Genomic DNA, 66536 nt, shown 5'->3' with positions numbered 1-66536 from the left:
CTGAATGTCCAACGCTCTAACCACTAGGCTACCCTGCCGCCTCTACACTCTAACCACTAGGCTACCCTGCCACCTCTACACTCTAACCACTAGGCTACCCTGCCACCCCTCTACACTCTAACCACTAGGCTACCCCTACCACCCCTACACTCTAACCACTAGGCTACCCCTGCCACCTCTACACTCTAACCACTAGGCTACCCTGCCACCTCTACACTCTAACCACTAGGCTACCCTGCCACCTCTACACTCTAACCACTAGGCTACCCTGCCACCTCTACACTCTAACCACTAGGCTACCTCCCACCTCTACTAGAGAGTAATACATTTCCGTAGAGAGTAATAAAGAGTTGTAATTCTAAGATGATTAGTTAGTCGAACCTGGGACGACCATGAAAGTTGTTTAGTTTCATCCTGTATTCAGAGTTATTATGTTACATCACATCAACCAGTGGTGCTGAGTTATTATACATGTACTTTGTTTCTCTTTTCTTTTCAAGTCAATATGTTTTTAGGTTTCGTGGAACATGAGGGTGTTCGGGGTTCCAGAGGAGATGTATATTGACTAACTGATTTGAGAATGTGTTAGAATGTTTATAATTGTAGAAAATGCATTAGGAGTATCGTGTGTTATGGGTTAGATGTAGTGATAGAGGAGTATAGTGTGTTATGGGTTAGATGTAATGATAGATGAGTATAGTGTGTTATGGGTTAGATGTAATGATAGATGAGTATAGTGTGTTATGGGTTAGATGTAATGATAGATGAGTATCATTCCCAGAGTGTATATTGCTACAGGAAATAGCTCATAGAAGAGGGAGGACAGCTAACTGTACACAATATGGGGATTTAGTTGAACATTACACCTACCCAGATCATGGTGAGAGTAGAAGAGATACCAGCGGCATTTCAGACATTATGGTAAACCTTCAGGACACCTGTGAGTTTTGTTAGGTTGGATATTATTAACTAAAGGAGTAGTAGGGACAATAACTGATGGAGTAGTAGGGAGAGTAACTGAAGGAGTAGTAGGGACAGTAACTGAAGGAGTAGTAGGGACAGTAACTGAAGGAGTAGCAGGGACAGTAACTGAAGGAGTAGCAGGGACAGTAACTAAAGGAGTAGCAGGGACAGTAACTGAAGGGGACAGTAACATGGAGAGTAACTGAAGGAGCTGTAGCAGGGACAGTAACTGAAGGAGTAGTAGGGACAGTAACTGAAGGAGTAGCAGGGAGAGTAACTGAAGGAGTAGCAGGGACAGTAACTGAAGGAGCTGTAGGGACAGTAACTGAAGGAGCTGTAGGGACAGTAACTGAAGGAGCTGTAGAGACAGTAACTGAAGGAGCTGTAGGGACAGTAACTGAAGGAGTAGTAGGGACAGTAACTGAAGGAGCTGTAGGGACAGTAACTGAAGGAGCTGTAGAGACAGTAACTGAAGGAGCTGTAGGGACAGTAACTGAAGGAGTAGTAGGGACAGTAACTGAAGGAGCTGTAGGGACAGTAACTGAAGGAGCTGTAGGGACAGTAACTGAAGAAGCTGTAAGGACAGTAGCTGAATGAGTAGTAGGGACAGTAACTGATGGAGCTGTAGGGACAGTAACTGAAGGAGCTGTAGGGACAGTAACTGAAGGAGCTGTAGGGACAGTAACTGAAGGAGCTGTAGGGACAGTAACTGAAGGAGCTGTAGGGACAGTAACTGAAGGAGCTGTAGGGACAGTAACTGAAGGAGCTGTAGGGACAGTAACTGAAGGAGCTGTAGGGACAGTAACTGAAGGAGCTGTAGGGACAGTAACTGAAGGAGCTGAAGGGACAGTAACTGAAGGAGCTGTAGGGACAGTAACTGAAGGAGCTGTAGGGACAGTAACTGAAGGAGCTGTAGGGACAGTAACTGAAGGAGCTGTAGGGACAGTAACTGAAGGAGCTGTAGGGACAGTAACTGAAGGAGCTGTAGGGACAGTAACTGAAGGAGCTGTAGGGACAGTAACTGAAGGAGCTGTAGGGACAGTAACTGAAGGAAGGAGTAACTGAAGGGACAGTAACTGAAGGAGCTGTAGGGACAGTAACTGAAGGAGCTAACTGTAGGGACAGTAACTGAAGGAGCTGTAGGGACAGTAACTGAAGGAGCTGTAGGGACAGTAACTGAAGGAGCTGTAGGGACAGTAACTGAAGGAGCTGTAGGGACAGTAACTGAAGCTGTAGGGACAGTAACTGAAGGAGCTGTAGGGACAGTAACTGAAGGAGCTGTAGGGACAGTAACTGAAGGAGCTGTAGGGACAGTAACTGAAGGAGCTGTAGGGACAGTAACTGAAGGAGCTGTAGGGACAGTAACTGAAGGAGCTGTAGGGACAGTAACTGAAGGAGCTGTAGGGACAGTAACTGAAGGAGAAGTAGGGACAGTAACTGAAGGAGATGTAGGGACAGTAACTGAAGGAGCTGCAGGGACAGTAACTGAAGGAGCAGCAGGGACAGTAACTGAAGTAGCTGTAGGGACAGTAACTGAAGGAGCTGTAGGGACAGTAACTGAAGGAGCTGTAGGGACAGTAACTGAAGGAGCTGTAGGGACAGTAACTGAAGGAGCTGTAGGGACAGTAACTGAAGGAGCTGTAGGGACAGTAACTGAAGGAGCTGTAGGGACAGTAACTGAAGGAGCTAACAGTAACTGAAGGAGCTGCAGGGACAGTAACTGGACAGTAACTGAAGGAGTAGTAGGGACAGTAACTGAAGGAGTAACTGAAGGAGCTGCAGGGACAGTAACTGAAGGAGCTGTAGGGACAGTAACTGAAGGAGCTAGTAGGGACAGTAACTGAAGGAGCTGTAGGGACAGTAACTGAAGGAGCTGTAGGGACAGTAACTGAAGAAGTAGGGACAGTAACTGAAGGAGATGTAGGGACAGTAACTGAAGGAGCTGTAGGGACAGTAACTGAAGGACAGTAACTGAAGGAGCTGGACAGTAACTGAAGGAGTAGTAGGGACAGTAACTGAAGGAGCTGTAGGGACAGTAACTGAAGGAGGAGTAGGGACAGTAACTGAAGGAGCTGCAGGGACAGTAACTGAAGGAGCTGTAGGGACAGTGACTGAAGGAGTAGCAGGGACAGTAACTGAAGGAGCTGTAGGGACAGTAAATGAAGGAGCTGTAGGGACAGTAACTGAATGAGAAGTAGGGACAGTAACTGAAGGAGATGTAGGGACAGTAACTGAAGGAGCTGTAGGGACAGTAACTGAAGGAGCTGTAGGTACAGTAACTGAAGGAGCTGTAGGGACAGTAACTGAAGGAGTAGTAGGGACAGTAACTGAAGGAGCTGTAGGGACAGTAACTGAAGGAGTAGTAGGGACAGTAACTGAAGGAGCTGTATTAGTAGCGTAGGATACTACACTGCTCAAAAAAATAAAGGGAACACTTAAACAACACAATGTAACTCCAAGTCAATCACACTTCTGTGAAATCAAACTGTCCACTTAGGAAGCAACACTGATTGACAATATATTTCACATGCTGTTGTGCAAATGGAATAGACAACAGGTGGAAATTATAGGCAATTAGCAAGACACCCCCAATAAAGGAGTGGTTCTGCAGGGGGTGACCTTCTCAGTTCCTATGCTTCCTGGCTGATGTTTTGGTCACTTTTGAATGCTGGCGGTGCTTTCACTCTAGTGGTAGCATGAGACGGAGTCTACAACCCACACAAGTGGCTCAGGTAGTGCAGCTCATCCAGGATGGCACATCAATGCGAGCTGTGGCAAGAAGGTTTGCTGTGTCTGTCAGCGTAGTGTCCAGAGCATGGAGGCGCTACCAGGAGACAGGCCAGTACATCAGGAGACGTGGAGGAGGCCGTAGGAGGGCAACAACCCAGCAGCAGGACCGCTACCTCTGCCTTTGTGCAAGGAGCAGCAGGAGGAGCACTGCCAGAGCCCTGCAAAATGACCTCCAGCAGGCCACAAATGTGCATGTGTCTGCTCAAACCGTCAGAAACAGACTCCATGAGGGTGGTATGAGGGCCCGACGTCCACAGGTGGGGGTTGTGCTTACAGCCCAACACCGTGCAGGACGTTTGGCTTTTGCCAGAAAACACCAAGATTGGCAAATTCGCCACTGGCGACCTGTGCTCTTCATAGATGAAAGCAGGTTCACACTGAGCACGTGACAGACGTGACAGAGTCTGGAGACGCCGTGGAGAATGTTCTGCTGCCTGCAACATCCTCCAGCATGACCGGTTTGGCGGTGGCTCAGTCATGGTGTGGGGTGGCATTTCTTTGGGGGGCCGCACAGCCCTCCATGTGCTCGCCAGAGGTAGCCTGACTGCCATTAGGTACCGAGATGAGATCCTCAGACCCCGTGAGACCATATGCTGGTGCGGTTGGCCCTGGGTTCCTCCTAATGCAAGACAATGCTAGAGCTCATGTGGCTGGAGTGTGTCAGCAGTTCCTGCAAGAGGAAGGCATTGATGGTATGGACTGGCCCGCCCGTTCCCCAGACCTGAATCTAATTGAGCACATCTGGGACATCATGTCTCGCTCCATCCACCAACGCCACGTTGCACCACAGATTGTCCAGGAGTTGGCGGATGCTTTAGTCCAGGTCTTGGAGGAGATCCCTCAGGAGACCATCCGCCACCTCATCAGGAGCATGCCCAGGCGTTGTAGGGAGATCATACAGGCACGTGGAGGCCACACACACTACTGAGCCTCATTTTGACTTGTTTTTAGGACATTACATCAAAGTTGGATCAGCCTGTAGTGTGGTTTTCCACTTTAATTTTGTGTGACTCCAAATCCAGACCTCCATGCGTTGATAAATTTGATTTCCATTGATAATTTTTGTGTGATTTTGTTGTCAGCACATTCAACTATGTAAGAAAAAAGTATTGAATAAGAATATTTCATTCATTCAGATCTAGGATGTGTTATTTTAGTGTTCCCTTTATTATTTTGAGCAGTGTATATTGATAGCATGGAATTGGACAACTGCACAAATGAGGGGTATTGTGAGACTATAGTCATGGGCCATTTTGGAAGTAGCAATGGTTACTTTAGTAGCATTGTTGGGATATCAGTTAATGACGACTCATGTCACATGGATTGGTTACTGGTAACTAGGGGACCGATTGGAGAACAGGGGATGCGGATATTCAAATATCACAAATGATGTTGTCAGGAAATGACCCATGTGTTGCAGTGTGTATATCCTCAGGTGAAAGCAGAGATATAACCAAGGGCACGGACTGAATTGTGGAGATGGAGTGTACGTCAAGAGACACCAGGCGGGGGTGTTGGGACAGCATTGGTTTGAGAGACACACTACTCTGTACAGTACCTGCAGTGGTTAAGATCGTAGTGTCTCTCCTTGGGGGGGGGGCATAGTTCTCAGATCGTAGTCTCTCTCCTTGGGGGGGGGCATAGTTCTCACATGAAGTGAAGTCCAGCTGCATTATGGGTGAGTGAAGACACCATGACACAGGAAGCAGAGCGAGAGAGAGAGAGACTACAGTCCACTGTAAGACATACAGATGGGTTGGGTCTGGGAACTACTATAAACATCATAGTTGGTTTGGGGTTCAGCTGCTTTATGGGTTAATGCATCATATGATAGAGGATAGAGGGGTAATTGTACTGTGAACAAAATGTTGAAGGTATTTATTGTGAAAGCAGATACAGTGCTGAGTTCCCTCAAGAGGATGTAAGGTGGGTTACAGGGATACAGTGCTGAGTTCCCTCAAGAGGATGTCATGTGGGTTAGGGATACGCACTTGCATATCAGGTGACGTGCCAATCAGGGTTAGGGATACGCCCTAGCATATCAGCTGACGTGCCAATCAGGGTTAGGGATACGCACTTGCATATCAGGGTTAGGGATACGCACTTGCATATCAGGTGACGTGCCTATCAGGGTTAGGGATACGCACTTGCATATCAGGTGACGTGCCAATCAGGGTTAGGGATACGCACTTGCATATCAGGGTTAGGGATACGCCCTTGCATATCAGCTGACGTGCCAATAAGGGTTAGGGATACGCACTTGCATATCAGGTGACGTGCCAATCAGGGTTAGGGATACGCACTTGCATATCAGGTGACGTGCCAATCAGGGTTAGGGATACGCCCTTGCATATCAGGTGACGTGCCAATCAGGGTTAGGGATACGCCCTAGCATATCAGCTGACATGCCAATCAGGTGAAATGGAGGAGATGGGGAACAAAGAGAAAGTGACAAGACTTGGGAACACCTCTCAGAACCTGGGGCCTAAAGGGGAAGACTGGGCGTAAGCATGAGGAAGCTTTTTAGAGCTATAATATTTGTGGAACCCAGCAGGAAAGTATCCTGGAGGCATAGAGTCAGGTGAAGAGAGAGTGGGAATTGTCATGGTCTCAGACTTTGGTTTTCATGCATATATAATTATGCATAGCTTATCACATTGTTAATACTGTTATGTTTTATTTCTTTTTGTTGCTTTCCAAGTCTTGTGCTATCACTCTCTTAGGAACCAGAAGGGGAAAGTGGAGACTAAAAGCTGCTCCAGCTGCCATTGAAGGAGACAGCAGATTCAGATGGAATGGCATTTTGTTGTGTGATCAACATTCAGAGGCCATAAATCTCTGAATCTGTACACCTCACGGTGACTGTCTGTTCGTTGTTTGTTCATTTGTTTGTTTGTTTAATTCATGTTTTCTAATCAGTTCTTAGTTTTTATTCATGTTTTATTATCATTGTTTATACATTTATTAGTAATTTGCCGAGCAAAGTCAGAGTCCTGTATATGTAAATGTATGTATAGATACAGTACCAGTCAAAAGTTTGGACACCTACTCATTTCAGGGTTTTTCTTTATTTTTACTATTTTCTACATTGTAGATTAATAGTGAAGACATCAAAACTACGAAATAACACACATGGAATCATGTAGTAACCCAAAAAGTGTTAAACAAATCAAAATATATTTTATATTTGAGATTGTTCAAAGTAGCCACCCTTTGCCTTGATGACAGCTTTTCACACTCTTGGCATTCCTTCGACCTCATGGCTTGGTTTTTGCTCTGACAGGCACTGACAACTGTAGGACCTTTATATAGACAGGTGTGAGATGTTCCAAATCATGTCTAATCAATTGAATTTACCACAGGTGGACTCCAATCAAGTTGTAGAAACATCTCAAGGATGATCAATGGAAACAGGATGCATCTAAACTCAATGTAGAGTCTCATAGCAAAGCGTCTGAATACTTATGTAAATAAGGTGTTTCTGTTTTTTATATTTAATTAATTTGCTAAAATGTCTAAAAACCTGTTTTCTCTTTGTTATTATGGCGTTTTGTGTGTAAATTGATGAGGACAAATTTTTATTTAATCCATTTTAGAAAAAGGCTGTAAACATAATAAAATGTGGAAAAAGTCAAGGGGTCTGAATACTTTCTGAATACACTGTATGTATATGTATACATGTGTGATTGAATGTAGAGTCATTGTGGACAGTATGTGGATAGAATATATAGTACATCTGTAGAATAGGGAGCATATAATAGTATATGTACAGCAATAGTTATAGGATGGCCTTGACTAGAAAAACATATTTGTAATCTGTGATTGTCTGGAGTCCCTGCCACATACTGAGTTTCGGGGGGAATTGCTATAGACTACCACTGCAAATGCCCACATTTATTACACTGTCTTGGCCTTGGTTACGAATAGGAACATTGAACTCATCATCAGTGACTAATGACTGGTTTACATAGCATGCAGTAAAGCGACTATACTGACTAATTAATTTCCCCTCCACCACGACCGATCCCCCACGCTTCTTCCCCCTATGCATTAGAAAACCACAGTTTAGCGCTTCGTTCAAGACCTCGCTGACTGACTCACATGATCTATGTGTGAAGACAATGACAGCCACCATGGGTTTTAGGTGCGGTTTCCAAGACACAGATGAAGCCTGAACAACAACAACAACAAGCATGGAGATTCCACTGGGCCAGTGGTTACCAACCAATCGATCGCCATCGACTTCAAGGCATTCCTAGTCCATCACCAAACATTTTTGTATAAAAGCCAACGATAAAAGTCTTGCGCTTCTTCTTTAAAAAAAAAGAAATCGTGTTGCACTTTATTCAGAAGCCTTGCGCACCGGGTAGGCATTAGCCATCAGGTGGAAGACGTTGTCCCCTCTCTCTGGTCAGTCTCACCTCTCTCTGGTCAGTCTCATCTCTCTCTGGTCAGTCTCACCTCTCTCTGGTCAGTCTCACCTCTCTCTGGTCAGTCTCACCTCTCTTTTTTTTGTATAAAAGCCAACGATAAAAGTCAATTGCAAAAATTGTGTTGCACTTTATTCAGAAGCCTTGCGCACCGGGTAGCATCAGGTGAAAGACGTTGTCCCCTCTCTCTGGTCAGTCTCACCTCTCTCTGGTCAGTCTCACCTCTCTCTGGTCAGTCTCACCTCTCTCTGGTCAGTCTCACCTCTCTCTGGTCAGTCTCACCTCTCTCTGGTCAGTCTCACCTTTCTCTGGTCAGTCTCATCTCTCTCTGGTCAGTCTCACCTCTCTCTGGTCAGTCTCACCTTTCTCTGGTCAGTCTCACCTTTCTCTGGTCAGTCTCACCTCTCTCTGGTCAGTCTCACCTCTCTCTGGTCAGTCTCACTCTCTCTCTAGGTCAGTCTCACCTCTCTCTGGTCAGTCTCACCTCTCTCTGGTCAGTCACCTTTCTCTGGTCAGTCTCACCTTTCTCTGGTCAGTCTCACCTCTCTCTGGTCAGTCTCACCTCTCTCTGGTCAGTCTCATCTCTCTCTGGTCAGTCTCACCTCTCTCTGGTCAGTCTCACCTCTCTCTGGTCAGTCTCACCACTCTCTGGTCAGTCTCACCTCTCTCTGGTCAGTCTCACCTCTCTCTGGTCAGTCTCACCTCTCTCTGGTCAGTCTCACCTCTCTCTGGTCAGTCTCACCACTCTCTGGTCAGTCTCACCTCTCTCTGGTCAGTCTCACCTCTCTCTGGTCAGTCTCACCTCTCTCTGGTCAGTCTCACCTCTCTCTGGTCAGTCTCATCTCTCTCTGGTCAGTCTCACCTCCTCTCTGGTCAGTCTCACCTCTCTCTGGTCAGTCTCACCTCTCTCTGGTCAGTCTCACCTCCTCAGTCTGGTCAGTCTCACCTCTCTCTGGTCAGTCTCACTCTCTCTCTGGTCAGTCTCACCTCTCTCTGGTCAGTCTCAGGTCAGTCTCACCTCTCTCTGGTCAGTCTCACCTCTCTCTGGTCAGTCTCACCTCTCTCTGGTCAGTCTCACCTCTCTCTGGTCAGTCTCACCTCTCTCTGGTCAGTCTCACCTCTCTCTGGTCAGTCTCACCGGAGGAAAGGAAGGAGAAAGCTGGACCGTGTGAGGTGGACTTTCTGCTGTTCTCTCCCTCCCTCCCTCCGCTGAGACTAATGCGGAGTTCAAAACTACTGGGAACTCTGAAATCTCAGACTTCCAACTTCAGCGTGTTCAAGACAACTGGAAACTGAAAAAAAACGAGACCCTACTAGGAAAAATCATTTTGAACTGTCATCCGGCTCTAAATTCCAAGTCGGTAACTGAGACATCTTTCTAGAACTCCAACTTTCCAACCTGATGTTCGTTGACTTCATGATTTGACCTAGTTTATCTCCCAGAGTTCCCAGTTGTCTTGAAAGCACCATGGCAGATGCAGATACCATCAGTCCAGTAAAATAAAAGCCAATTATTTCAATTTCTGCTCAGCTGTGCCTCGCAAGTGCTCCACCAGATCTGTTTTTTAATCAAAGCTCAAGTTTTGAAATATAATATTGTCTGAGAATAACAATATTGGCAGGACAGGCATATACACACGTTGAAAAAGGGTTCTTCAGCTGTCCCCATAGGAGAACCCTTTTTGGTTCCAGGTAGAACCCTTTTGAGTTCCATGTAGAACCCTTCCCACAGAGGGTTCTACATGGAACTCAAAAGGGTTCTACCTGGAAGCAGGAAGGGATTTATTCAAAGGGTTCTCCTATGGGGACAGCTGAAGAACCCTTTTGGGTTCTTGATAGCACCTTTTTTTCTAAGAGTGTAGCCAATATGATGTGATAATGTATTAAGCAAACTGTGACAATGTATTAGGCATACTGTAATAATATTTTAGGTATACTGTGATACGTATTAGACATAGTGTGATAATGTATTAGGTATACTGTGATAATGTATTAGGTATACTGTGATAATGTATTAGGTATACTGTGATAATGTATTAGGCATACTGTGATAATGTATTAGGTATACTGTGATAATGTATTAGGTATACTGTGATAATGTATTATGCATACTGTGATAATGTATTAGGTATACTGTAATAATGTATTTGGTATACTGTGATAATGTATTAGACATACTGTGATAATATAATAGGCATGCTGGTTTGCTTGTTGACTGTGAAAGGGTTCTTGACTGGTTGCTAGGTGGTGTTAGTTGACTCACATGATCTCTGTTTGACGACAGTGGGCACCTGGAGGTAGGATCTCTATCCTGTGGAACAGCCTAGGAGAGATGAAAGCAGAGGACGTCCGGATGCAGCGACACTTCTGACATGCAGCACAGCCGTTCATGGGGAATGCTGCAGGGATGAAGACCAGAATATTACATACAATAACAATATAGTGTTGTTAGAATTTGGGGTTAAAGGTTAAGGTTTAAGGGATAGGGTTAACACCTTTTTATCATCACTAAAAGTTGCACTTTGGAACATGTGAATGTTACAAAGACAAAACTGATTCTAGATCAGCACTCTTAGGGCTCTATTCAGTCTGTATCATCACTGAAGTGTTACAGATTAAATCAAATCAAAGTTTATTTGTCACATGTGCCGAATACAACAGGTGTAGTAGACCTTACAGTGAAATGCTGAATACAACAGGTGTAGTAGACCTTACAGTGAAATGCTGAATACAACAGGTGTAGTAGACCTTACAGTGAAATGCTGAATACAACAGGTGTAGTAGACCTTAGAGTGAAATGCTGAATACAACAGGTGTAGTAGACCTTACAGTGAAATGCTGAATACAACAGGTGCAGTAGACCTTACAGTGAAATGCTGAATACAACAGGTGTAGTAGACCTTACAGTGAAATGCTTACTTACAGGCTATAACCAATAGTGCAACAAAGGTATTAGGTGAACAATAGGTAAGTAAAGAAATAAAAACACCAGTTAAAAGACAGTGATTGCGTGACAGCAATGTAACGGTAATATCTGATTGAGCCGACATGCAGCGTTTACCGTGAATGCAGTTTCCACTCAGGAACATTACCTTTAAATTCCACTCACGCTGCAACGCAGAACTTCTGCCGTACGGATTGAATACAGACCCTACTCTGAGACACTTAACATTGCAGTGGATTGATTGTGATAATTGGAATTAAATTGTTAAAAAAATAAATGATAATAGGTTTGGTTTGTTGATTGTTCAAGAGTCAAGTTGAACAGATTAATATATATATAGATAAAGATGCAATATCTCACCTTGAAGAGCCACGGACCAGCAGAGAGTCAGGGACACCAACAGGTAGTGTGGCTTGAAAGGCATCTTGAGTCTGTGTTGGCTGTGGTCGGCTGGTGTCTACTGAAACTGAATGTTGTCTCTGGGTTTATATTGCTGCTAAAAAGGAAGTGTGGGGGAATCCCTCGTCTTCACACAAAATGAAGATCAGACTTTTGGAGGATATAAAAATGTCTATATATATATTCACTATTTTAACTTTATCCTTCATTTCTAGCCTAGTGATTCTATTGAAATAAAACAAGCCATATTGAGAATACAATTACAATTCAATTGCTCAGTGAAAGTGATTTTGTTTCACAAGTCATATTTCTTTTCTCTCTCAAAAAGATAGGGGTTAAAATGGCACTGCTGTTTTCAATACCTCACCTTGAGAGGATAATGGCCACAGAGTCTTTTTCTACAATGTTTTATAGGATCTTCTTTTACGCCTCCTACATTAGGTTATGAGAATGAAGAACACATCAGGAGGGATCTTAGACCTGCTACGTTAGGTTATGAGAATGAAGAACACATCAGGAGGGATCTTAGACCTGCTACATTAGGTTATGAGAATGAAGAACACATCAGGAGGGATTTTAGTCCTGCTACATTAGGTTATGAGAATGAAGAACACATCAGGAGGGATCTTAGACCTCCTACATTAGGTTATGAGAATGAAGAACACATCAGGAGGGATCTTAGACCTGCTACATTAGGTTATGAGAATGAAGAACACATAGGGAGGGATCTTAGACCTCCTACATTAGGTTATGAGAATGAAGAACACATCAGGAGGGATCTTAGACCTGCTACATTAGGTTATGAGAATGAAGAACACATCAGGAGGGATCTTAGACCTGCTACATTAGGTTATGAGAATGAAGAACACATCAGGAGGGATCTTAGACCTGCTACATTAGGTTATGAGAATGAAGAACACATCAGGAGGGATCTTTGACCTTTCCTCTATAACAGAGTCTTTCCAGATCCTTGATATCGCTTGTCTGCGCTGATGGACTGCCCTCTTCAATTCAAACCACAGGTTTTCAATGGGGTTCAAGTCTGGAGACTGAGATGACCTTAACAAACTGTTCATTTTGTGGTCATTTAACAATTTCTTTGCTGATTTTGATTAGTGCTTGGGGTTATTGTCTTACTGGAAGATCCACTTGTGACCAAGGTTCAGACCCCTGGAGAGGCAACCAGGTTTTTGGCTGAAATGGCCTGGTACTTGGCAAATTTGATGATGCCGTTGACCGTAACAAGGGTCCCAGGACAAAACAAAAATAATATTTTTGGTCTTATTTAAGGTTAGGGTTAAGGTTAGGTTTAAAAATCTAATTTTTCAGAAGATAAATGGTAGAAAAAGGCAGAGTTTTTTGACTTTGTGGACAAAAAAAAGAACAAGCAAAATAGTCCCATAACAGCAAAGATCCACCACCATATTTTACAGTTGGTATGAGGCTCCTTTTTAATGACATCCAACAAACTTGTGTTCTTTTCCCTATCAGAATCACTCTGCCACACATTTATCAAGGCTGATAGCTTCATATCACTTGTGTTCTTTTCCCTATCAGAATCACTCTGCCACACATTTATCAAGGCTGATAGCTTCATATCACTTGTGTTCTTTTCTATCAGAATCACTCTGCAACACATTTATCAAGGCTGATAGCTTCATATCACTTGTGTTTAATTTAGATTCATTTCACTTCATCGGGTGCAAGGAACCCAGAATAAGGAACTGAAAATGCTAACAAGCATTAAGATGCCAGACAATGTTTTTTCTATTAGCAGACTGATGGAAAGAGCTCTCTATTGGCCGTGGACTGCCCGGTGAAGATCACATCTAATTTTACATTGTGGTCATTTATCAGACGCTCTTATCCAAAGCGAACCTACATATAGGGCTTGTTCCCATTGGCAGTTTGAAATGACTCAAATCCAAATTTTTTGCATATCCGATTCTAATCTGTTATTGTTCCTGCAGTCTGAACAGCAAAAAGCACATGGAATTGGACATTTCAAGTCACATTTCAAGCCACCTTCATAGGTGATTTTAAGTCAGATACAAATCTGATTCCTGGCAATGTGACTTGTGTCTGAACTGTCAAATCTGATTTATATGCCCTCAAGTGGTTTTTAGGCTGTTGTTTGGCATATCTTGTTGCTTCCTAGCTACTCTGTTGACAGTTTGACAAGAACATGAGAGAGCTAACTAGCTTGTTAGTTGTTAACAAACAAATGAGTGAATGTGGTAGAAAGGTAAACAGCTAGCTAGTTGACTGCTGTGGCTAGCTAATTGACTGGTGTGACTAGCTAGTTGACTGCTGTGGCTAGCTAGTTGACTGCTGTGACTAGCTAGTTGACTGCTGTGGCTAGCTAATTGACTGGTGTGACTAGCTAGTTGACTGTTCTGGCTAGCTAGTTGACTGCTGTGGCTAGCTAGTTGACTGCTGTGGCTAGCTAGTTGACTGTTGTGGCTAGCTAGTTGACTACTGTGGCTAGCTAGTTGACTACTGTGATTAGCTAGTTGACTGCTGTGGCAGTCAAAGTATGTGGGAAATCAAATCAAATCAAATCAAATCAAATCAAATTTTATTTGTCACATACACGTGGTTAGCAGATGTTAATGCGAGTGTAGCGAAATGCTTGTGCTTCTAGTTCCGACAATGCAGTAATAACGAGCAAGTAATCTAACTAACAATTCCAAAAACTACTGTCATACACAGTGTAAGGGGATAAAGAATATGTACATAAGGATATATGAATGAGTGATGGTACAGAGCAGCATAGGCAAGATACAGTAGATGATATTGAGTACAGTATATACATATGAGATAAGTATGTAAACCAAGTGGCATAGTTAAAGTGGCTAGTGATACATGTATTACATAAGGATGCAGTCGATGATATAGAGTACAGTATCAACGTATGCATATGAGATGAACAATGTAGGGTAAGTAACATTATATAAGGTAGCATTGTTTAAAGTGGCTAGTGATATATTTACATCATTTCCCATCGATTCCCATGATTAAAGTGGCTGGAGTAGAGTCAGTGTCATTGACAGTGTGTTGGCAGTAGCCACTCAATGTTAGTGGTGGCTGTTTAACAGTCTGATGGCCTTGAGATAGAAGCTGTTTTTCAGTCTCTCGGTCCCAGCTTTGATGCACCTGTACTGACCTCGCCTTCTGGATGGCAGCGGGGTGAACAGGCAGTGGCTCGGGTGGTTGATGTCCTTGAAGATCTTTATGGCCTTCCTGTAGCATCGGGTGGTGTAGGTGTCCTGGAGGGCAGGTAGTTTGCCCCCGGTGATGCGTTGTGCAGACCTCACTACCCTCTGGAGAGCCTTACGGTTGAGGGCGGTGCAGTTGCCATACCAGGCGGTAATACAGCCCGCCAGGATGCTCTCGATTGTGCATCTGTAGAAGTTTGTGAGTGCTTTTGGTGACAAGCCGAATTTCTTCAGCCTCCTGAGGTTGAAGAGGCGCTGCTGCGCCTTCCTCACGATGCTGTCTGTGTGAGTGGACCAATTCAGTTTGTCTGTGATGTGTATGCCGAGGAACTTAAAACTTGCTACCCTCTCCACTACTGTTCCATCGATGTGGATGGGGGTGTTCCCTCTGCTGTTTCCTGAAGTCCACAATCATCTCCTTAGTTTTGTTGACGTTGAGTGTGAGGTTATTTTCCTGACACCACACTCCGAGGGCCCTCACCTCCTCCCCCTGTAGGCCGTCTCGTCGTTGTTGGTAATCAAGCCTACCACTGTTGTGTCGTCCGCAAACTTGATGATTGAGTTGGAGGCGTGCATGGCCACGCAGTCGTGGGTGAACAGGGAGTACAGGAGAGGGCTCAGAACGCACCCTTGTGGGGCCCCAGTGTTGAGGATCAGCGGGGAGGAGATGTTGTTGCCTACCCTCACCACCTGGGGGCGGCCCGTCAGGAAGTCCAGTACCCAGTTGCACAGGGCGGGGTCGAGACCCAGGGTCTCGAGCTTGATGACGAGCTTGGAGGGTACTATGGTGTTGAATGCCGAGCTGTAGTCGATGAACAGCATTCTCACATAGGTATTCCTCTTGTCCAGATGGGTTAGGGCCGTGTGCAGTGTGGTTGAGATTGCATCGTCTGTGGACCTATTTGGGCGGTAAGCAAATTGGAGTGGGTCAAGGGTGTCAGGTAGGGTGGAGGTGATATGGTCCTTGACTAGTCTCTCAAAGCACTTCATGATGACGGATGTGAGTGCTACGGGCGGTAGTCGTTTAGCTCAGTTACCTTAGCTTTCTTGGGAACAGGAACAATGGTGGCCCTCTTGAAGCATGTGGGAACAGCAGACTGGTATAGGGATTGATTGAATATGTCCGTAAACACACCGGCCAGCTGGTCTGCGCATGCTCTGAGGGCGCGGCTGGGGATGCCGTCTGGGCCTGCAGCCTTGCGAGGGTTAACACGTTTAAATGTCTTACTCACTTCGGCTGCAGTGAAGGAGAGACCGCATGTTTCCGTTGCAGGCCGTGTCAGTGGCACTGTATTGTCCTCAAAGCGGGCAAAAAAGTTATTTAGTCTGCCTGGGAGCAAGACATCCTGGTCCGTGACTGGGCTGGGTTTCTTCCTGTAGTCCGTGATTGACTGTAGACCCTGCCACATACCTCTTGTGTCTGAGCCGTTGAATTGAGATTCTACTTTGTCTCTGTACTGGCGCTTAGCTTGTTTGATAGCCTTGCGGAGGGAATAGCTGCACTGTTTGTATTCAGCCATGTTACCAGACACCTTGCCCTGATTAAAAGCAGTGGTTCGTGCCTTCAGTTTCACACGAATGCTGCCATCAATCCACGGTTTCTGGTTAGGGAATGTTTTAATCGTTGCTATGGGAACGACATCTTCAACGCACGTTCTAATGAACTCGCACACCGTATCAGCGTATTCGTCAATGTTGTTGTCTGACGCAATACGAAACATCTCCCAGTCCACGTGATGGAAGCAGTCTTGGAGTGTGGAGTCAGCTTGGTCGGACCAGCGTTGGACAGACCTCAGCGTGGGAGCTTCTTGTTTTAGTTTCTGTCTGTAGGCAGGGATCAACAAAATGGAGTCGTGGTTCGTGCCTTCAGTTTCACACGAATGCTGCCATCAGCTTTTCCGAAAGGGGGCGGGGCAGGGCCTTATATGCGTCGCGGAAGTTAGAGTAACAATGATCCAGGGTCTTTCCACCCCTGGTTGCGCAATCGATATGCTGATAAAATTTAGGGAGTCTTGTTTTCAGATTAGCCTTGTTAAAATCCCCAGCTACAATGAATGCAGCCTCCGGATAAATCGTTTCCAGTTTGCAGAGAGTTAAATAAAGTTCGTTCAGAGCCATCGATGTGTCTGCTTGGGGGGGGTATATACGGCTGTGATTATAATCGAAGAGAATTCTCTTGGTAGATAATGCGGTCTACATTTGATTGTGAGGAATTCTAAATCAGGTGAACAGAAGGATACCAATGTGATACCAATGTGATGCCAATATGATACCAATATGATACCAATGTAATACCAATGTGATGCCAATGTGATACCAATGTGATACCAATGTGATACCAATATGATACCAATGTAATACCAATGTGATGCCAATATGATACCAATATGATACCAATGTAATACCAATGTGATGCCAATGTGATACCAATGTGATACCAATGTGATACCAATATGATACCAATGTAATACCAATGTGATGCCAATGTGATAACAATGTGATACCAATGTGATACCAATGTGATGCCAATGTGATGCCAATGTAATACCAAAGTGATACCAATGTGATACCAATGTGATACCAATGTGATACCAATGTGATACCAATGTGATACCAATGTAATACCAATATGATGCCAATGTGATACCAATGTAATACCAATGTGATATCAATGTGATACCAATGTGATACCAATGTGATAGAAATGTGATACCAATGTAATACCAATGTGATACCAATGTAATACCAATGTGATCCCAATGTAATACCAATGTAATACCAATGTGATACCAATGTAATACCAATGTGATACCAATGGATTCTGTTCAAATATGATTCCCATACCAAGTTAATTAGTTTATCTTAAATGATCTCAGTATGTATTGTTAGGTTCTTATTTTTCAGAGTAATTAACCCATGGACACTAGAGAAGCTTTAACCAAGTTTAATTCTTCCCAGAGGTTCTGACAGCTGTAATTCAGACAACACAACATTTGTCCCTTCCAGATATTTATATCCCACTTATTAAGACACTCCTCCTTCTCTTCAATCCTTCCATTTTATGGTTCTACAGGAAGAGAGAAAAAGGGAAACAGGAAACCAAACCTTTATTACTCCCTTCAGGTGACCTGGCCTCACCTCCTGACCTCAACCCCTCCTTCACCTAATCCACAGATGGCCATCTGTCTCCCTGTATCAACACATCGCTCTCCTCTCCTCCTGACCTCAACCCCTCCTTCACCTAATCCACAGATGTCCATCTGTCTCCCTGTATCAACACATCGCTGTCCTCACCTCCTGACCTCAACCCCTCCTTCACCTAATCCACAGATGTCCATCTGTCTCCCTGTATCAACACATCGCTGTCCTCACCTCCTGACCTCAACCCCTCCACCTAATCCACAGATGTCCATCTGTCTCCCCTGTTTCACACTTTGCTCTCCTCTCGTCCCCCAACACATTCCACTAAATGTAGAAACAATGATAATAAAACATGAATAAAAACTAACAAATGAACAAACAACGAACAGACAGTCACCGTGAGGTGTACAGATTCAGAGACTCATGGCCTCTGAATGTTGATCACACAACAAAATGCCATTCCATCTGAATCTGCTGTCTCCTTCAATGGCAGCTGGAGCAGCTTTTAGTCTCCACTTTCCCCTTCTGGTTCCTAAGAGAGTGATAGCACAAGACTTGGAAAGCAACAAAAATAAATAAAACATAACAGTATTAACAATGTGATAAGCGATGCATAATTATATATGCATGAAAACCAAAGTCTGAGACCATGACAAGTCCCACTCTCTCTTCACCTGACTCTATGCCTCCAGGATACTTTCCTGCTGGGTTCCACAAAAATGAAAGCTCTAAAAAGCTTCCTCATGCTTACGCCCAGTCTTCCCCTTTAGGCCCCAGGTTCTGAGTGGTGTTCCCCAGTCTTCCCCTTTAGGCCCCAGGTTCTGAGAGGTGTTCCCAAGACTTGTCACTTTCTCTTTGTTCCCGATCTCCTCCATTTCACCTGATTGGCACGTCAGCTGATATGCAAGTGCGTATCCCTAACCCTGATTGGCACGTCACCTGATATGCAAGTGCGTATCCCTAACCCTGATTGGCACGTCACCTGATATGCAAGTGCGTATCCCTAACCCTGATTGGCACGTCAGCTGATATGCAAGGGCGTATCCCTAACCCTTATTGGCACGTCAGCTGATATGCAAGTGCGTATCCCTAGCCCTGATTGGCACGTCAGCTGATATGCAAGTGCGTATCCCTAACCCACATTACATCCTCTTGAGGGAACTCAGCACTGTATCCCTATAACCCACATGACATCCTCTTGAGGGAACTCAGCACTGTATCTGCTTTCATATCAATACCTTCAACATGTTGTTCACAGTACAATTACCCCTCTATCCTCTATCATATGATGCATTAACCCATAAAGCAGCTGAACCCCAAACCAACTATGATGTTTATAGTAGTTCCCAGACCCAACCCATCTGTATGTCTTACAGTGGACTGTAGTCTCTCTCTCTCTCGCTCTGCTTCCTGTGTCATGGTGTCTTCACTCACCCATTATGCAGCTGGACTTCACTTCATGTGAGAACTATGCCCCCCCCAAGAAGAGACACTACGATCTTAACAACTGCAGGTACTGTACGGAGTAGTGTGTCTCTCAAACCAATGCTGTCCCAACACCCCCGCCTGGTGTCTCTTGACGTACACTCCATCTCCACAATTCAGCCTGTGCCCTTGGTTATATGTCTGCTTTCACCTGAGGATATACACACTGCAACACATGGGTCATTTCCTGACAACATCATTTGTGATATTTTAATAACCGCATCCCCTGTTCTCCAATCGGTTCCCTAGTCAACAGTAACCAATCCATGCGACATGAGTCGTAATAAACTGATATCCCAACAATGCTACTAAAGTAACCAATGCTACTAACAACATGGCCCATCACTATAGTCTCACAATACCCCTCATTTGTGCAGTTGTCCAATTCCGTGCTATCAATATACACTGCTCAAAAAAATAAAGGGAACACTAAAATAACACATCCTAGATCTGAATGAATGAAATATTCTTATTAAATACTATTTTCTTTACATAGTTGAATGTGCTGACAACAAAATCACACAAAAATGATCAATGGAAATCAAATGTATCAACCCATGGAGGTCTGGATTTGGAGTCACACACAATTAAAGTGGAAAACCACACTACAGGCTGATCCAACTTTGATGTAATGTCCTTAAAACAAGTCAAAATGAGGCTCAGTAGTGTGTGTGGCCTCCACGTGCCTGTATGATCTCCCTACAACGCCTGGGCATGCTCCTGATGAGGTGGCGGATGGTCTCCTGAGGGATCTCCTCCAAGACCTGGACTAAAGCATCCGCCAACTCCTGGACAATCTGTGGTGCAACGTGGCGTTGGTGGATGGAGCGAGACATGATGTCCCAGATGTGCTCAATTAGATTCAGGTCTGGGGAACGGGCGGGCCAGTCCATAGCATCAATGCCTTCCTCTTGCAGGAACTGCTGACACACTCCAGCCACATGAGCTCCAGCATTGTCTTGCATTAGGAGGAACCCAGGGCCAACCGCACCAGCATATGGTCTCACGGGGTCTGAGGATCTCATCTCAGTACCTAATGGCAGTCAGGCTACCTCTGGCGAGCACATGAAGGGCTGTGCGGCCCCCAAAGAAATGCCACCCCACACCATGACTGAGCCACCGCCAAACCGGTCATGCTGGAGGATGTTGCAGGCAGCAGAACATTCTCCACGGCGTCTCCAGACTCTGTCACGTCTGTCACGTGCTCAGTGTGAACCTGCTTTCATCTATGAAGAGCACAGGTCGCCAGTGGCGAATTTGCCAATCTTGGTGTTTTCTGGCAAAAGCCAAACGTCCTGCACGGTGTTGGGCTGTAAGCACAACCCCCACCTGTGGACGTCGGGCCCTCATAACACCCTCATGGAGTCTGTTTCTGACGGTTTGAGCAGACACATGCACATTTGTGGCCTGCTGGAGGTCATTTTGCAGGGCTCTGGCAGTGCTCCTCCTGCTGCTCCTCCTTGCACAAAGGCGGAGGTAGCGGTCCTGCTGCTGGGTTGTTGCCCTCCTACGGCCTCCTCCACGTCTCCTGATGTACTGGCCTGTCTCCTGGTAGCGCCTCCATGCTCTAGACACTACGCTGACAGACACAGCAAACCTTCTTGCCACAGCTCGCATTGATGTGCCATCCTGGATGAGCTGCACTACCTGAGCCACTTGTGTGGGTTGTAGACTCCGTCTCATGCTACCACTAGAGTGAAAGCACCGCCAGCATTCAAAAGTGACCAAAACATCAGCCAGGAAGCATAGGAACTGAGAAGTGGTCTGTGGTCACCCCCTGCAGAACCACTCCTTTATTGGGGGTGTCTTGCTAATTGCCTATAATTTCCACCTGTTGTCTATTCCATTTGCACAACAGCATGTGCAATTTATTGTCAATCAGTGTTGCTTCCTAAGTGGACAGTTTGATTTCACAGAAGTGTGATTGACTTGGAGTTACATTGTGTTGTTTAAGTGTTCCCTTTATTTTTTTGAGCAGTGTAGTATCCTACGCTACTAATACAGCTCCTTCAGTTACTGTCCCTACTACTCCTTCAGTTACTGTCCCTACAGCTCCTTCAGTTACTGTCCCTACAGCTCCTTCAGTTACTGTCCCTACAGCTCCTTCAGTTACTGTACCTACAGCTCCTTCAGTTACTGTCCATACAGCTCCATCAGTTACTGTCCCTACTGCTCCTTCAGTTACTGTCACTACAGCTCCATCAGTTACTGTCCCTACAGCTCCTTCTGTTACTGTCCCTACTGCTCCTTCAGTTACTATCCCTACAGCTCCTTCAGTTACTGTCCCTACAGCTCCTTCAGTTACTGTCCCTGCTACTCCTTCAGTTACTCTCCCTGCTACTCCTTCAGTTACTGTCCCTACTACTCCTTCAGTCACTGTCCCTACTCCTTCAGTTACCCCTACAGCTCCTTCAGTTACTGTCCCTACAGCTCCTTCAGTTACTGTCCCTACAGCTCCTTCAGTTACTGTCCCTACAGCTCCATAAGTTACTGTCCCTACTACTCCTTCAGTTACTGTCCCTACAGCTCCTTCAGTTACTGTCCCTACAGGTCCTTCAGTTACTGTCCCTACAGCTCCTTCAGTTACTGTCCCTACAGCTCCTTCAGTTACTGTCCCTACAGCTCCTTCAGTTACTGTCCCAACAGCTCCTTCAGTTACTGTCCCAACAGCTCATTCAGTTACTGTCCCTACAGCTCCTCCAGTTACTGTCCCTACAGCTCCTTCAGTTACTGTCCCTTCAGCTCCTTCAGTTACTGTCCCTACAGCTCCTTCAGTTACTGTCCCTACAGCTCCTTCAGTTACTGTCCCTACAGCTCCTTCAGTTACTGTCCCTACAGCTCCTTCAGTTACTGTCCCTACAGCTCCTTCAGTTACTGTCCCTACAGCTCCATCAGTTACTGTCCCTACTGCTCCTTCAGTTACTGTCACTACAGCTCCATCAGTTACTGTCCCTACAGCTCCTTCAGTTACTGTCCCTACAGCTCCTTCAGTTACTGTCCCTACAGCTCCTTCAGTTACTGTCCCTACAGCTCCTTCAGTTACTGTCCCTGCTACTCCTTCAGTTACTCTCCCTGCTACTCCTTCAGTTACTGTCCCTACTACTCCTTCAGTTACTGTCCCTACTACTCCTTCAGTTACTGTCCCTACTACTCCTTCAGTTACTGTCCCTACTACTCCTTCAGTTACTGTCCCTGCTACTCCTTCAGTTACTCTCCATGTTACTCCTTCAGTTACTGTCCCTGCTACTCCTTTAGTTACTGTCCCTGCTACTCCTTCAGTTACTGTCCCTGCTACTCCTTCAGTTACTGTCCCTACTACTCCTTCAGTTACTGTCCCTACTACTCCTTCAGTTACTGTCCCTGCTACTCCTTCAGTTACTCTCCATGTTACTCCTTCAGTTACTGTCCCTGCTACTCCTTTAGTTACTGTCCCTGCTACTCCTTCAGTTACTGTCCCTGCTACTCCTTCAGTTACTGTCCCTACTACTCCTTCAGTTACTCTCCCTACTACTCCATCAGTTATTGTCCCTACTACTCCTTTAGTTAATAATATCCAACCTAACAAAACTCACAGGTGTCCTGAAGGTTTACCATAATGTCTGAAATGCCGCTGGTATCTCTTCTACTCTCACCATGATCTGGGTAGGTGTAATGTTCAACTAAATCCCCATATTGTGTACAGTTAGCTGTCCTCCCTCTTCTATGAGCTATTTCCTGTAGCAATATACACTCTGGGAATGATACTCATCTATCATTACATCTAACCCATAACCCACTATACTCCTCTATCACTACATCTAACCCATAACACACGATACTCCTAATGCATTTTCTACAGTTATAAACATTCTAACACATTCTCAAATCAGTTAGTCAATATACATCATTCCCTCCTCTGGAACCACGAACACCCTCATGTTCCACGAAACCTAAAAACATATTGACTTGAAAAGAAAAGAGAAACAAAGTACATGTATAATAACTCAGCACCACTGGTTGATGTGATGTAACATAATAACTCTGAATACAGGGTGAAACTAAACAACTTTCATGGTCGTCCCAGGTTCGACTAACTAATCATCTTAGAATTACAACTCTTTATTACTCTCTACGGAAATGTATTACTCTCTACGGGGCGGCAGGGTAGCCTAGTGGTTAGAGTGTAGGGGCGGCAGGGTAGCCTAGTGGTTAGAGTGTAGAGGTGGCAGGGTAGCCTAGTGGTTAGAGTGTAGAGGTGGGAGGTAGCCTAGTGGTTAGAGTGTAGAGGTGGCAGGGTAGCCTAGTGGTTAGAGTGTAGAGGTGGGAGGTAGCCTAGTGGTTAGAGTGTAGAGGTGGCAGGGTAGCCTAGTGGTTAGAGTGTAGAGGTGGCAGGGTAGCCTAGTGGTTAGAGTGTAGAGGTGGCAGGGTAGCCTAGTGGTTAGAGTGTAGAGGTGGCAGGGTAGCCTAGTGGTTAGAGTGTAGAGGTGGCAGGGTAGCCTAGTGGTTAGAGTGTAGGGGTGGTAGGGTAGCCTAGTGGTTAGAGTGTAGAGGTGGCAGGGTAGCCTAGTGGTTAGAGTGTAGAGGTGGCAGGGTAGCCTAGTGGTTAGAGTGTAGAGGCGGCAGGGTAGCCTAGTGGTTAGAGCGTTGGACATTCAGCCGAAAGGTTGCAAGTTCAAATTCCCTAGCTGACAAGGTACAAATCTGTCGTACTGCCCCTGAACAGGCAGTTAACCCACTGTTCCTAGGCCGTCATTGAAAATAAGAATTTGTTCTTAACTGATTTGCCTGGTTAACGACATGATCTCTCTAACGATTCACAGATCTCCTTTTCCCCATGATTCTCCATAACCACCACACCACATAGAAAATATGTAAGTTCATTTTAGGTTTGGTAACCACTATACAAATTCATTTTAGGTTAGGTAACTCATGACCCCAGTTCATTTTAGGTTAGGTAACACCTATACTAATTCCTTGTGACCCCAGTTCATTTTAGGTTAGGTAACACCTATACTAATTCCTCGTGACCCCAGTTCATTTTAGGTTTGGTAACACCTATACTAATTCCTCGTGACCCCAGTTCATTTTAGGTTCATTTCAGGTTAAACACCTATACTAATTCCTTGTGACCCCTCCACCCTTCCATTCAAGAATCCTATTCCAGAATAAGACGACATAAAATCTAAATTTATTTCAAAATAAAACCACATAAAATGTCTCATGATTTAAAAACCCCCCAAGGACTTCTGAGAGTGTTGTGTCATATAATTTAAATGTGTTACCTTTAGTATCCATTCTTCTGTCATTTCTCCTAGAATCTTCAACCCAAAATATGTTTTCCTGTGGCAAATTTGGCCAATTTCTCCTCCGGAATCCGCAATATTTACATGTGGTTCTCTAACACTTTCTCTCACCAAGGCAGCCACCTCAGCCATTCCCTCTGCTATGGAGATTTGATCTGTACGACTAGTATGAGGATCACATTTCACCACTGTTAATTTACTGGGTAACTGACATGCTTCTAATAATGCCTCATTTCTCCTTCTCCCTCACCTCCCTCATCTCCATCACTTATGTTTTAGTGGTGTGTGTTTGTAGTATTCAGGAGTTGTGATTTAGTGGTGTGTGTGTGTTTGGAGTATTCAGGAGTTGTGATTTGGTGGTGTGTGTGTGTTTGTAGTATTCAGGAGTTGTGTGTGTGTGTGTGTGTGTGTGTGGAGTATTGGTGGGCACTATGAACTCTGCTCCCTCTCCTCTCTCTGTGGGCGAGTGTGAGTGAGTGAGAAATAGAGAGAACAAAAGAGAGAAAGTGTGTGTGTGTGTGTGTGTGTGAGCAGGGTAAGGGGCATGGTGTGGTAGAGAGCAGAGCAGACCCCAGGTCTCAGACAGCTCTCTGTGTTTCCTCTGTAAGGTCTGATTCTGATTGGTTAGAATAAACACATTTCCTCTGTAAGGTCTGATTCTGATTGGTTAGAATAAACACATTTCCTCTGTAAGGTCTGATTCTGATTGGTTAGAATAAACACATTTCCTCTGTAAGGTCTGATTCTGATTGGTTAGAATAAACACATTTCCTCTGTAAGGTCTGATTCTGATTGGTTAGAATAAACACATTTCCTCTGTAAGGTCTGATTCTGATTGGTTAGAATAAACACATTTCCTCTGTAAGGTCTGATTCTGATTGGTTAGAATAAACACATTTCCTCTGTAAGGTCTGATTCTGATTGGTTAGAATAAACACATTTCCTCTGTAAGGTCTGATTCTGATTGGTTAGAATAAACACATTTCCTCTGTAAGGTCTGATTCTGATTGGTTAGAATAAACACATTTCCTCTGTAAGGTCTGATTCTGATTGGTTAGAATAAACACATCAGAGGAGTTTTACAAGATGCTCCACTTGGTGGCTGAATTTATAGCTGAAACGTTGCTTTGCACAAACTCTGCTTGACAGATCAGAACGTTACAGAGCGCTGAAAACATGACTGTCTGAACCAAACCTGTGAGCCAGAAGATGGGCTTTTAGCCAGATCGTTGTTGAAAAACTATATCTAAATAGCATTACTGAAAGCAGAAAGTCAGGTACCCGAGCTAACGTTCAACTACAGTACATAGAAACATAATTCTGGCACTATGGGGACACTATTTAAATCCAATGCCGTCAGGACAGAATGTCTCTTTTCAGAGTCCTGGTGGAGATGGAGAGAGCTCTCAGGGCCAGAGAGAGAGTGGTTAGTTGATGTTGAATGTAGTAGGTTACCATTCCATGTAAAGTGCAGTGAGCCTCAGTGAAAAGCTCTGTATAAAAACATGTATTATTGTTAAGGTGTGGCTGCCACTTCCTGTCTGAGAGCCAGTGTTAGACTTAGACATGCCTGTGTATAATGTCATCACACAAACCCCCCCTCTGAAGACAACTGACTTTAAATGAACATTTATAACTTTCATCAGGAGAAACTATTACTATTATATTATTTACAGTTTCAGGAATTCCAGTGTCTTGACCCATGCTAATCCTGGTCAACAATACAATTGACAAATATCTCACCCACTCCAAATAATAACAGAACACCAAAAGTAGTGACAATGTTGACTTTTAGTCTCGGTCTCAATGACCTCATTTATATTCCACATGTCTGTACAATCACCCACAGATTACCCAAGGAATATGGCTTCCTAAATATGGTTCCCAATCAGAGACAACGATAAACAGCTGCCTCTAATTGAGAACCAATCTAGGCAACCATAGACATACAAAACACCTAGACTAGTAAACAACCCCATAAACATACAAAAACCCTAGACAGGACTAAAACCCTAGACAGGACAAAAACCCCAGACAGGACAAAAACCCTAGACAGGACAAAAACCAGGACAAAAACCCTAGACAGGACTAAAACCCTAGACAGGACAAAAACCCTAGACAGGACTAAAACCCCAGACAGGACAAAAACCCTAGACAGGACAAAAACCCTAGACAGTACAAAAACCCTAGACAGGACAAAAACCCTAGACAGGACTAAAACCCTAGACAGGACTAAAACCCTAGACAGGACTAAAACCCTAGACAGGACTAAAACCCTAGACAGGACAAAAACCCTAGACAGGACAAAAACCCTAGACAGGACAAAAACCCTAGACTGTACAAAAACCCCAGACAGGACAACAACCCTAGACAGGACAAAAACCCTAGACAGGACTAAAACCCTAGACAGGACTAAAACCCTAGACAGGACAAAAACCCTAGACAGGACTAAAACCCCAGACAGGACAAAAACCCCAGACAGGACAACAACCCTAGACAGGACAAAAACCCTAGACAGGACAAAAACCCCAGACAGGACAAAAACCCTAGACAGGACAAAAACCCTAGACAGGACAACAACCCTAGACAGGACAAAAACCCTAGACAGGACAAAACCCTAGACAGGACAAAAACCCTAGACTGTACAAAAACCCCAGACAGGACAACAACCCTAGACAGGACAAAAACCCTAGACAGGACAAAAACCCTAGACAGGACAAAACCCTAGACAGGACAAAAACCCTAGACAGGACAAAAACCCCACAGGACAAAAACCCTAGACAGGACAAAAACCCCAGACAGGACAAAAACACAACAAACCACCCCTTGTCACACCCTGACCTAACCAATATAATAAAGAAAACAAAGATAACTAAGGTCAGGACATCTGTAGACCTCTCACTCTCCTCAACATTAAATAACTCTTACGGACAGATTGGTTTGGAACCAGAGTCTCGTGTGGATCAGAAGACTGTGTTGGCTTCCATCAGTCTTCAGGTGTCAGATATGGTGACTTATTACACCAGCTTGGTTCACCGAACCACAAGGAGACATTGAAAACTCTTCGGGAATAAACCGGGTCTTTGACAACAAATCACTTTCAATGGAGATTCTTAATCTGTGTCCGGGAAACCAGCCCTGGGAGTTCTCTTGTAACCCCTGAAATAAATCCACCCAATCCTAAAGATCAGACAGTTGGTAACTTTCACAAGACAGTGAAGGACAGTTAGTGAATGTATGGACAAAGGTCAGAGACTGTGACTTGTCCATTAAACATGGAGACACTGGATGTGTTCTGGTAACAGTCACTTCAAAGTGAGGTCAGAGGTCAGGGGTCATACCTGATACTGCTACTGTCACGGTTGTCGTAAGGACGGGACCAAGGCGCAGCGGATGTTGAGATCCACATATTTCTTTCAAAGTGAAACTTATGAAAAAAAAACTAATAAATCAATAAACTGTGACAACGTGGTGCACAAACACAAAACAATACCCCACAAACACAGGTGGGAAAAACAGTTAAATATGTTGCCCAACTGACTTTATTCAACTAAAGCGTGTCTTCCGAATTTAACCCAGGGCAGGATGACAGATTTTGACCTAGACAGAATCAGACAGTATTCTGACCTGTTATCCCACCATGACACTCATCACAGGACAGACTATCAGGTTGTTCTAGACAGGATCAGACAGCACTTCTTCAGGCTAGTTACAATAACTCATTTACACATTTCCCACAGTCTTTCTATCAGTTCCTCTATCTCTCCATCCCTTTCCACAATCACTCTATCCTTCTCCTCCATCTGTCTATCCTTCTCCTCCATCTGTCTATCCTTCTCCTCCATCTCTCTATCCTTCTCCTTCATCTCTCTATCCTTCTCCTCCATCTCTCTATCCCTCCTCCATCTGTCTATCCTTCTCCTTCATCTGTCTATCCTTCTCCTTCATCTCTCTATCCCTCCTCCATCTGTCTATCCTTCTCCTTCATCTGTCTATCCTTCTCCTTCATCTCTCTATCCTTCTCCTCCATCTCTCTATCCTTCTCCTCCATCTCTCTATCCCTCCTCCATCTGTCTATCCTTCTCCTCCATCTGTCTATCCTTCTCCTCCATCTGTCTATCCTTCTCCTCCATCTGTCTATCCTTCTCCTCCATCTGTCTATCCTTCTCCTTCATCTGTCTATCCTTCTCCTTCATCTGTCTATCCTTCTCCTCTATCTCTCTATCCTTCTCCTCCATCTCTCTATCCCTCCTCCATCTGTCTATCCTTCTCCTCCATCTGTCTATCCTTCTCCTCCATCTCTCTATCCTTCTCCTCCATCTGTCTATTCTTCTCCTCCATCTGTCTATCCTTCTCCTCCATCTGTCTATTCTTCTCCTCCATCTGTCCATCCTTCTCCTCCATCTGTCTATTCTTCTCCTCCATCTGTCTGCTGAACTCCCTCTCCATCTTTGTCTGTGAGATCATGATGTTCTTCTGTAGCTATATTCATCAGGTTTCTCGCTGCTTCAACTCTGGCCTCTGTATAGTTCTCCATTATCTCCTGTCTGTATCTCTCCATTATCTCCTGTCTGTATCTCTCCTCCATCTCCTGTCTGTATCTCTCCTCCATCTCCTGTCTGTATCTCTCCTCCATCTCCTGTCTGTATCTCTCCTCCATCTGTCTATCCTTCTCCTCCATCTCCTGTCTGTATCTCTCCTCCATCTGTCTATCCTTCTCCTCCATCTCCTGTCTGTATCTCTCCTCCATCTGTCTATCCTTCTCCTCCATCTCCTGTCTGTATCTCTCCTCCATCTGTCTATCCTTCTCCTCCATCTCCTGTCTGTATCTCTCCTCCATCTCCTGTCTGTATCTCTCCTCCATCTGTCTATCCTTCTCCTCCATCTCCTGTCTGTATCTCTCCTCCATCTGTCTATCCTTCTCCTCCATCTCCTGTCTGTATCTCTCCTCCATCTGTCTATCCTTCTCCTCCATCTCCTGTCTGTATCTCTCCTCCATCTCCTGTCTGTATCTCTCCTCCATCTGTCTCTCCTCCATCTCCTGTCTGTATCTCTCCTCCATCTGTCTATCCTTCTCCTCCATCTGTCTGCTGAACTCCCTCTCCATCTTTGTCTGTGAGATCATGATGCTCCTCTGTAACTCAGGTAGGACTATCTTCATCAGGTTTCTCTCTGCTTCAACTCTGGCTTCTCCTTCATAGTTCTCCATCTCCTGTCTATCCTTCTCCTCCATCTGTCTATCCTTCTCCTCCATCTGTCTATTCTTCTCCTCCATCTCTCTATCCTTCTCCTCCATCTGTCTATCCTTCTCCTCCATCTGTCTATTCTTCTCCTCCATCTCTCTATCCTTCTCCTCCATCTCTCTATCCCTCCTCCATCTGTCTATCCTTCTCCTCCATCTGTCTATCCTTCTCCTCCATCTCTCTATCCTTCTCCTCCATCTGTCTATTCTTCTCCTCCATCTGTCTATCCTTCTCCTCCATCTCTCTATCCTTCTCCTCCATCTGTCTATTCTTCTCCTCCATCTGTCTTTGTCTGTGAGATCATGATGTTCTTCTGTAGCTATATTCATCAGGTTTCTCTCTGCTTCAACTCTGGCCTCTGTACAGTTCTCCATTATCTCCTGTCTGTATCTCTCCTCCATCTCCCTCCTCTCATTCTCTCTCTTCTCTCTAAATCTCTCCAGCTTTCTCTCCATCTCCTCCCTCCTATCAGACTCCCTCTTCAGCTCCCTCTCCAGCTCTTTTTCTTCTCCTCATCTCTCTCTTCTTTCACCTGTCTCTCCAGTTCACTGGTTCTTTCACTGAGTGTTCTGATATCTCCCTCATGTTCCTGGATCACTCCCTCTATCTTTATCAGAGAGTCCTGCAACTCCTTCTCAAGCCTCTCTCTCAAGTCTCTCTCCTCCCTCTGTTTCCTACCTCCTCTCTCTGTCTGGATCTTTCCCTCCATCTCTCTAACCTGGTCCTCTGCCTCCTGGTAGGTCTGACTGCTGTAGAATCTCTCTCTGTTTCCTGCCACCATCTCCTCTACCTGATCCAGCAGCTCTGATACCTGAGTGCCATGGGCCCTGTCCTTAATGTTGAGGACGTGGTACCTGCTCCCACTTTTCTCTACAAGCTGCTGGAGGTCCTGACTTCCTGCTTGGAGAAACTCCTCAATGCTCTGCTCTTTCAGTCCATCATCATGGGTGAATATTATCACAGTGTGTCCCCAAAACCCCTCCCCAAACATCTCCTCCATTCTTTCCAGCACCCCTCTCTCCTCCCCCTTAGAGGGCTCCACTGGTATGACCAGGAGGAAGGCGTGGGGTCCCGGGGCAGACAGACGGACACAGAGCCCCACATCCTGTCTCATCTCCTCCAGAGAGACTCCAGGACAGAACCAGTCTGGAGTGTCCACCAGCACCAGCCGTCTCCCACACACGTCCCCCTCTCTCCTCTTACTCCTCTGGGTCACTGCAGAGGGGCTGGCCTGGGCCCCAAACTCCTCTCTGCCCAGGATGGTGTTTCCTGCTGCACTCCTCCCAGCCCCAGTCCTCCCCAGCAGCACCAGTCTCAGCTCAGACACACTGGGAGACACTGGGGAGTCTGGACTGCTGCTCTCTCCTCCCACTGCAACACAACACACAGCACTAATCAACACTCTGACTCTCTGGAGGATGTACAACATTGTCTAATATAATATAATCTACATCCATAACTCACTATATGGAGGAATGAACTCCATGCTGTGTCTCCTCCTCAGTGGAAGTGTGGGGTCTGTATCTGAGGTCTCTCCTCCCACTGTAACAACAGAGAACTGGTCAACATACTGACTCATCAGAGACACATTTAAAACATAGTATAAACAAACTACAAATACATTAAACATCATAGTGAAATATAGATTATTGGAGAACATAGAGAATATCAAGACTCTCTCATACTTACCAAGCTCACCAGCTGATGCCTCCCTCTTCAGCTTGTCCTCCTGGGTCTCATGTTGTAAATACCATGATCCTGAGTCTATGGTGTAAAACAGAGAGGTGAGTTCTGTGTGGTAGACTACATCACTATATACAGAACAAACAGGACCAATCAGATTTCTCCTGTCACTCAAGCCTCCCTCATGTAGGGACTGTGGCAACCAATGAGATCTGGTTAACTTCATAAATAATGTTGTTTTGTTATTGGTCTTTCTCTGATCAAATGATTATTGTCATTGTTGGTGATAACCAGCATTGGGCTCTATGTCAGATACAGGATATTGTGTCAGGAGGCAGGGTTCTATGGAATATACATTCAGTAGAATGTGAGGAACATATGACATCATAATACAACCTACCGTGAGAACATTTGGGGAGAGTATTGATAAATGTAAAGAAACTGATTTAATTTGTAGCCTTGAAGAAGACACACTGCTGTTCACAAGGACTGTAGTTTTTATAGTATCAGATTAACACTCTGGTCTGTTCTTTGTCTTGTGTTATTGGTAGTCAATAAACAAAACAGATAATGCTTCATACTGGGACATCAAACTGAATTCAAGCTGATTCTATTTTCATTTTGGAGTGTGAAATGTTGACCTCTATGGCAGATATATAGTGGGAGGACTATGTGAAATATTGACCTCTATAGCAGATATATAGTGGGAGGACTATGTGAAATATTGACCTCTATAGCAGATATATAGTGGGAGGACTATGTGAAATATTGACCTCTATAGCAGATATATAGTGGGAGGACTATGTGAAATATTGACCTCTATAGCAGATATATAGTGGGAGGACTATGTGAAATATTGACCTCTATAGCAGATATATAGTGGGAGGACTATGTGAAATGTTGACCTCTATGGCAGATATATAGTGGGAGGACTATGTGAAATATTGACCTCTATAGCAGATATATAGTGGGAGGACTATGTGAAATATTGACCTCTATGGCAGATATATAGTGGGAGGACTATGTGAAATATTGACCTCTATAGCAGATATATAGTGGGAGGACTATGTGAAATATTGACCTCTATGGCAGATATATAGTGGGAGGACTATGTGAAATGTTGACCTCTATGGCAGATATATTGTGGGAGGGATATGATATGAAAATTCTGGATAATTTGAAGAACATCTATACATCATAATCCAACCTACCTTGAGAACATTTGGGGAGAGTATTGATAAATGTAAAGAAACTGATTTAATTTGTAGCCTTGAAGAAGACACACTGCTGTTCACAAGGCCTGTAGTTTTTATAGTATCAGATTAACACTCTGGTCTGTTCTTTGTCTTGTGTTATTGGTTGTCAATAAACAAAACAGACAAATAAGTAATTACTCACCTGGTTCTGATCATCCATTATCCAAGATGGAGAGTCATGAATAATGATCATGTAAAACAGAATGCATTAGTTATTATTGTTCATTGAATTTCTGTCTCATTACATAATTTAATGAAATACCATACATCATATTGGAATGACTGTTCATCACATTCATTACTAATGTACATCTAGGGAAAGGGATGTAAGCAGCACTACTATGTGAGCAGTCTGAGAATGACTGAATGCTTCATAATAAGACATCAAGCTGAATTCAAGCTGATTCTATTTTCATTTTGGAGTGTGAAATGTTGACCTCAATAGCAGATATATTGTGGGAGATTTATGGTATTGCTCCTGATCGTGGGGACGTGACAGTAATGTTGGAATGGTTCTAATGCTTTAAGACCAGCTCAAAGCTCAGAGTGATGGTAATATGCATTGTAACTAGTTGATATTCAGAATGAATCTAGTCTATTCATCTGTAACTCCTACTATGAACTCCTACCTACATGAGAAAGTACAAGTGTTCTGTACAGGGAAAGAGACTGGTTGTTATTGTTGTTGTTTAGGTGTTTAGAAACATTACTGGAGTTCTAGAACACTTACCTCCTCTGACCCTTAAACCCACTGCAGCCTCCTCCTTCTGTTCTCCATGGATGACCTGACAGATGTAGACTCCTCTATCTGACCTCCTGAAGTCTATCAGCCTCAGAGACACGTTGCCTCTCTCCAGCTCCTGGGTGATCAGACTCACTCTGCCCTCATAGCCACTCCTCTCTGTCACCTGGCCATTCTTATACAGGTAAATACACTCTGTCTCCTTAAACCACCTGATCGTCATGGCAACAGCACTGGTGTCAGGTGAGAGGTGACAGGGGAGGGTGACCTCTTCACCAACATCAGCCCCCACATAGTCGTCTGAGGTGAGTTTAAACTGATCTGTTCAGAAAGAGAGAACATTTCATGTTTAATGACATCATCTGTGTCAGGAACACAAATCCTCTCAGTACATTTATAAACACATCTGAATTAATAACTACAATAGACATACAACAACCAGGACCATGTCAATTCTAAAATACAACCCCTACAATCCCAGACAGACAGATTCATTTGAAGGGAAGTCTATATGTCATAGAAGAATGTGATGCTACAATCTAGAATGATATTATCCCATTTGTTCCCACATCTTTCCCAGACATGCCACTATGCTAATCTTATGCCACTAGTAGCCTAACATGTCATCCATTTTGATTATTTATTTATTTAAAAGTATGTTTTATTCTTGATCACAGTTGTGACAGAGTGCTCTGTCTATAATAACATGAACAGATATTTACCCCTATTCCTCAACCTCAATATCTATATACCTCAGCCCACTTACCCACACACCTAAACTCAATGACCCACACACCCCAGCCCTGTTACCCCCATGCCCTAACCCTAACACCCACATACCAATACCCTCAAACCTATACAATCAAGTACAGATACAGGCATATCCTGTCCCTAAATGACCTGTGTGTTACTCAAGACCCCAGTCCTTTGCCAATACCCCTCATCCCTGTTACTTTCCTATCTCAGCCCTGTTACCCACTTTCCTTAGGCCTCTATTCCCCAAGTCACCAACAGTAAAAATCTCTGATTTAAACATCAGTAGAGGTTCATGGATAATGATAACATCAGTAAAGGTTAATGGATAATGGTAACATCAGTAAAGGTTAATGGATAATGGTAACATCAGTAAAGGTTAATGGATAATGGTAACATCAGTAAAGGTTAATGGATAATGGTAACATCAGTAAAGGTTAATGGATAATGGTAACATCAGTAAAGGTTAATGGATAATGGTAACATCAGTAAAGGTTAATGGATAATGGTAACATCAGTAAAGGTTAATGGATAATGATAACATCAGTAAAGGTTAATGGATAATGGTAACATCAGTAAAGGTTAATGGATAATGGTAAAGGTTAATGGATAATGGTAACATCAGTAAAGGTTAATGGATAATGGTAACATCAGTAAAGGTTAATGGATAATGGTAACATCAGTAAAGGTTAATGGATAATGGTAACATCAGTAAAGGTTAATGGATAATGGTAACATCAGTAAAGGTTAATGGATAATGATAACATCAGTATTAATGGATAATGGTAACATCAGTAAAGGTTAATGGATAATGGTAACATCAGTAAAGGTTAATGGATAATGGTAACATCAGTAAAGGTTAATGGATAATGGTAACATCAGTAAAGGTTAATGGATAATGGTAACATCAGTAAAGGTTAATGGATAATGGTAACATCAGTAAAGGTTAATGGATAATGGTAACATCAGTAAAGGTTAATGGATAATGGTAACATCAGTAAAGGTTAATGGATAATGGTAACATCAGTAAAGGTTAATGGATAATGGTAACATCAGTAAAGGTTAATGGATAATGGTAACATCAGTAAAGGTTAATGGATAATGGTAACATCAGTAAAGGTTAATGGATAATGGTAACATCAGTAAAGGTTAATGGATAATGGTAACATCAAAAGGTTATGGATAATGGTAACATCAGTAAAGGTTAATGGATAATGATAACATCAGTAAAGGTTAATGGATAATGGTAACATCAGTAAAGGTTAATGGATAATGGTAACATCAGTAAAGGTTAATGGATAATGGTAACATCAGTAAAGGTTAATGGATAATGGTAACATCAGTAAAGGTTAATGGATAATGGTAACATCAGTAAAGGTTAATGGATAATGGTAACATCAGTAAAGGTTAATGGATAATGGTAACATCAGTAAAGGTTAATGGATAATGGTAACATCAGTAAAGGTTAATGGATAATGGTAACATCAGTAAAGGTTAATGGATAATGGTAACATCAGTAAAGGTTAATGGATAATGGTAACATCAGTAAAGGTTAATGGATAATGGTAACATCAGTAAAGGTTAATGGATAATGGTAACATCAGTAAAGGTTAATGGATAATGGTAACATCAGTAAAGGTTAATGGATAATGGTAACATCAGTAAAGGTTAATGGATAATGGTAACATCAGTAAAGGTTAATGGATAATGGTAACATCAGTAAAGGTTAATGGATAATGGTAACATCAGTAAAGGTTAATGGATAATGGTAACATCAGTAAAGGTTAATGGATAATGGTAACATCAGTAAAGGTTAATGGATAATGGTAACATCAGTAAAGGTTAATGGATAATGGTAACATCAGTAAAGGTTAATGGATAATGGTAACATCAGTAAAGGTTAATGGATAATGGTAACATCAGTAAAGGTTAATGGATAATGGTAACATCAGTAAAGGTTAATGGATAATGGTAACATCAGTAAAGGTTAATGGATAATGGTAACATCAGTAAAGGTTAATGGATAATGGTAACATCAGTAAAGGTTAATGGATAATGGTAACATCAGTAAAGGTTAATGGATAATGGTAACATCAGTAAAGGTTAATGGATAATGGTAACATCAGTAAAGGTTAATGGATAATGGTAACATCAGTAATGGATAATGGTAACATCAGTAAAGTTAATGGATAATGGTAACATCAGTAAAGGTTAATGGATAATGGTAACATCAGTAAAGGTTAATGGATAATGGTAACATCAGTAAAGGTTAATGGATAATGGTAACATCAGTAAAGGTTAATGGATAATGGTAACATCAGTAAAGGTTAATGGATAATGGTAACATCAGTAAAGGTTAATGGATAATGGTAACATCAGTAAAGGTTAATGGATAATGGTAACATCAGTAAAGGTTAATGGATAATGGTAACATCAGTAAAGGTTAATGGATAATGGTAACATCAGTAAAGGTTAATGGATAATGGTAACATCAGTAAAGGTTAATGGATAATGGTAACATCAGTAAAGGTTAATGGATAATGGTAACATCAGTAAAGGTTAATGGATAATGGTAACATCAGTAAAGGTTAATGGATAATGGTAACATCAGTAAAGGTTAATGGATAATGATAACATCAGTAAAGGTTAATGGATAATGATAACATCAGTAAAGGTTAATGGATAATGGTAACATCAGTAAAGGTTAATGGATAATGGTAACATCAGTAAAGGTTAATGGATAATGTAAAGGTTAATGGATAATGGTAACATCAGTAAAGGTTAATGGATAATGGTAACATCAGTAAAGGTTAATGGATAATGGTAACATCAGTAAAGGTTAATGGATAATGGTAACATCAGTAAAGGTTAATGGATAATGATAACATCAGTAAAGGTTAATGGATAATGGTAACATCAGTAAAGGTTAATGGATAATGGTAACATCAGTAAAGGTTAATGGATAATGGTAACATCAGTAAAGGTTAATGGATAATGGTAACATCAGTAAAGGTTAATGGATAATGCCCCAACATTCATATTAACCAGGTCTACCCCAGTGTCCAAGCCTCAACATTCATACTAACCAGGTCTACCCCAGTGTCCAAGCCTCAACATTCATACTAACCAGGTCTACCCCAGTGTCCAAGCCTCAACATTCATACTAACCAGGTCTACCCCAGTGTCCAAGCTCAACATTCATACTAACCAGGTCTACCCCAGTGTCCAAGCCTCAACATTCATACTAACCAGGTCTACCCCAGTGTCCAAGACTCAACATTCATACTAACCAGGTCTACCATTGTGCAAGAGACACTAAACAAACCTAATAACATTAAATATCACTTCAGTTATTATACTAATTCACTTTATGGGTCTATACATGGCCAATTCCCCCTGAAATAACAACATATGATGTTTTACAGTAAACATCTCTGATTTAAACATCAGTGAAGGGTAATGGCTGATGGTAAAATCATCTGGAACATCATTTAGAAGTAAATCCTGAACCGAACTCAACTTAAATCTACTGAAGAAAAGGATCTGTTATGACTAAATATATAGAATAAATTAGAGGCTCTGTATTTCTCCATTAGACAGACATGTTTGTCAGGTAGTTGAGCACTTAAGAGCATTGGACCAGTAACCCAAACGTTGCTGGGTTGAGTCCCTGAGGAAACTAGGAAAATGTTTGCTTGCTAGGAACAGTGGGTTATAACTGCCTTGTTCAGGGGTAGAACAACAGATGTTTACCTTGTCAGCTCCGGGATTCAATCTAGCAACCTTTCGGTTACCTGCTCAACACTCTAACCACTAGTCTACCTGTCGCCCCTCATGTTACAAACACATTTCATCCAGACACACATTTACACATAAAGACAAATAAAACCACAAACACATTTAATTTTCAATAGTTGGTTTAGTTCTGTTCTCCCAGATACATGAAAGAAAAGTTCATCATTAATTATAGCATGTTGACTTACTATGAACTCTGGACTCTGACATTTTCACTGCAATAAAGAGAGAAAACATTCATATTTACATCATTACCTTTCATCAAATTCTCTATATGTGCATATCTACATGTTTTTACAGAACAATCTACACCTCAGTCCTATACTGAGACACACCTTTCACTTTCACCTTTGCTCAGGTATTTGGAGTAAACTCCTCCCCCCAGCCTCTCTAGTTATTAGAAAACCCAGTCACAAAGTCTAAATTGTCTACAGGACTATCATAAAATGTCATGAAAACAAAAATGTACATTTCTGATCTTAATTTAGGTTTAAGGTTCGGCATAAGGTTAGCAGTGTGTAGAATAGGGTTCAAATCAGAAGACCGATCCAGCCAGCAGATGGTAGTGATGATCTTTAATTATAGTCATATTATCCTGAGCTGTAAAGATTTAACAGTGACTATCAATATTAGCTTCTCTTATCTCTTTGGACACATTCACATGAGTAAATGAGTGAAATTGCTTCCATGACAAATAGTCTCAATGCTTTTCCATCCCCTCCTAACAAAATAAATGTAGCTGACTGGTGGTCATTTACTGTCTGAGAAGAGAGTATCATTACCACCTGCTGGTCAATGTTGGGAACTGCGGTGAATTTACAAATCAGAAAGTCAGACATACAATTTAGGAGGCTGGGGGTAAAGACAGTTTGGGTTAGGGTGTGTAGGGGACAGGGCTCAGGGTAAAGACTGAGTTTGGGTTAGGGTGTGTAGGGGACAGGGGACAGGGCTGGGGGTAAAGGTGGAGTTTGGGTTAGGGTGTGTAGGGGACAGGGCTGGGGGTAAAGACTGAGTTTGGGTTAAAACCATTACAATCTGGGCACTTACAGACAGTATCCATGTCAGCACCTTAAGTTAATCAAGACACTACTTTTCACAAAAGGCATCAGAAACCATATATTTTTATTTTTTTGGTCAATTATCATTAAATTTAGTCTCAGTTTGACAATTTTCATCAAGTTTCTTCTGTGACATTCTGCACAATGCTGTGTCATGTGGTAGCCCCTGGCAACAGTGTTTTACCCTGTTCGTCCTCAAACCCAAACCAGTATGTTCTGACCCAGCTGTAGATGTTCAGTATAGCAGCAAATCACTACAATAGGTGGCTTTTCTGCAACTGAATTCAATGTAAATGTTATATATTTATTTTGTCCTGTTTTTTATTTTGAGTACAAAATATACAAGTGATGCTAGATCTTATGTTTTACAAGTAGATATTTAAAGCTGCATTTGATTTCAACTGTTTGTTTTTAAGTTAATTGCCTGTATTACCACCTGCCCTGCTTGTTTACAGCTGATCTGTCGTTCTCTATCTAGACAATATTACCATGTCGTCTTAGAATACTGGTGATTTGTCATGAACTATTTCTCATTGAGCCCCATTCAGTGAAACAGTTCATTCAGCCTCATTTACTGCTTTTAAAAAAACATAGCTGATATGGATGACTTGCTTAAACAAATGTGGTTTCTACTGTTAATTGAGATGGACAAACTATGGCATAATGGGACGACAAGCGGATAAGATACAATCAGTAATTTAGATTAAGATATTAATGAGTGAGCCAGGAGGGACGTAGTCAATATATAAAATGGTGCCGATAGAGAGGGAGGAAGTGATTCTAGCCCCGCAACATTCCAGTGTTATTTCTTACATTGTTAGCCAGACATTTTAGTGTGTTATTACATACAGCTGGGATGAAGGTGGGGTGTGTGTTTCATTTCTCAATAAAACGAGAAAACATTCATATTTACATCATTACCATTCATCAAATTCTCTCTTTTGCTCAATCACACAGATACAAACATCCCTTCTTCTTTCTCCAGTCCTCATTGTTTTAAAACAGGACTGTTGTGTCTAGTTTGGAAAGTGACATATACTGAGATCTCCTCTTACCTTTACTGGTCTTCACGTCCTCCACTTCAATTTAAAAATAGTTTATTTAAATCTATAACCACTCTAATAGTCACTATATGTGCATTTCTACACGTTTTTACAGAACAATCTACACCTCAGTCCTATACTGAGACACACCTTTCACTTTCACCTTTGCTCAGGTATTTGGAGTAAACTCCTCCCCCCAGCCTCTCTAGTTATTAGAAAACCCAGTCACAAAGTCTAAATTGTCTACAGGCCTATCGTAAAATGTAATGAAAACAAAAATGTGCATTTCTGATCTAAATTTAGGTTTAAGGTTTGGCATAAGGTTAGCAGTGTGTAGAATAGGGTTCTAATCAGAAGAGCGATCCAGCCAGCAGATGGGAGTGATGATCTTTAATTATAGTCATATTATCCTGAGCTGTAAAGATTTAACAGTGACTATCAATATTAGCTTCTCTTATCTCTTTGGACACATTCACATGAGTAAATGAGTGAAATTGCTTCCATGACAAATAGTCTCAATGCTTTTCCATCCCCTCCTAACAAAATAAATGTAGCTGACTGGTGGTCATTTACTGTCTGAGAAGAGAGTATCATTACCACCTGCTGGTCAATGTTGGGAACTGCAGTGAATTTACAAATCAGAAAGTCAGACCTACCATATAGGGGGCTGGGGGTAAAGACTGAGTTTGGGTTAGGGTGTGTAGGGGACAGGGGACAGGGCTGGGGGTAAAGACTGAGTTTGGGTTGGGATGTGTAGGGGACAGGGCTGGGGGTAAAGACTGAGTTTGGGTTAGGGTGTGTAGGGGACAGGGGACAGGGCTGGGGGGGACAGGGCTGGGGGTAAAGACTGAGTTTGGGTTAGGGTGTGTAGGGGACAGGGCTGGGGGTGAAGACTGAGTTTGGGTTAGGGTGTGCAGGGGACAGGGGCTGGGGGTAAAGACTGAGTTTGGGTTAGGGTGTGTAGGGGACAGGGGACAGGGCTGGGGGTAAAGGTGGAGTTTGGGTTAGGGTGTGTAGGGGACAGGGCTGGGGGTAAAGACTGAGTTTGGGTTAAAACCATTACAATCTGGGCACTTACAGACAGTATCCATGTCAGCACATTAAGTTAATCAAGACACTACTTTTCACAAAAGGCATCAGAAACCATATATTTTTATTTTTTTGGTCAATTATCATAAAATTTAGTCTCAGTTTGACAATTTTCATCAAGTTTCTTCTGTGACATTCTGCACAATGCTGTGTCATGAGGTAGCCCCTGGCAACAGTGTTTTACCCTGTTCGTCCTCAAACCCAAACCAGTATGTTCTGACCCAGCTGTAGATGTTCAGTATAGCAGCAAATCACCACAATAGGTGGCTTTTCTGCAACTGAATTCAATGTAAATGTTATATATTTATTTTGTCCTGTTTTTTATTTTGAGTACAAAATATACAAGTGATGCTAGATCTTATGTTTTACAAGTAGATATTTAAAGCTGCATTTGATTTCAACTGTTTGTTTTTAAGTTAATTGCCTGTATTACCACCTGCCCTGCTTGTTTACAGCTGATCTGTCGTTCTCTATCTAGACAATATTACCATGTCGTCTTAGAATACTGGTGATTTGTCATTAACTATTTCTCATTGAGCCCCATTCAGTGAAACAGTTCATTCAGCCTCATTTACTGCTTAAAAAAAACATAGCTGATATGGATGACTTGCTTAAACAAATGTGGTTTCTACTGTTAATTGAGATGGACAAACTATGGCATAATGGGAAGACAAGCGGATAAGAGACAATCAGTCATTTAGATTAAGATATTAATGAGCGAGCCAGGAGGGACGTAGTCAATATATAAAATGGTGCCGATAGAGAGGGAGGAAGTGATTTTAGCCCCGCAACATTCCAGTGTTATTTCTTACATTGTTAGCCAGACATTTTAGTGTGTTATTACATACAGCTGGGAAAGAAGGTGGGGTGTGTGTTTCATTTCTCAATAAAACTAGAAAACATTCATATTTACATCATTACCATTCATCAAATTCTCTCTTTTGCTCAATCACACAGATACAAACATCCCTTCTTCTTTCTCCAGTCCTCATTGTTTTAAAACAGGACTGTTGTGTCTAGTTTGGAAAGTGACATATACTGAGATCTCCTCTTACCTTTACTGGTCTTCACGTCCTCCACTTCACATTCAAAATAGTTGATTTAAATCTATAACCACTCTAATAGTCACTATATGTGCATATCTACATGTTTTTACAGAACAATCTACACCTCAGTCCTATACTGAGACATACCTTTCACTTTCACCTTTGCTCAGGTATTTGGAGTAAACTCCTCCCCCCAGCCTCTCTAGTTATTAGAAAACCCAGTCACAAAGTCTAAATTGTCTATAGGACTATCGTAAAATGTAATGAAAACAAAAATGTGCATTTCTGATCTAAATTTAGGTTTAAGGTTTGGCATAAGGTTAGCAGTGTGTAGAATAGGGTTCTAATCAGAAGAGCGATCCAGCCAGCAGATGGGAGTGATGATCTTTAATTATAGTCATATTATCCTGAGCTGTAAAGATTTAACAGTGACTATCAATATTAGCTTCTCTTATCTCTTTGGACACATTCACATGAGTAAATGAGTGAAATTGCTTCCATGACAAATAGTCTCAATGCTTTTCCATCCCCTCCTAACAAAATAAATGTAGCTGACTGGTGGTCATTTACTGTCTGAGAAGAGAGTATCATTACCACCTGCTGGTCAATGTTGGGAACTGCGGTGAATTTACAAATCAGAAAGTCAGACATACAATTTAGGAGGCTGGGGGTAAAGACAGTTTGGGTTAGGGTGTGTAGGGGACAGGGCTCAGGGTAAAGACTGAGTTTGGGTTAGGGTGTGTAGGGGACAGGGGACAGGGCTGGGGGTAAAGACTGAGTTTGGGTTAGGGTGTGTAGGGGACAGGGCTGGGCTGGGGGTAAAGACTGAGTTTGGGTTAGGGTGTGTAGGGGACAGGGGGGGGTAAAGACAGGGCTGGGGGACAGGGCTGTGGGTAAAGGCTGAGTTTGGGTTAGGGTGTGTAGGGGACAGGGGGGGGTACAGGGCTTTGGGTTAGGTGTGTAGGGGACAGGGGACAGGGCTGGGGGTTGACTGAGTTTGGATTAGGTGTGTAGGGGACAGGGCTGGGGGTGAAGACTGAGTTTGGGTTAGGGTGTGCAGGGGACAGGGGCTGGGGGTAAAGACTGAGTTTGGGTTAGGGTGTGTAGGGGACAGGGGACAGGGCTGGGGGTAAAGGTGGAGTTTGGGTTAGGGTGTGTAGGGGACAGGGCTGGGGGTAAAGACTGAGTTTGGGTTAAAACCATTACAATCTGGGCACTTACAGACAGTATCCATGTCAGCACCTTAAGTTAATCAAGACACTACTTTTCACAAAAGGCATCAGAAACCATATATTTTTATTTTTTTGGTCAATTATCATTAAATTTAGTCTCAGTTTGACAATTTTCATCAAGTTTCTTCTGTGACATTCTGCACAATGCTGTGTCATGTGGTAGCCCCTGGCAACAGTGTTTTACCCTGTTCATCCTCAAACCCAAACCAGTATGTTCTGACCCAGCTGTAGATGTTCAGTATAGCAGCAAATCACTACAATAGGTGGCTTTTCTGCAACTGAATTCAATGTAAATGTTATATATTTATTTTGTCCTGTTTTTTATTTTGAGTACAAAATATACAAGTGATGCTAGATCTTATGTTTTACAAGTAGATATTTAAAGCTGCATTTGATTTCAACTGTTTGTTTTTAAGTTAATTGCCTGTATTACCACCTGCCCTGCTTGTTTACAGCTGATCTGTCGTTCTCTATCTAGACAATATTACCATGTCGTCTTAGAATACTGGTGATTTGTCATGAACTATTTCTCATTGAGCCCCATTCAGTGAAACAGTTCATTCAGCCTCATTTACTGCTTTTAAAAAAACATAGCTGATATGGATGACTTGCTTAAACAAATGTGGTTTCTACTGTTAATTGAGATGGACAAACTATGGCATAATGGGACGACAAGCGGATAAGATACAATCAGTAATTTAGATTAAGATATTAATGAGTGAGCCAGGAGGGACGTAGTCAATATATAAAATGGCGCCGATAGAGAGGGAGGAAGTGATTTTAGCCCCGAGGCAACATTCCAGTCTTATTTCTTACATTGTTAGCCAAACATTTTAGTGTGTTATTACATACAGCTGGGATGAAGGTGGGGTGTGTGTTTCATTTCTCAATAAAACGAGAAAACATTCATATTTACATCATTACCATTCATCAAATTCTCTCTTTTGCTCAATCACACAGATACAAACATCCCTTCTTCTTTCTCCAGTCCTCATTGTTTTAAAACAGGACTGTTGTGTCTAGTTTGGAAAGTGAAATATACTGAGATCTCCTCTTACCTTTACTGGTCTTCACGTCCTCCACTTCACATTCAAAATAGTTTATTTAAATCTATAACCACTCTAATAGTCACTATATGTGCATTTCTACATGTTTTTACAGAACAATCTACACCTCAGTCCTATACTGAGACATACCTTTCACTTTCACCTTTGCTCAGGTATTTGGAGTAAACTCCTCCCCCCAGCCTCTCTAGTTATTAGAAAACCCAGTCACAAAGTCTAAATTGTCTACAGGCCTATCATAAAATGTAATTAAAACAAAAATGTACATTTCTGATCTTAATTTAGGTTTAAGGTTTGGCATAAGGTTAGCAGTGTGTCGAATAGGGTTCAAATCAGAAGAGCGATCCAGCCAGCAGATGGGAGTGATGATCTTTAATTAAAGTCATATTATCCTGAGCTGTGAAGATTTAACAGTGACTATCAATATTAGCTTCTCTTATCTCTTTGGACACATTCACATGAGTAAATGAGTGAAATTGCTTCCATGACAAATAGTCTCAATGCTTTTCCATCCCCTCCTAACAAAATAAATGTAGCTGACTGGTGGTCATTTACTGTCTGAGAAGAGAGTATCATTACCACCTGCTGGTCAATGTTGGGAACTGCGGTGAATTTACAAATCAGAAAGTCAGACATATGATTTAGGGGCTGTTGTTGTGGACAGTCCAGCTCTTTTGGCCCCAAACGGCTCTTTAATAAAAATATGTTTTGTATTTTTTCAAGTCAAACAGTTTGCGATAGTTTGACTATGATTGCTGTTAAAACAATTCTAATTAAATTATTAAATTAAATCATACTCTACCTTAACTACAATGTATTTAAAAATGCGTTCTACCACACCCATGCTATTAAACATTTGCATTTCGAGTATAACTTTTTAATGTATATAAACAAAATGTATATAAATGTAACAATTAAAAATGAATTCATTCTGAACAACATAACAATAGAATATTGCAAAATATCAAAGAAAAATAAATAACAATTTGCAAAACTGCAGCATCCCACTTAAGACATTAAACTGGTCCCTCTTTTCTCTCTCTGCTTTATTACCATGTTATAACCAGCAATGCTGACCAGATTTTGCTTTTATGAGAGATTTGCATTCGGAAATACAAGCTGCCTCACTTTCGAGGGGCTGATGCGGTTTCTTTTCTCTTGTTCTTCTGCTTCTTCTATGATATCATGGCGTTCTGCAAACAATCATGTAAGTGCATCACCTACTGTGCTAGAAAGTGATATCAATCATGATATGCCCAATTCTGTATAATCATGAAAATAAAAACCAAATAAATCCCTACTAACTTCTACCACAACCTCCCTTTCCTTGTCCCATCGCGCGCTAGTGACTCCTGTGGCGGTCCCTGCGCGCTGACACAGGTCCCAGGTGTACGGTGTTTCCTCCGACACATTGGTGCAGCTGGCTTTGTTTCGGAGGATGCACTGCTCTCGACCTTCACCTCTCCCGAGTCCATACGGGAGTTGCAGCTATGAGACAAGACTGTAACTACCAATTGGACACCACAAAATTGTAGGTTCACTTACTACAGGAACAGCTATGGAAGCTCCATCAGTCTGACAGTAGGTTCACTTACTACAGGAGCAGCTATGGAAGCTCCATCAGTCTGCCAGTAGGTTGACTTACTACAGGAGCAGCTATGGAAGCTCCATCAGTCTGACGGTAGGTTCACTTACTACAGGAGCAACTATGGAAGCTCCATCAGTATGACAGTAGGTTCACTTACTACAGGAGCAGCTATGGAAGCTCCATCAGTCTGACAGTAGGTTCACTTACTACAGGAGCAGCTATGGAAGCTCCATCAGTCTGCCAGTAGGTTGACTTACTACAGGAGCAGCTATGGAAGCTCCATCAGTCTGCCAGTAGGTTCACTTAGTACAGGAGCAGCTATGGAAGCTCCATCAGTCCACACTGCAAGTCCACCAATCTGTTTTACAGCCTCTACATATGATACATCATGACTAATTGTATATATGTGAGCCTCTCTAGCCTCTCTCTGTACCTGCCATCCACCAAATGCCGCACCGTGTTCTCCCCCACAATTAGAGCACTTAACCTTCACATTGCTTCCACATTCACCTTAATCATGTTCCCCTCGACACATAGCATATTTTTACACAATCTTCTCTTGCTGAGCCTGGCTACTCCTCGCTGGCCTGCTACTCGTGGCACCATCCTCTGCTGATTTACCACAGTTCTTCTGTGGTGATTTACCACAGTTCTTCTCTCTCCACTCAAGTGTTTGCTAGTGCTATCATGTTTCGTCTTACCTCTTGAACCGGAATTGAGATCAGCCTCACCACTTCACCCTAATCTGCTCCTGTAAATCCCTCTGGATAAAGATCTGCTAAATGACTAATCTGTAACTATATCGGCCTAACAAACCAGGCAGAAGCACGCCAACGTTTAAATGTCAAAGTGTGGTGAACTTGTTGGTTCTGGTATGTCTAACTTGTCCCACCTAGCTATCTTCAGATGAACACACTAAACTGTAAGTCTCTCTGGATAAGAGTGTCTGCAAACAGTCCTTTATTGTGGGAGTCTGCTAACAGTCCTTTAGTGTGGGAGCATGCTAACAGTCCTTTATTGTGGGAGCCTGCTAACAGTCCTTTATTGTGGGAGCCTGCTAACAGTCCTTTATTGTGGGAGCCTGCCAACAGTCCTTTAGTGTGGGAGCCTGCTAACAGTCCTTTAGTGTGGGAGCCTGCTACCAGTCCTTTAGTGTGGGAGCCTGCTAACAGTCCTTTAGTGTGGGAGCCTGCTAACAGTCCTTTAGTGTGGGAGCCTGCTAACAGTCCTTTAGTGTGGGAGCCTGCTACCAGTCCTTTAGTGTGGGAGCCTGCTAACAGTCCTTCAGTGTGGGAGTCTGCTAACAGTCCTTTAGTGTGGGAGCCCGCTAACAGTCCTTTAGTGTGGGAGCCTGCTAACAGTCCTTCAGTGTGGGAGTCTGCTAACAGTCCTTTAGTGTGGGTCCTTTAGTGTGGGAGCCCGCTAACAGTCCTTTAGTGTGGGAGCCTGCTAACAGTCCTTTAGTGTGGGAGCCCGCTAACAGTCCTTTAGTGTGGGAGCCTGCTAACAGTCCTTTATTGTGGGAGCCTGCTAACAGTCCTTTAGTGTGGGAGCCTGCTAACAGTCCTTTAGTGTGGGAGCCTGCTAACAGTCCTTTAGTGTGGGAGCCTGCTAACAGTCCTTTATTGTGGGAGCCTGCCAACAGTCCTTTAGTGTGGGAGCATGCTAACAGTCCTTTAGTGTGGGAGCCTGCTAACAGTCCTTTAGTGTGGGAGCCTGCTAACAGTCCTTTAGTGTGGGAGCCTGCCAACAGTCCTTTAGTGTGGGAGCCTGCTAACAGTCCATTAGTGTGGGAGCCTGCTAACAGTCCTTAGTGTGGGAGCCTGCTAACGGTCCTTTAGTGTGGGAGCCTGCCAACAGTCCTTTAGTGTGGGAGCCTGCTAACAGTCCATTAGTGTGGGAGCCTGCTAACGGTCCTTTAGTGTGGGAGCCTGCTAACGGTCCTTTAGTGTGGGAGCCTGCTAACAGTCCTTTAGTGTGGGTGCCTGCTAACAGTCCTTTAGTGTGGGAGCCTGCTAACGGTCCTTTATTGTGGGAGCCTGCTAACAGCCAACCGTATGCAGATGAGGTTAGGTACACACTCATCATTTCCAATGGAAACTACTGGGACCAACATGCATGATAGTTACAGTATGAGCTGCAATAGATTCCACTGAATAAAACAGTGTGATTATCACAGTTAGTGTTATAATGTCTATATAACAGTGTTATAATGTCTATATAACAGTGTTATAATGTCTATATAACAGTGTTATAATGTCTATATAACAGTGTTATAATGTCTATATAACAGTGTTATAATGTCTATATAACAGTGTTATGAGGTCTATATAACAGTGTTATAATGTCTATATAACAGTGTTATGAGGTCTATATAACAGTGTTATAATGTCTATATAACAGTGTTATAATGTCTATATAACAGTGTTATGAGGTCTATATAACAGTGTTATGAGGTCTATATAACAGTGTTATGAGGTCTATATAACAGTGTTATAAGGTCTATATAACAGTGTTATAAGGTCTATATAACAGTGTTATAATGTCTATATAACAGTGTTATCAGGTCTATATAACAGTGTTATGAGGTCTATATAACAGTGTTATAAGGTCTATATAACAGTGTTATCAGGTCTATATAACAGTGTTATCAGGTCTATATAACAGTGTTATAATGTCTATATAACAGTGTTATAAGGTCTATATAACAGTGTTATAATGTCTATATAACAGTGTTATAATGTCTATATAACAGTGTTATGAGGTCTATATAACAGTGTTATGAGGTCTATATAACAGTGTTATGAGGTCTATATAACAGTGTTATAAGGTCTATATAACAGTGTTATAAGGTCTATATAACAGTGTTATAATGTCTATATAACAGTGTTATCAGGTCTATATAACAGTGTTATGAGGTCTATATAACAGTGTTATAATGTCTATATAACAGTGTTATCAGGTCTATATAACAGTTAGTGCTGTTTGCACGAGCACTCAGACTTGATTCAACTAATCAAGTCATCATCAAACCTTTGATTTGAATCAGGTCTGTGAGTGCTCCCCTTTGGGTCTCCAGAACCAGGATTGGGAGACACTGGTCTTAACACCCGGAGGTCTATTCATTCAGAACAAAACTGTAACAAACAGTTTGTAACAGAAACCATTACCTTTGAACAAAAACATGCTTTTCAATAAAAATTCAAGTATCTTCTGGACAAATTCATGTTGGTCCCTCCCCGTTTCCTTCAGTTTGCTTCTGCTGGTTTCCGTGTGGGTTTGAGGGGTCGTGAACACACCCCAGGTTTCCACTGACACACCATGCTCATCATACTCAGATCATAGAAGGTGGCACAGACATGGGCTGGCTGCATGTGGTTTACCCACACGGTGTTCAGGTTCATTATATTGCCTAACTTTCTATTCTGGTTCAGAGGGGAAAGTGAAATCCAGGAAGTGAAATGCTGTGCTTTCTTCCTCCTTTGGTCCATTTGGAGTTTTCTGGTTCTGCAAAGCCAGAAAACACCTGTATTATAATGATGGGACTGATATAATAGGCCTCCTATCTACTAGACTCACTGTCAGTCTGGGACTATTAAAGTATGGTAATATAGTAATACTAACACAGCTACTATTACATTATTACTTTGTTATAAACTTGTATTAGCCTTCATCTAATCCTATTTTATCTGACCATAATAGCCTTTATTACAAGACATATGTTATTCAACCCATGTTATTCAACCCATGTTTTTCAACCCATGTTATTCTACCCATGTTATTCTACCCATGTTATTCTACCCAAGTTATCATACCCATGTTATTATACCCATGTTATTATACCCATGTTATTCAACCCATGTTATTCATGTTATTCTACCCATGTTATTCTACCCATGTTATTCATGTTATTCAACCCATGTTATTCTACCCATGTTATTCTACCCATGTTATTCATGTTATTATACCCATGTTAATATACCCATGTTATTATACCCATGTTATTATACCCATGTTATTAATGTTATTATACCCATGTTAATATACCCATGACTGTATGTTTTGTTTATTGTGTAACTCTGTGTTGTTTGTGTCGCACTGCTTTGCTTTATCTTGGCCAGGTCACAGTTGTAAATGAGAACTTGTTCTCAACTGGTCTACCTGGTTAAATAAAGGTCCAATTAAAATATGATGATAATGATGATAATGAGAAGAGATACATGCTTACCACAAACAAGTCTTACAAAATGTCAAACATCTTGCTATTTGTGATGAATGGGAATTCCAAGGAGACAAATTCATTCAGTGTGTTTTTCTTCCTGCCACTAATTCTGCGTTTTTGAAAATGGACAACTGGAAGTCGTTGTTCTCCCTGCTAAATTTAGGCCTAGTTGAATGCCTGCCAGGGATGTTTCCCACATACTTTGACTGCCACAGCAGTCAACTAGCTAATCACAGTAGTCAACTAGCTAGCCACAGTAGTCAACTAGCTAGCCACAACAGTCAACTAGCTAGCCACAGCAGTCAACTAGCTAGCCACAGCAGTCAACTAGCTAGCTGTTTACCTTTCTACCACATTCACTAATTTGTTTGTAAACAACTAACAAGCTAGTTAGCTCTCTCATGTTCTTGTCAAACTGTCAACAGAGTAGCTAGGAAGCAACAAGATATGCCAAACAACAGCCTAAAAACCACTTGAGGGCAAATAAATCAGATTTGACCGTTCAGACACAAGTCGCATGGCCACGAATCAGATTTGTATCTGACTTAAAATCACTTATGAAGGTGGCTTGAAATGTGACTTGAAATGTCCAATTCCATGTGCTTTTTGCTGTTCAGACTGCAGGAAAAATAACAGATTAGAATAAGATATGCAAAAAATGTGGATTTGAGTCATTTCAAACTGCCAATGGGAACAAGCCCTATATGTAGGTTCGCTTTGGATAAGAGCGTCTGATAAATGACCACAATGTAAAATTAGATGTGATCTTCACCGGGCAGTCCACGGCCAATAGAGAGCTCTTTCCATCAGTCTGCTAATAGAAAAAACATTGTCTGGCATCTTAATGCTTGTTAGCATTTTCAGTTCCTTATTCTGGGTTCCTTGCACCCGATCAAGTGAAATGAATCTAAATTAAACACAAGTGATATGAAGCTATCAGCCTTGATAAATGTGTTGCAGAGTGATTCTGATAGAAAAGAACACAAGTGATATGAAGCTATCAGCCTTGATAAATGTGTGGCAGAGTGAATCTGATAGGGAAAAGAACACAAGTGATATGAAGCTATCAGCCTTGATAAATGTGTGGCAGAGTGATTCTGATAGGGAAAAGAACACAAGTTTGTTGGATGTCATTAAAAAGGAGCCTCATACCAACTGTAAAATATGGTGGTGGATCTTTGCTGTTATGGGACTATTTTGCTTGTTCTTTTTTTTTGTCCACAAAGTAAAAAAACTCTGCCTTTTTCTACCATTTATCTTCTGAAAAATTAGATTTTTAAACCTAACCTTAACCCTAACCTTAAATAAGACCAAAAATATTATTTTTGTTTTGTCCTGGGACCCTTGTTACGGTCAACGGCATCATCAAATTTGCCAAGTACCAGGCCATTTCAGCCAAAAACCTGGTTGCCTCTCCAGGGGTCTGAACCTTGGCCACAAGTGGATCTTCCAGTAAGACAATAACCCCAAGCACTAATCAAAATCAGCAAAGAAATTGTTAAATGACCACAAAATGAACAGTTTGTTAAGTTCCTCTCAGTCTCCAGACTTGAACCCCATTGAAAACCTGTGGTTTGAATTGAAGAGGGCAGTCCATCAGCGCAGACAAGAGATATCAATGGTCTAAGATCCCTCCTGATGTGTTCTTCATTCTCATAACCTAATGTAGCAGGTCTAAGATCCCTCCTGATGTGTTCTTCATTCTCATGAATCTCTACTTGTTCTACTCAGTATTTACCATGTTTTGACTAGATTGCTGAAGTATTATTTGATTATATTATCATTAAAATCCTCTTTACAATGTAACAAGACAGATTCTCAATATGGCTTGTTTTATTTCAATAGAATCACTAGGCTAGAAATGAAGGATAAAGTTAAAATAGTGAATATATATATAGACATTTTTATATCCTCCAAAAGTCTGATCTTCATTTTGTGTGAAGACGAGGGATTCCCCCACACTTCCTTTTTTACAGCAATATAAACCCAGAGACAACATTCAGTTTCAGTAGACACCAGCCGACCACAGCCAACACAGACTCAAGATGCCTTTCAAGCCACACTACCTGTTGGTGTCCCTGACTCTCTGCTGGTCCGTGGCTCTTCAAGGTGAGATATTGCATCTTTATCTATATATATATATTAATCTGTTCAACTTGACTCTTGAACAATCAACAAACCAAAACTATTATCATTTATTTTTTTAAACAACTTAATTCCAATTATCACAATCAATCCACTGCAATGTTAAGTGTCTCAGAGTAGGGTCTGTATTCAATCCGTACGGCAGAAGTTCTGCGTTGCAGCGTGAGTGAAATTTAAAGGCAATGTTCCTGAGTGGAAACTGCATTCACGGTAAACGCTGCATGTCGGCTCAATCAGATATTACCGTTACATTGCTGTCACGCAATCACTGTCTTTTAACTGGTGTTTTTATTTCTTTACTTACCTATTGTTCACCTAATACCTTTGTTGCACTATTGGTTATAGCCTGTAAGTAAGCATTTCACTGTAAGGACTACTACACCTGTTGTATTCAGCATTTCACTGTGAGGTCTACTACACCTGTTGTATTCAGCATTTCACTGTGAGGTCTACTACACCTGTTGTATTCAGCATTTCACTGTAAGGTCTACTACACCTGTTGTATTCAGCATTTCACTGTAAGGTCTACTACACCTGTTATATTCAGCATTTCACTGTAAGGTCTACTACACCTGTTGTATTCAGCATTTCACTGTAAGTTCTACTACACCTGTTGTATTCAGCATTTCACTGTAAGGTCTACTACACCTGTTGTATTCAGCATTTCACTGTAAGGTCTACTACACCTGTTGTATTCAGCATTTCACTGTAAGGTCTACTACACCTGTTGTATTCAGCATTTCACTGTAAGGTCTACTAGACCTGTTGTATTCAGCATTTCACTGTAAGGTCAACTACACCTGTTGTATTCAGCATTTCACTGTAAGGTCTACTACACCTGTTGTATTCAGCATTTCACTGTGAGGTCAACTACACCTGTTGTATTCAGCATTTCACTGTAAGGTCTACTAGACCTGTTGTATTCAGCATTTCACTGTAAGGTCTACTACACCTGTTGTATTCAGCATTTCACTGTAAGGTCTACTACACCTGTTGTATTCAGCATTTCACTGTGAGGTCTACTACACCTGTTGTATTCAGCATTTCACTGTAAGGTCTACTACACCTGTTGTATTCAGCATTTCACTGTAAGGTCTACTACACCTGTTGCATTCAGCATTTCACTGTAAGGTCTACTACACCTGTTGTATTCAGCATTTCACTGTAAGGTCTACTACACCTGTTGTATTCAGCATTTCACTGTAAGGTCTACTACACCTGTTGTATTCAGCATTTCACTGTAAGGTCTACTACACCTGTTGTATTCGGCATTTCACTGTAAGGTCTACTACACCTGTTGTATTCAGCATTTCACTGTAAGGTCTACTACACCTGTTGTATTCAGCATTTCACTGTAAGGTCTACTGCACCTGTTGTATTCAGCATTTCACTGTAAGGTCTACTGCACCTGTTGCATTCAGCATTTCACTGTAAGGTCTACTACACCTGTTGTATTCAGCATTTCACTGTAAGGTCTACTACACCTGTTGTATTCAGCATTTCACTGTAAGGTCTACTACACCTGTTGTATTCAGCATTTCACTGTAAGGTCTACTACACCTGTTATATTCAGCATTTCACTGTAAGGTCTACTACACCTGTTGTATTCAGCATTTCACTGTAAGTTCTACTACACCTGTTGTATTCAGCATTTCACTGTAAGGTCTACTACACCTGTTGTATTCAGCATTTCACTGTAAGGTCTACTACACCTGTTGTATTCAGCATTTCACTGTAAGGTCTACTACACCTGTTGTATTCAGCATTTCACTGTAAGGTCTACTAGACCTGTTGTATTCAGCATTTCACTGTAAGGTCAACTACACCTGTTGTATTCAGCATTTCACTGTAAGGTCTACTACACCTGTTGTATTCAGCATTTCACTGTGAGGTCAACTACACCTGTTGTATTCAGCATTTCACTGTAAGGTCTACTAGACCTGTTGTATTCAGCATTTCACTGTAAGGTCTACTACACCTGTTGTATTCAGCATTTCACTGTAAGGTCTACTACACCTGTTGTATTCAGCATTTCACTGTGAGGTCTACTACACCTGTTGTATTCAGCATTTCACTGTAAGGTCTACTACACCTGTTGTATTCAGCATTTCACTGTAAGGTCTACTACACCTGTTGCATTCAGCATTTCACTGTAAGGTCTACTACACCTGTTGTATTCAGCATTTCACTGTAAGGTCTACTACACCTGTTGTATTCAGCATTTCACTGTAAGGTCTACTACACCTGTTGTATTCAGCATTTCACTGTAAGGTCTACTACACCTGTTGTATTCGGCATTTCACTGTAAGGTCTACTACACCTGTTGTATTCAGCATTTCACTGTAAGGTCTACTACACCTGTTGTATTCAGCATTTCACTGTAAGGTCTACTGCACCTGTTGTATTCAGCATTTCACTGTAAGGTCTACTGCACCTGTTGTATTCAGCATTTCACTGTAAGGTCTACTACACCTGTTGTATTCGGCATTTCACTGTAAGGTCTACTACACCTGTTGTATTCAGCATTTCACTGTAAGGTCTACTACACCTGTTGTATTCGGCATTTCACTGTAAGGTCTACTGCACCTGTTGTATTCAGCATTTCACTGTAAGGTCTACTACACCTGTTGTATTCGGCATTTCACTGTAAGGTCTACTGCACCTGTTGTATTCAGCATTTCACTGTAAGGTCTACTGCACCTGTTGTATTCAGCATTTCACTGTAAGGTCTACTGCACCTGTTGTATTCAGCATTTCACTGTAAGGTCTACTACACCTGTTGTATTCGGCATTTCACTGTAAGGTCTACTACACCTGTTGTATTCAGCATTTCACTGTAAGGTCTACTACACCTGTTGTATTCAGCATTTCACTGTAAGGTCTACTACACCTGTTGTATTCAGCATTTCACTGGAAGGTCTACTACACCTGTTGTATTCGGCACATGTGACAAATAAACTTTGATTTGATTTAATCTGTAACACTTCAGTGATGATACAGACTGAATAGATCCCTAAGAGTGCTGATCTAGAATCAGTTTTGTCTTTGTAACATTCACATGTTCCAAAGTGCAACTTTTAGTGATGATAAAAAGGTGTTAACCCTATCCCTTAAACCTTAACCTTTAACCACAAATTCTAACAACACTATATTGTTATTGTATGTAATATTCCTGGTCTTCATCCCTGCAGCATTCCCCATGAACGGCTGTGCTGCATGTCAGAAGTGTCGCTGCATCCGGACGTCCTCTGCTTTCATCTCTCCTCGGCTGTTCCACAGGATAGAGATCCTACCTCCAGGTGCCCACTGTCGTCAAACAGAGATCATGTGAGACAACTAACACCACCTAGCAACCAGTCAAGAACCCTTTCACAGTCAACAAGCAAACCAGCATGCCTATTATATTATCACAGTATGTCTAATACATTATCACAGTATACCAAATACATTATTACAGTATACCTAATACATTATCACAGTATGCATAATACATTATCACAGTATACCTAATACATTGTCACAGCATGCCTAATATATTATCACAGTATGTCTAATACGTATCACAGTATACCAAATACATTATTACAGTATACCTAATACATTATCACAGTATGCCTAATACATTATCACAGTATACCTCATACAGTATTACAGTATGCGTAATACATTGTCACAGTTTGCCTAATACATTATCACAGTATGCATAATACATTATCACATCATATTGGCTACACTCTTAGAAAAAAAGGTGCTATCTAGAACCCAAAAGGGTTCTTCAGCTGTCCCCATAGGAGAACCCTTTGAATAAATCCCTTCCTGCTTCCAGGTAGAACCCTTTTGAGATCCATGTAGAACCCTCTGTGGAAAGGGTTCTACATGGAACTCAAAAGGGTTCTACATGGAACTAATAAGGGTTCTCCTATGGGGACAGCTGAAGAACCCTTTTTCAAAGTGTGTATATGCCTGTCCTGACAATATTGTTATTCTCAGACAATATTATATTTCAAAACTCGAGCTTTGATTACAAAACAGATCAGTTGGTGGACCACTTGCGAGGCACAGCTGAGCAGCAATTGAAATAATTGGCTTTTATTTTACTGGACTGATGGTATCTGCATCTGCCATGGTGCTTTCAAGACAACTGGGAACTCTGGGAGATAAACTAGGTCAAATCATGAAGTCAATGAACGTCAGGTTGGAAAGTTGGAGTTCTAGAAAGATGTCTCAGTTACCGACTTGGAATTTAGAGCTGGATGACAGTTCAAAATGATTTTTCATAATCGGGTCTCGTTTTTTTTCAGTTTCCAGTTGTCTTGAACACACTGAAGTTGGAAGTCTGAGATTTCAGAGTTCCCAGTAGTTTTGAGCTCCGCATTAGTCTCAGCGGAGGGAGGGATAGAACAGCAGAGGGTCCACCTCTCACGGTCCTGCTCTCTCCTTCCTCTCCTCTGGTGAGACTGACCAGAGAGAGGTGAGACTGACCAGAGAGAGGTGAGACTGACCAGAGAGGAGGTGAGACTGACCAGAGAGGAGATGAGACTGACCAGAGAGAGGTGAGACTGACCAGAGAGAGGTGAGACTGACCAGAGAGATGAGACTGACTAGAGAGAGGTGAGACTGACCAGAGAGAGGTGAGATTGACCAGAGAGAGGTGAGATTGACCAGAGAGAGGTGAGACTGACCAGAGAGATGAGACTGACTAGAGAGAGGTGAGACTGACCAGAGAGGAGATGAGACTGACCAGAGAGAGGTGAGACTGACCAGAGAGAGGTGAGACTGACCAGAGAGAGGTGAGACTGACCAGAGAGAGGTGAGACTGACCAGAGAGAGGTGAGATTGACCAGAGAGAGGTGAGACTGACCAGAGAGATGAGACTGACTAGAGAGAGGTGAGACTGACCAGAGAGAGGTGAGACTGACCAGAGAGTGGTGAGACTAACCAGAGTGAGGTGAGACTGACCAGAGAGAGGTGAGACTGACCAGAGAGAGGTGAGACTGACCAGAGAGAGGTGAGACTGACCAGAGAGGAGGTGAGACTGACCAGAGAGGAGATGAGACTGACCAGAGAGAGGTGAGACTGACCAGAGAGAGGTGAGACTGACCAGAGAAAGGTGAGATTGACCAGAGAGAGGTGAGATTGACCAGAGAGAGGTGAGACTGACCAGAGAGGAGATGAGACTGACCAGAGAGAGGTGAGACTGACCAGAGAGAGGTGAGACAGACCAGAGAAAGGTGAGACTGACCAGAGAGAGGGGACAACGTCTTTCACCTGATGCTACCCGGTGCGCAAGGCTTCTGAATAAAGTGCAACACAATTTTTGCAATTGACTTTTATCGTTGGCTTTTATACAAAAATGTTTGGTGATGGACTAGGAATGCCTTGAAGTCGATCGCGATCGATTGGTTGGTAACCACTGGCCTAGTGGAATCTCCATGCTTGTTGTTGTTGTTGTTCAGGCTTCATCTGTGTCTTGGAAACCGCACCTAAAACCCATGGTGGCTGTCATTGTCTTCACACGTAGATCATGTGAGTCAGTCAGCGAGGTCTTGAACGAAGCGCTAAACTGTGGTTTTCTAATGCATAGGGGGAAGAAGCGTGGGGGATCGGTCGTGGTGGAGGGGAAATTAATTAGTCAGTATAGTCGCTTTACTGCATGCTATGCAAACCAGTCATTAGTCACTGATGATGAGTTCAATGTTCCTATTCGTAACCAAGGCTAAGATGTTGTAATAAATGTGGGCATTTGCAGTGGTAGTCTATAGCAATTCCCCCCGAAACTCAGTATGTGGCAGGGACTCCAGACAATCACAGATTACAAATATGTTTTTCTAGTCAAGGCCATCCTATAACTATTGCTGTACATATACTATTATATGCTACCTATTCTACAGATATACTATATATTCTATCCACATACTGTCCACAATGACTCTACATTCAATCACACATGTATACATATACATACAGTGTATTCAGAAAGTATTCAGACCCCTTGACTTTTTCCACATTTTATAATGTTTACAGCCTTTTTCTAAAATGGATTAAATAAAAATTTGTCCTCATCAATTTACACACAAAACGCCATAATAACAAAGAGAAAACAGGTTTTTAGACATTTTAGGAAATGAATTAAATATAAAAACAGAAACACCTTATTTACATAAGTATTCAGACGCTTTGCTATGAGACTCTACATTGAGTTTAGATGCATCCTGTTTCCATTGATCATCCTTGAGATGTTTCTACAACTTGATTGGAGTCCACCTGTGGTGAATTCAATTGATTAGACATGATTTGGAACATCTCACACCTGTCTATATAAAGGTCCTACAGTTGTCAGTGCCTGTCAGAGCAAAAACCAAGCCATGAGGTCGAAGGAATGCCAAGAGTGTGAAAAGCTGTCATCAAGGCAAAGGGTGGCTACTTTGAACAATCTCAAATATATACATATATATTTTAATGCATTTTGGGTGACTACTTGATTCCATATGTGCTATTTCATAGTTTTGATGTCTTCACTATTATTCTACAATGTAGAAAATAGTAAAAATAAAGAGAAACCCTGAAATGAGTAGGTGTGTCCAAACTTTTGTCTGGTACTGTATCTATACATACATTTACATATACAGGACTCTGACTTTGCTCGTCCTAATATTTATTGGGGCTGCAGGATAGCCTCGTGGTTAGAGCGTTTGCCTAGTAACCATATTTATAGATTTCTTAAATCCATTCTTCTACTCAGATTTGTGTGTATTGTTAGATATTACTGCACTGTTGGAGCTGGGAACACAACCATTTCACTACAGCCATAATAACATCTGCTAAATATGTGTACGTTCATATTGACGTTTTCTGATAGGTTCAATTCTGCAGTGTATGATATGTAACCATGGTGACGCTGTAATATATATCCCTCCCTTCATTCATCAGCGTTACCAAGAAGGACAAAGCCACCGTCTGTGTGACTCCAGATGCAAGATGGATCAACAAAGTCATTGTCAAGTTACAAAGGTAAATACAACACACACACACACACACACATACACACACACACACACACACACACACTTCTGTTGACTTTAACACAGACCATCTCTTTCTACAGTACCAACAAGAAGAAGAGAAGTGCAGAACTTCCTCATCTCAACCACCATTGAGTGAATTGGAACAGGAATGTATCAAGTTGGAGCTAAATGGAAATGTGATACCAATGTAATACCAATGTGATACCAATGTGATACAAATGTAATACCAATGTGATACCAATGTGATACCAATGTAATACCAATGCGATACCAATGTAATGCCAATATAATACCAATGTGATACCAATGTGATGCCAATGGATTCTATTCAAATACGATTCCAATACCAACGTAATTAGTTTATCTTAAATGATTTCAGTATGTATTGAATGTGATTATTTAATGTTTTTTTTTAATCATGTATTGGGTCTACCCTTGAAAAATAAACACAACCTATACAACATGTACAAAACATGAGCATTTTATTGCCTGAGGAGGAGGAAGGGTGAAATGCACATGTTTACCATCTTGTTGATGTGAGCATCATTATCCCATAAAGTCAGTCAGCCTCTGATGGGTTGACATAATATTCCACTCCCAGCAGGGGCGGGACTGGGGCGGGACTGGGGCGGGACTGGGGCGGGACTGGGGCGGGACCGGGGCGGCCGTAATTTGCCTGCTCTTTGGGGAGCATAGGTCCTTTTCAAACTTCCTGGTGGTAGTTAAGGCCTTGTGTCTTACCCACAAAGATAGAGGAATGTAGATGGATATAACCTGGTTTTACCATGGACATTGCCATTGAGGACTTCCACCATTTTAAAGTAGTCAACTGGGAGGGAATTCCTATGGTTTGGGAGCGATCCGCCAATGAACAGAACATTGTCTTCTTCTTCATATTGGGTTGGCGATGGTTAGTAAACGCTATATCACCGCCATCTAGTGGTTACAATAAATAAAAGGACAAGATGTTGTTCTGGACTCCAGCACTGCAGGCAGCATTTAAATCACACTTTTTTTTTTTTCAAACACAAAAGAAGAAAATGGACTACTTTAAAATGGAGACAGCATCAATGGCACTGCCCATGCTCTCACAGACGCCATATATTTGATACAAAGATGAGTCCTCTGTATAATGGTCTTACCCAAACACAGATGGAAGAACATGAATGAACAAATAAAAAACACAACTGCTCTGAAATCAGATCAACATGACTTCTGACTTCTACATTCAGAAAACAGACCTGTGCAGTTGATTAAACATGAATTGTGTCCCAAATGGCATCCTATTCCCTATTTAGTGCTCTACTTTTGAACAAAGAACTCTACAGGGTAATAGCAAGGTCTCTGAGGAGGAGGAGCTATCTATCTATGACCACTCTCAATATGGCTGACGCAAGCCACTGAATGATTGTTCCAACTGTCATGACTGGCCTGTTCGGGTCAGATTACCGTGGATCACAGTCCTACAGAGTCATCGCTCTCTTTTGACCCGAGAGTATAAAACATGCGAGTTAAGAATTTACATATCAGACTAAATTGACCACGTGCTGCAGCCGAGGTCCATGACTAGTCGTGACCCCAAAATGTAACACGAGGTTGAAGAAGACAAATGAACCTCTTAACAATCAATGCTACGGTCGAGTAGCTGTATCTAAGAAGGGGAATTCAAGCAGGACCACCCGGTTCTTCTCTCCAAGGAATCGTGTGTCTACACTGCTTTCATTCCCACGCTGGAACTATCTACACGGCTGATTAGCCGTCCTCAGAAGACCCCTCTTCCAGAACAAGAGCAAGGAAACAGACAACTAGAAAAGAGGACATTGTAACAGCTGGTGGACAATCAGAGACTTACACTCGCAAACAAAGTAGATGACCAGCAAGAGAACGGGACATCAGCTGAACATCTCTCACTAAGCAGAACTCGGCCCACGAAGCCCTGGGTCCAACAGAGATACCCGGCAGGGTAGCCTAGTGGTTAGAGCGTTGGACTAGTAACCAGAAGGTTGCAAGTTCAAATCCTCGAGCTGACAAGGTACAAATCTGTTGTTCTGCCTCTGAACAGGCAGTTAACCCACTGTTCCTATGCTGTCATTGAAAATAAGAATTTGATCTTAACTGACTTGCCTAGTTAAATAAAAGTTTTAAAAAACTTTAAAAAACAGAGATACCAAACGAAGACCTCCAACAAGTAATTACATCATTATAATTCTGACCCATAAGAGTGGCAGTTTAGGGCTAAACTAAGCATAGCTTACAAAATGTACCCAAGAGTGCTCTCGCTCTCTCTCAATCCCCATCTTATGTAACACGTGTCATATTGTGTTGGTCCACTAGGGACCTGTTTCATCGTACTAAGTTCTAATCAATAGCCTAGACTGTGTGTTTGAGTATGTGTATCTTATATTATCATTTAGCTTGTTAGTAAATAAATAATCAACTCAATTGGTGTGGTACGAAATTATTTAGTTAGACCCGGGTTTATGCAGATTTACGAATTATGCGACGTTCAGGATGAGACTGTAGAGGAAATGAATTAATTAGGGACTGCTGTAAAATCGATATTCTGATATTCTTTGAGTTAATTTGGGAAACGGAAATTCATTAAACAAACTTTTCCCATGGTGCCCCAGGTTACTGAGTTAATGATTACCCGATTCATTTAAATCACGTAATTATAAACATAGTTAATATTCGATAAACAACAGTGGTCACATTAGTGATACCAACGTTACGGCACTACATGTTAGCCTAGAAGCTGAACACTAATTGTTCCATCCTGATAACTGGTTTTCAATACTATCTGAAATCATTTCAAACACTTGACCCGGGCTTGATTGAGCTTTCCTGGCACAGTGGGACTAAGAGACTCTGCCCAACTGACACTCCAGGCAAGCTAAAGCCAACACTGAAAGATTTGAACTCAAGTGGATGGATGGATGGATGGAAGGATGGATGGATGGATGGATGGATAGAAGGATGGATGGATGGATAGAAGGATGGATGGATGGATGGATAGAAGGATGGATAGATGGATGGAAGGATGGATAGATAGATGGATGGATAGATAGAAGGATGGATGTAAGGATGGATGGATGGATGGATGGATGGATGGAAGGAAGGATGGATGGATAGAAGGATGGATGGATGGATGTAAGGATGGATGGATGGATGGAATTAGAGATAGTATCCTGTACAAACTAGATATGTTATCAAATGTAATTTGTTACATGCGCTGAATACAACAAGTGTAGACCTTACTGTGAAATGCTTTACTTACAAGTCCTTAACCAACAATGCAGTTCAAGAAGAGTAAAAATAAATAAATAATAAAAAGCAACACGGTAACGAGGCTATATACAGGGGGTATCGGTACAGAGTCAGTGTGGAGGCTATATACTGGGGGTACCGGTACAGAGTCAGTGTGGAGGCTATATACAGGGGGTACCGGTACAGAGTCAGTGTGGAGGCTATATACTGGGGGTACCGGTACCGAGTCAGTGTGGAGGCTATATACTGGGGGTACCGGTACCGAGTCAGTGTGGGGGCTATATACAGGGGGTACCGGGTCAGTGTGGGGGCTATATACAGGGGTACCGGTACCGAGTCAGTGTGGGGGGCTATATACAGGGGGTACCGGTACCGAGTCAGTGTGGGGGCTATATACAGGGGGTACTGGTACCGGGTCAGTGTGGGGGCTATATACAGGGGGTACCGGTACAGAGTCAATGTGGAGGCTATATACAGGGGGTACCGGTACCGAGTCAGTGTGCAGGGGTACAGGTTAGTTGAGGTAATTTGTACATGTGGGTCGGGGTGAAGTGACTGTACATAGATAATAAACAGTGAGTAGCAGCAGTGTACAAAATAAATGGGGTGTCAATGTAATAGTCCGGTGACCGAGCAGTTGCCAGGAGGTGATGCAACCAGTCAAGATGCTCTCGATGGTGCAGCTGTAGAATTTCTTGAGGATCTGGGGACCCATGCCAAATCTTTTCAGTCTCCTGAGGGGGAAAAGGTTTTGTCGTACTCCTCTTCACGACTGTCTTGGTTAGTTTGGACCATGATCCTGTACAAACTAGAGATTCACTATATATACAAAAGTATGTGGACACATCTTAAAATGAGAGGATTCGCATAGTTCAGTCACACCCGTTGCTGACAGGTGTATAAAATCAAACACACCGCCATGCAATCTCCATAGACAAACATTAACAGTAGATGGCCTTACTGAAGAGCTCAGTGACTTTCCTCGTGGCACCATCATAGGATGCCAACTTTCCAACAAGTCAGTTGAGCAAGTTTCTGCCCTGCTAGAGCTGCAACGGCCAACTGTAAGTGCTTTTATTGTGAAGTGGAAACGTCTAGGAGTAACAATGGCTGAAGTGGTAGGTCACACAAGCTCACAGAACGGGACCGCCGAATGCTGAAGCGTGTAAAAATTGTCTGCCCTCGGTTGCAACACTCACTACCGAGTTACAAACTGCCTCTGGAAGCAACGTCAGCACAAGCACTGTTTGTCGGGAGCTTCATGAAATGTGTTTCCATGGCCGAGCAGCCGCACACAAGCCTAAGATCACCATGCACAATGCCAAGCGTCGGTTGGAGTGGTGTAAAGCTCGCCGCTTCTGGACTCTGGAGCAGTGGAAACGCGTTCTCTGGAGTGATGAATCATGCTTCACCATCTGGCAGTCTGACAGACAAATCTGGGTTTGGCGGATGCCAGGAGAACGCTACCTGCCTCAATGCATAGTGCCCACTGTAAAGTTTGGTGGAGGAGGAATAACAGTCTGGTTTAGGCCCCTTAATTCCAGTGAAGAGAAATCTTAACGCTACATCATACAATGACATTCCAGATGATTCTGTGCTTCCAACTTTGTTGCAACAGTTTGGGGAAGGCCCTTTCCTGTTACAGCATGACAATGCCCCCGTGCACAAAGCAAGGTCCATACAGAAATGGTTTGTCGAGATCAGTGTTGATGGCCTGCACAGAGCCCTGACCTCAACCCCATCGAACATCTTTAGGATTAATTGAAACGCCGACTACGAGACAGACCTAATCGCTCAACATCAGTGCCCGACCTCACTAATGCTCTTGTGGCTGAATGGAAACAAGTCTCCTCAGCAATGTTCCAACATCTAGTGGAAAGCCTTCCCAGAATTGTGGAGGCTGTTATAGCAGCAAAAGGGGGACCAACTCCACATTAACGCCCATGATTTTGGAATGAGATGTCCGACGAGCAGGTGTCCACATACTCATGTAGTGTAATATCCTGTACAAACTAGAGAAGGTATCCTGTACAAATTAGAGATGGTATCCTGTACAAATTAGAGAAGGCATCCTGTACAAATTAGAGAAGGCATCCTGTACAAACTAGAGAAGGCATCCTGTACAAACTAGAGATGGTATCCTGTACAAATTAGAGAAGGCATCCTGTACAAATTAGAGAAGGCATCCTGTACAAACTAGAGAAGGCATCCTGTACAAACTAGAGATGGTATCCTGTACAAATTAGAGAAGGCATCCTGTACAAATTAGAGAAGGCATCCTGTACAAATTAGAGAAGGCATCCTGTACAAACTAGAGAAGGCATCCTGTACAAACTAGAGATGGTATCCTGTACAAATTAGAGAAGGCATCCTGTACAAACTAGAGAAGGCATCCTGTACAAACTAGAGATGGTATCCTGTACAAATTAGAGAAGGCATCCTGTACAAATTAGAGAAGGCATCCTGTACAAATTAGAGAAGGCATCCTGTACAAACTAGAGAAGGCATCCTGTACAAACTAGAGATGGTATCCTGTACAAATTAGAGAAGGCATCCTGTACAAACTAGAGAAGGTATCCTGTACAAACTAGAGAAGGTATCCTGTACAAATTAGAGAAGGTATCCTGTACAAACTAGAGATGGTATCCTGTACAAACTAGAGAAGGTATCCTGTACAAACTAGAGAAGGCATCCTGTACAAATTAGGCATGTTGTTGTTGGAAGAAAATGGAGGTGTGCTCTACAAAACAAATGTTGATACACACGTAGAACATGGATGTGTTCACGATTGGCTGCGATATTTAATGAGACAATGTGGAGGGAAGATGCAGCTGAAGTTTAGCAAATGATTATGGTGTTTGGAAGTGGGAGTCTTAGTTAAAAAGAACAACAGTAAAAGTCCTAGGGAAGGCTAGGAGATCATCAGCTGAAAAAGAGAGTAAAAAAACAAACATCTCATAACATTTGACCAAATAAATAAAAGCCATTTAGACAATTGTTTAAAATATATATATTTTTTTAAATCTAAAACATGTATCTCTTTTCAAAAGCTTGTAATACTCTATCGTACAAAGTATCAATTTGTACACTTGCCTTTGGTTCAGAAATAGATAAAGGATGTAGTTTTGGGTGTTTGGTCATTGGTTCTCACACCGCTGATCTCGGTACTTTGTTGAGGTGGCACGATGACTGGGCATACAGATCAGAGTGACAAACTTTGGACTGGTGACAAAATCTAAGATCACCACCCTAGTTGGACAAAATGGTCCCAGATCAGATTTATTTTACCACGGAACAAATGAACACAGGAACTGGCAAGACAGCATGATCGTACACTGGACCAGGAACATATTACACCCCCCCATCACCAGTTATAGTGGTCAGACAGTCACCAAAGATGATACTATGTTGCTTTGATATAGAACTGCTACAAATGTAGTTGTATCCACAAAAAGGTAAAAATCTGGGGAGTGAAGTGTGGGTGGGTGTCTCTCTCTCTCTCTCTGAAAATCGGAGGCATAGCGTGTCAGTTTGATCATGGGCAAATAAAAGCAAAGCCAAGGCGTGTTATGTTGACTTCAGATTCAGACCCCCACACACACACACACACACACACACACACACACACACACA

General features: G+C 42.4%; 3 protein-coding genes across 5 annotated transcripts; 1 reads left to right on the top strand and 2 right to left on the bottom strand.

Annotated features, from left to right (window-relative positions):
• Nucleotides 1–30361: 30361 nt before the first annotated feature.
• On the bottom strand, nt 30362–31474 carry LOC121846402 (GTPase IMAP family member 4-like). The gene is made up of 2 exons (XM_042321248.1): nt 31360–31474; nt 30362–31266 (listed from the first exon to the last, which is right to left on the bottom strand). The coding sequence occupies exons 1-2, from the start codon at nt 31472–31474 to the stop codon at nt 30377–30379; spliced, it is 1005 nt and encodes a 334-aa protein (XP_042177182.1). The 3' UTR covers nt 30362–30376.
• Nucleotides 31475–32574: 1100 nt separating this feature from the next.
• On the bottom strand, nt 32575–44813 carry LOC121846334 (butyrophilin subfamily 1 member A1-like). 3 transcript variants are annotated; one of them, XM_042320253.1, is made up of 4 exons: nt 44651–44813; nt 38313–38339; nt 33565–33897; nt 32575–32982 (listed from the first exon to the last, which is right to left on the bottom strand). In XM_042320253.1, exons 2-4 carry the CDS (start codon nt 38332–38334, stop codon nt 32969–32971), a joined length of 369 nt encoding a protein of 122 aa, XP_042176187.1. In that variant the 5' UTR covers nt 38335–38339; nt 44651–44813; the 3' UTR covers nt 32575–32968. The 3 variants fall into 3 exon arrangements, with proteins under 3 accessions (XP_042176187.1, XP_042176185.1, XP_042176186.1); XM_042320251.1 differs by lacking the exon at nt 44651–44813 and adding an exon at nt 42370–43176 and having other exon boundaries at nt 32576–32982; XM_042320252.1 differs by lacking the exon at nt 44651–44813 and adding an exon at nt 40238–40426 and having other exon boundaries at nt 32576–32982.
• Nucleotides 44814–52440: 7627 nt separating this feature from the next.
• On the top strand, nt 52441–60223 carry LOC112240286 (C-X-C motif chemokine 13). The gene is made up of 4 exons (XM_024408598.2): nt 52441–52575; nt 55803–55938; nt 59542–59622; nt 59717–60223. Exons 1-4 carry the CDS (start codon nt 52512–52514, stop codon nt 59766–59768), a joined length of 333 nt encoding a protein of 110 aa, XP_024264366.2. The 5' UTR covers nt 52441–52511; the 3' UTR covers nt 59769–60223.
• Nucleotides 60224–66536: the final 6313 nt, after the last annotated feature.

Source organism: Oncorhynchus tshawytscha, linkage group LG04 (assembly GCF_018296145.1).
Source record: "Oncorhynchus tshawytscha isolate Ot180627B linkage group LG04, Otsh_v2.0, whole genome shotgun sequence".
Taxonomy (NCBI): Eukaryota; Metazoa; Chordata; class Actinopteri; order Salmoniformes; family Salmonidae; genus Oncorhynchus; species Oncorhynchus tshawytscha.
The sequence above is the reverse complement of the archived record's forward strand: the minus strand, read 5'-3'. Positions and strand labels throughout refer to the sequence as shown.

Coding starts and splice junctions, on each gene's coding strand:
- LOC112240286 (XM_024408598.2), top strand. CDS start 52,512: ATGCCTTTCAAGCCACACTACCTGTTGGTGTCCCTGACTCTCTGCTGG. Junction 52,576..55,802: donor CTGGTCCGTGGCTCTTCAAG/GTGAGATATTGC, acceptor TCATCCCTGCAG/CATTCCCCATGAACGGCTGT. Junction 59,623..59,716: donor GTCATTGTCAAGTTACAAAG/GTAAATACAACA, acceptor CTCTTTCTACAG/TACCAACAAGAAGAAGAGAA.
- LOC121846334 (XM_042320253.1), bottom strand. CDS start 38,334: ATGTCAGAGTCCAGAGTTCATA. Junction 33,898..38,312: donor GTCAGAGTCCAGAGTTCATA/GTAAGTCAACAT, acceptor CTTTCTGAACAG/ATCAGTTTAAACTCACCTCA.
- LOC121846402 (XM_042321248.1), bottom strand. CDS start 31,474: ATGAGTCAGTATGTTGACCAGTTCTCTGTTGTTACAGTGGGAGGAGAG. Junction 31,267..31,359: donor GGAGTTCATTCCTCCATATA/GTGAGTTATGGA, acceptor GTTGTGTTGCAG/TGGGAGGAGAGAGCAGCAGT.